The sequence below is a fragment of the Gastrolobium bilobum genome, unplaced genomic scaffold (genome assembly GCF_033153095.1).
Source record: "Gastrolobium bilobum isolate Gb01-03AN ecotype WA unplaced genomic scaffold, APGP_CSIRO_Gbil_v1 utg8437, whole genome shotgun sequence".
Taxonomy (NCBI): domain Eukaryota; kingdom Viridiplantae; phylum Streptophyta; class Magnoliopsida; order Fabales; family Fabaceae; genus Gastrolobium; species Gastrolobium bilobum.
The window spans coordinates 56,772-128,860 of record NW_026895623.1 but is presented as its reverse complement, the minus strand read 5'-3'; the positions used below and the strand labels follow the sequence as shown (position 1 = coordinate 128,860).

The following is a 72,089-nucleotide window of genomic DNA, read 5'->3' as shown; positions in this document are numbered from 1 at the left end:
TTTCTTATAATTTTCGGAGCACATTTCCGCTACGCGCTTTTCATAGCCAGTATCAGTTTCTGGCACCAGTTCTCATTATTTTGACTTGAAACTCGTTTTACAAGTCCTACATATTATTCTAGTAATTATCATGCACTTATTATAATTTTCTGAGATACTTTTTCGGTACGCATTTATATCGACTAGCAGAATCGGTATCTGTACTTTTCTTCCGAAAAGCGACTTTCAGCATTCTTAATCATTTAACATAATTATTAAAGCCTCTTAATAATTATTAGGGTCAATTATGGAATCATTTCCTAATTTAACATAATTAATTACTTAATTTCCTTAATTATCGGTGCGGGTTCTTACACCCGTAGGCTTATATGCCGAGCCATTAGGCAGGACATTGCGTGGTATTGGTATCGACCATTCCAGCTTCTTCGTCTTTTGTATCCTTATGTTCTCCAGTTTCTCTAAATCCCTTGCTATATCCCGTTTTCAAGATGTTATTTTATGTTATTTATATGCATTGAAGTGAGTCATTGGGTGGAGTTTTCTCCGGAACCTCTGGGTTACTGAGATATATTCGTATATCTCACCCCGTCTTGGGGGCTTTATTTCAGGAGGTAGCAGTGGTGCAGGAGAGGCGGGTAAGAAGCCCGTAGGATGACTATATGGAGTATTGTATATTTTGCATTTTGATGGTCATTAGGCCTAAGCTAGACTTAGGGCATGAACATTATATATGTTGTTAAGAGGAGATTTATGTCATATTTGTTCATGTTATTTTTGCCTAAGTCTAGATACATGTGGTTTATGACATTTGGAGGTTTATTATTATGTTGCATTTGGAGACTTATGAATCATGTTGTAATTTGGATAATTGTAAATATTGTATTTGGATCTTGTGTAATGTGAAGCATATGTAATATGATGAAAGGGCAATAGGGCTATTTTAGGATTATGATTATGTGTATGATTAGCAAAAGCATGCAATTGGACTTTGATGATTGAAACGTGTTAAGTATTAATAAAGGAAGAAATGTGATACGTATTGTATAATTAATATAAATTGTGATGGGTTGTAAGTGCCTCAAGACATTGTTGGTCCTTGTGTATGCCACCCAATGATTATTAGGTACATTTGAGGTCTTAGATCACATTGGCAAATTTGGGGATTTTTGTAAAAACAAAGGAAACTCTGGCGAATTTTCTAGAAATTGGCATAATTTAGGCGAACTTTGGGAGAGCGTATCTCCCTCCACAGAGGTTCGATAGGGACGTTACATACGCCAATTTGAAGCTTGAGATGTCCTCTATCTTGTGGTAAGATTTGGTAAAAATATGGGTTGAACGTCGGCCTGGAGAAGGCAGACAGTACAGACTTCCCATTTGCTCACTCCACATGTGGCAGTTCTGGACCGGTTTTGGAAAATTTATTCCCGCTTCGTTTCTTGATCAAATTAGGTGTATGACATATCAAATTGAAGCTTGAGGTGTCTAGTTTGTGGTATAAAAATTTGAGAGAAATTGGTTGAGTGTATTTTCTGCATTAATTCGTAGAGTGAGGGATGTTTGGAGCTGTTTTGGGGTTGGTTGGCAGTTTTGCTTGTCCAACTTCAAACGGCGATATCCGGAGCAAACGAGCTCTAAATAACTCGTGTGATAGCTTCCTAGAAATTTAATTGAGTGTATAACAACATATCAAAAGATGAGAGGCTTGTCGAATGCGGTTTATCCGCAAAAAATTAATGACCAAACCGTGTTCGGATAGGTAGAAAACGTAAAAATGAGAAATAGGCTAAGTGGGTTTATGGGAACCCCGTAGTGACTAGTAGTAAGTAAAATAAGTTATAAAAGTAGTTTAAACAAGTATTCCGCAAATATTTTACAATTACGGTCACAGCTTTTAATTATTACGCTTTTTATTGTTTTAAATGCTCGCGTAATAAACGAAAAAAGTTTACTCGCATTTTTATAAAGGAATTGCTGTGATTGTAACTGAGCTTAATATCATAATTAATGTTAACAATACCGGTGTACAACGGGCTGTTACATGTAGCATTTCCCATTCATTGGCTACCGCTCACTTAGATAATTTTAGAATTAAACAAAGATTACTCGCAATCGACAATTATAAGAAATTGGAAAATAAATAATGTTGAATGGGAGATTTAAATTAAGAAATTAATTTAACCTTCAACGTATTATTAGCTTATTAAAAAAATAATCATGTGATCCCTACCGGATAAGTATAATTGAATTTTATTTGATTGGTCATAAATAATCATGGAAGGGGATTTAAATTAAGAAATTAATTTAACCTACAGGGGCGATGTACGCATATTAATAAATAAGAGTAAATACCCTTTTTGGTCCTCAGCAAATTTCACGATGCTCGTTTTAGTCCCTAGAAAATAAAAAGGCTCATTGTGGTCCCTAAGAAATTGAAAATAGACCTATTTTAGTCCTTTTAGGGACTAATATGGGTCTTTTTTGAATTTGTGAGGGACCTCGATTTCAACTAAATGGGTCCATTTTGAATTTCTTAGGGACCATGATGGGCCTTTTTATTTGCTAGGGACTAAAACGGGCATCGTAAAATTTGCTGAGGACCAAAAAGGGTATTTACTCAATAAATAATCATGTGAAGTCCCACTGGATATGCATGATTGGATTTTAGGGGCCAGAATAATTTCATATTTTAATAAAGTATTATACAACGCATCACTCGACAATGCTAAGTTATTAAGATAATTTTTGAAATTAAACAATAAATTATACATTCAACAAATCTTATGAAAAATCTCATTAAAATAAATATTGAATGTGTGGAGGTTTTAAATTGAGCAATTAATTTTAAACCTAAGGGCTCCAATTGTAGTTTTATTAGTGAAATAGCTATGATTGAAGCCCCAGTGGATAAGCATAATCAGATTTCACTAGATCAAGTCTCAATAATTTCAAAGTTTTAGTAAGTGTTGTACAACCCAACGTCGACAATGCTTGGCTACTAAGGATAATTTTAAAATTAAACAATGATTAAATACATTCAATTTCAGTAAAATTATTAACTCTCTCCCCGAGGCTCTGGTAATTATACTGAAGGCCTATAACAATTTTAATTTCTCACAAATGGCTTGCCCAATAAGCTTTGTGAGGGAAACTAAAAAATATTAACAATAAATAATAATAGTTAAGAGAATCTACTTGCGCTTAGTCTGTTTATTTTATTACTTGTTTGTAATTGTGTGCCTTGTATGAATTTTAGAAAATATCTTCCTTTAATCCTTTAGAAACGATTTTGAGTCAAAAACCTCTGAATGTTACAAACTATGAACAATGGAAACTGAACCTTGATGTTGTTCTAATACATTAAAAGCTAGAATTTATCTTGACAATCCCAAAGCCACAACAACCTATAGAGGATGCGTCTGAGGCAACAAAGATGCAACGTTCAAATTAGGAGAAGGCAAATATTGTAGTTCTCTACTATATTCTTGCCAATTTTCCCAAATAGTAGCAGCAACAAGTAAACATGGTTGAGAGTGGAGCAGAGATGCTTCAAACTCTTAATGACAAGTATGTTGCGTCTAGTAACTCTGCTAGACGGAATGCAGTTAGTGTAGGTCTTGCTAAGAGTTTTGTTAAATCCAAGGGTTATAACAAGAAAGAAATGGTAGGGTTATCGGTTGTCAAGCCAGTTGCTATGAAGAAGCCAAAAGGCAAGTGCTTCAAGTGAGGACTGAAGGGACACTGAAAGAAAAATGTCCTATAGGTGAGAAAAGAACTAGGCATGGGTAAATTAAGGCTTGTTTAGTGGATGAATAAATGATTCAGAACCACTAATTATGTTTATTACTCTATGTAGTAGCTCAAACATAGCGTGTCTGTTAGCGATGGACAGATAAATTTTAAGCTTGAAAATGGGGACTTTGATTTTGGATGACAATTATTGTTTTGGATTTCAAGAGAAATTTAATTATTGTTAGTTGTTTGGTTAAAACATAGTTTAACAGTGCAATTTAATTCCTCAATTTCAATTAAAAGTTCATCTTTATTTTGTTTATTCTTATGCATTATTTAAATGGTCGTTATTACCTATGTCTTATACCCCATCAAATTAATAATGTTAAATTAAAGGATGATGAACAAGTTCCTTCACCAAAGAAATAAAAGTTTCAAATGAAACATATTTTTAGCACTTGCGATTGGGTAAGATTACTTAAAACGAGATATGTGATTTAGTCAAAGGGTTTTATTATTCTCCTTTCACATAAGATAATTATGTTGTAGAGAGAAAATGGGTGGGTCCCACCATTGTATAAAAAAAGAAAAAAAAGATGAGGTTCAAAAATCAAAGTGAGATAACATGAGAGAAATTATCTTATGTAAAAGAAGAGTAATATTTCCCTTAGTCAAAATGACCAAAACCTACATATGAGTCATGTTTGCAAGGTAAAATGATCAAGCAATCTTACAAGGTCCAAATGATTTGCGCAGCTATTCAACTAAAATTGATACATCATACTAATATATGTGGACCAATAGAAGATGTTATGAGCACTTCATTACATTAATGATTAATCTTGATTTGGATATGTGAACCTAGTGCGCCATAAGTCTAAAGCTGTTGGAAAATTCCAAGAGTTTTAAGTCTGAGACAGAAAAGCATCTAGGTGTTCAAATCAAAACACTTCGGTCTAACTGAGGTGGTGAATATAAGTCTAAAAAGTTCATGTCTTACCTGAATCAAGAAGGGATAGTTTCATAACTGTCAATCCTTGGAATGCATTAATTGAATAAAGTTTTGAATGCATAAATCAAACATTTCTAGAAATGATGAAATCCATGATCAATTATTCATCCTTGCTAATATCGTTTTAGGGATATGTCTAGGAGAAGATAATGTACCTTCTTAACTTGGTTCCATCAAAGTATGTTAGAAAGACGCCTATAGAATTATGACAAGTCCAATTTAAATTATATTCGGGTTTAGGGTGTGCTCTGACACACGTCTTACAATAGAGGTCAAACAATATAGAATCTTGTACAGAAGTGTGCATGTTTATTGGCTACCTTAAGAGAACCCAAAGTTGGGTATTTTATAGTTCAAAGGATAAGAATGTCTTAAATAAGCACTCTCGTGAAGTCTTAAAATAGGACTATACGAAAAATTATAAGCCTAAGAGTGTCGTTATTCATAATGAGACCTATCTCAATTCAAAAATTTCCAAAATTTCTTAAAATTCCCTCCTCTATTTCCCTGATTATTCAAAGAGGGGGGAAATTTACCTCAAGTTGACCAAACACGAGATCCATTGGAAGTCCAACATGATAATATATAAGTGGAACTAGTAAAAATATTAATGTCACATATAGAAGAACAATATCAAGGAGTTGTTTATACAAAGTATGTGTATCTTCATGAAATTGATGCATCAAAGAATTTGGATATTTCAAGATTAAGCTCCAAATCAATGAATAACAAAAGAATTTGAGTTTTTAGAATGTACCACAATGAAACCCTAAAATCTAATTTGAATTGCGTAGAAAAGAGACCTCAAAATTTCATAATTCAAACAGAGAAGTGTAGGTTAGATTCTTGAAATTTTGATTCCAAGAAAAATGGTTCCAATATGACTTCCTTATCCCACACAATAACGTTGAGATTGAATGAGAGATTCAACAATAATAGCATAATGGTTGACGAGGGTTTGAGATTTTCTTGGGAGGAAGATGATGAGGAAGTCTGGATCTATAAGGTGAAGCACTCTCGCAAACTCTTGGATCTCGCACACAATGGAATATCAATGATTCAATTTCATAGATGAATTTCGTTCTTGAATGAGGTTTCTATTTTCTGAAAATTGCTAGAGAGAGAAACTTTTTCGAAAAGATAGAGAGTTGTGTGTTGAATGAAGAAAACAGAACAGAGAAATGTGATTTAAGTGATTAACGAACTAGCTCGCTAATATGCTCACTGCATCGAGCATTTCATCGAGCTGAATTATTCATCTCGCTAGTTTGCTCACTTAATTGAGCATTTCATTGAGCATACAAGTTTTTCAACTTATTAAACCAACTTTCATTTTTAATATGAAATGCATGTAACACAATGGAGCTTAGGATGATACTTTGTGATATAAGAATTGTGTGACAAAAATCTACAAAGATCTAACCTATATAATATGCTTCATGAATCTTCGCTTTATCTTCAATTTGAAATATTTTCTTCAATCAATTTGACATCATCAAAACTTTGTCCAGCACTTCTAATATAAGATTTTTTGACTTTAGTGTATATAATAGGAGTATATATAGTTAGGTGAAAGATTACCAGATTGTAACTAAATGATAGTAGCTGATCAATTTGTGCATGAGAGCTAAACAGGTGGGAATGTGAGTATGTATTTGATCATTTCCAGTATTATCTTTGAAAGGAGTTTATTTAGACTTGTACTGAATAAAATTACCTTTCATGACAGATATATGTGGTTTATAAAATAAATAAATAATAATAATCACCGGATTGTGGGCGTTAAATATATGATGTCAAAACTGTTAACACTATCAGCACAACTCGCATGTATGAGATAACATAATTCTCATGATAAGTATATGTCACGCGTGAGAATGAAGGGGAATATACTTTGTGTAAGATACCATTTGTTTCAAGTAATAAAATGATAAGTAAGATATCGTCCCACGAGGATTAATGCACTAATAACTAATTTTAACTATTCCCTTTTTTTTTTGTAAGTAACTATTCCCTTTTTAATTGGAAAAGAAAATTGGTTTGATTGTGAAAGTGATTGGTTGTTGTAATTTAAAAACAGAATTTTAAAAACAATAATATTTAAAAGCATGCAATAGTATCAAGAACGTCAAGAAATTATGAAATTGATTAAAAATTGTAAAAAGACTGTAGCCAGGATGCACTTCACCTCCGATCCTCCCTTATATTCTTAAATTGTATTTTATAATTAACTAATTTATTAGCTCAGACAATTCATTATTTCTCTATTAAATAGTTGAACCCTAATGTCTTAGTGATTTCAACCCTTTAACCCAATTAGAATCCTAGTGTCCTAGTAATTCCTCTTGAATTAAGCATTAAGCAAATGAATCTAAAAGTCTGCAATCTATGTAAGCCTATGTCTAGGTCATGCACGGATTGTTATTCTACCCTTATCCAGATTAAAACCCCAATATGTCTATTGTGAGCCCTAACCCTCAAAACCCTATAATAGAGCGATCAATTCTATCAAGGATATGGAAGAATTAACACAGGCAGAATAAAACTAACTAAACTAATTAATTTATAAAAAATATATAGGACATAAAAAGGATTCACATTGGGTCCGTGATCCCAACTACAAAAAGAAAACTAGCCAGACATATCTGGCTTTAACAAATTAAAATAGTAAAAAGAATTCATAACAAGAAAAGAAAAGAAGAAGATGAAAATAAAGAATCAATGGTGCTCAGTCTCCTTCAAGTTCTCCGGAATCCTGATCTCCAGCGTGAGTCTCTTCCTCTGAATATTGTTGCCTCTGTCGAATTGTGTTTGTGTTTCCAAGAGTTGCCTTTTTATAGGGATGAAAATCATATCTTTTAATTTTCCATACTATCTTTAATGGAATCTTCACTAGAATCTCTAATCATATCTTTGATCCAATCTTTCAAATCTTTCCCTTTTTATTTAATGGAAAGCTTTTCTTAAAAACATTCAAACGAAGATTTGATAAGATCTTGAATGATTCAGAAATCCAAAGCAACTCTACTTGATCTCTCCAATTTATCTCTTTATTGAGCTGAAATTTACTGCAAAATATAAGAAATCTTATGAGAATATTATTGAAAATAAAATAACAATTTAATTATAAATCTCATAACTTTTAATTACTTTTAAATCAATTTCATGCTCATATTAACCCTTAATACATAGTAAATTGGAGAGTTATCACTCATGGTGGGACCAATGTACACTGCATAACACTTGTATTATTTGTGTGCAAATCAGCTGTATAAGTACATTGTCCTAAGGATAGTAGGGTACTTATAAACAACTCATATTGCATGCTTTGGTTCTCAGCAAGGTTTACTGCATCTACTTTAAGACAACGTTAGGTGATGAATACTTACAAAAGCGGTTTTTTATTTATTTATTATTTTGGTGTGGAATCCAAAACATATAATTCATTTAATTTAATATTTTTGACAAATTATTTATTAATTTAATACGAATGAAACACATACGAGAAGTAAATGTGTTTATATCGCGTATTATCCTCATGCGTGACTTGTGCAAAAGTCAAATACACTTGTCACATATCGCACTTTGCAAGACATGTATAGGACACGTGCGCGACTTGGATGCGAACTACCAGAATACATGTCTTTTATTACGTGAATTTTTGCATAAATCACATATAGAGATGATGTGCGACTTAAACGCGCATATTTTCTATATGTATTTCACTTATATTAAATTAGTAAACAATTTATAAAAAAATTGAACGGATAATATGTCTTTTATTCTACATCACACGGGGTCAAGAAGCCAACAAAAGCACATTAAATACAGCAAGGACTCCTCATTCATTTGTCTTTATTTTATTTTTTGGATGATAAAATGGTGACAAAGTGTGCAACTATTTCGAGTAAGGCAGTTATTAAAGCACTTTTTAAATTGGCTACTCCAGGATTCTAACCTTTACCATTTCATTGACAGAGGTTCATTTTGAGATCTATTGACCACTAGAACAACCTACTTTGGGTTTGTCACTCGTTTCTATAAATGAAGTATATGGGAAAAACACCATTTTAATATTTTTGGACAAAAGAATTGCTCGGTTAAAGTTGATTGGATAAATTTTTCCATACTAATGCAATCAAATACATCACTGATATTGATCGGACTAGTCCCGTCAATGATACTGACGGGACTTATTCTATGTCAGCGCTATGTAGGCAGTTCAGCCACCGTAAAACTTTGAAAGGCCATAACTTTTAACTTAGGTATCAAAATCAGATGATTTTTTTTTTGATTTCACATAACTTTTCGAAATTTACGCAATGACACCTCATTTGATATATTTTATCTTCCACAAATATAGTTTGAATTTGTAACAATAGTTTCACAATTACAAGATCATTTAAATCCAGAAGACCCTGAGTTCTTTTCGAACCAATACCATGAGCTGCCGCGTGTGCCATCTTCTTGATTTAAATGCTCTTGTGATTATGGTACCATTGTTACAAATTCGAACTATGTTTGTAGGAGATAAAATATATCATATGAGGTGTCATTGCATAGATCTCAAAAAGTTATATGAAATAAAATAATCATCTGATTTAGATACCTGAGTCAAAAGTTATGACATTCCGAAATTTTACGATAATAAAACTGTCTACGTGGCACTGATATAACATAAGTCTTGTGGTCAGTCCCATCAATATAATGACATATTTGACTATATTAGTTTAAAAAAATTAATCCAACCAACTTTGAGAGACACACACACACAATATTAGAACGATAGTTTTCCCTGAAGTATAGTGTATACCCAAATCACGATCCTTATCCAGCTATGATTCGTGAAATAAAATGCAGGTTATTTTCCTTGTTTGTCTGAGGGTGAAAGTGACTTTTTTTTTTGGTAAAAAGGTGAAAGTGACTTTACCTGGTCTGATACTGATACAGGGTGTTGAGCTGTGTCCTTGGGGTTATCAAATAAGACCATGATCCTGGAATCAGGCTGAATGTCTGTCACCCTCGTGTCACTTATTATTGTTATTAATAAATATTTTGTTATTATTTCATAACACTTATTTTTAATTTGATTAGTATATAATTTATATAATTTATTTATGAATTTTAAATTCTCAAGTTATATGAGAATTGAAATTTTATATTATAGAGACAAAAAGTATATGAGATCCATATATTTGAAAAAATTATGTGTAGAACTACGTCAACACGAAAATCAAAAGATGTGTAGGAAGATTTCAATTCTTATGTTGAATGATAATTATAAAATCCATAATTTATTTAGCTATAAGTATTTTAAATTTGTTTATGCTATATTTGTTATTTTTTTTATTCTATAGATTAGTATAGATTTACTTTAAATTACAAAAGTTATAAAAGAATCATTTTTTTGTTAGAACTAGTTCAAAAAAAAAAAGGAACAAGAGTTTTATTGTGTAATTACAACAAGGATATTATAATAACAAGAAATAAAAAGGACAAAATTTAAAACAAGTTTATAAAGGAAAAACATATTATTTTGTAACAGTTAAAAAATTATATATTTTTAATTTTTTTTTTCTCAATTTGTGACTTTGGTAAATTAGGAAGAGAGGAGAATAGAGGACACGAGTGTCAAGGTTTGAAGTAGTCGCATTCCAATTTTCTAATGGAGTCTCTTGTTTTCGTAAGGGTTCTTCATTGCTCTCGTTATTAGAAACTATAGTTGTTTTGCGCTGAACAACGTCACTCCCAATGTCTGGATAATGGAAAAGCTTTGGTAACGAGAGAGACTGCTATTAATTATGGATAATATGTCCCTCGTTTAATATGAGATACAAAATTTCTCACAGACAAAATTTATGTGGGGCTCATTACTAAAAAAAAAAAAAAAAAAAATTGAATTTTTTATGTTAAATAAAACAATATTATTTTATGGAAAAATTATAATTATACAAATATGATGAATAATGATAAAAGAAGAGAGAAAAAATATTAAAATAGATAATTATAAAATTATTATCATTAATTTATCTTATATAATTGTGAATTCTTCACAAGACTATGTTATGTTTTATTTAATATGAAACGATTCATTTTCAAAAGAAGAAAGTGTCGACACATGCATTTTCGATAATGGTGAAGATTTTTTTTATTTTTTTATTTGGAAACCAAAGTGAAGGAGAAATTTTATCTCTGAGTTACAAGAAAGTCAGTAACCATATTAGCTTAATCGTAACCTTCGATAAAATAATCATTTTAAAACATGTTAAGCAAGTATTTTTTATCGATATTAAAAAAATGAAACAAAATTACAAAATCAACCGTTAACTTTCGAAACAAATCAAATCATTGACTGTTTGACCATTTAGGTATGTCCCTAAAGTTATTTTTCTATGGGAGGGTGTGTACTTCCACAAATTAGCCCTTCAAAATTGTTTTTATATTTTTATAATTTTTTAATAAGTTTCGTGAATCTTCCACAAAAATCAGTTAATATATTTATTTATTTTTAAAATATTCCAATCGGTTCATTACTTCACAACTAATTTGATTCGGGACGGGTTCAGAATTAAGACTTTAAATCCTTCTCAAAAGTGATACTGGAGAGATTCGAAATTAATATTATTTTAAGGATTAAGAATTTTATATCGCTGAGATCACATGACCTAACCTATAAGTTTTCCAAGAAGTTTGCTGAACTTGAAGAAACGAAAAATAAAAAAATTAATGAATTTCGCAAAAGAGGATTCGTGTAACTCATTCAAAAGTCAGTCCGCATAATTAAATATTCCTCACCAAAAAATAATTTTAAGGGCGTAACGAGCATATCAGACTTATAAAATACATATGATAACACCCTAATGATGACGTATGCAGGTATCGAGTTTAGTCTTCAAAGATTTGGTCACATTGATTCAAAACTTTATGGCTGACGACGGAGAAGAGGACACACCGAAAAGTTAAATATCATGATGTTATATGGTTCAAGCCTTCAAGGGAATACATGACCTATTTGTTGTGATATATAAGGTGTGATAGTATAAGTTTATATCACATGTTATGACATTTTTAGCTATTTGGTGTGATCATCGTATAATATAAGTTTATACAGCAGGACCCTTTTATACATCAAAATAATGTATAACTTAATCCGGCCTAGGAGTGGTGGATTAGACCTGATAAGAAGTTGATGTATTAATATTACTTACAAGTACAATTTCCAAGAACTAATATATCATTTTAATATTTATATATTTAAATAAAAAATTTTAATATATTAATTTTTAAAATATTGAAGGATATTATCTTATACAATATCATACCAAACGCTGGATAGTATTAAAATTTAATCAGTCATTTTTGAAATATTGTAGGATATTATCTTATACAATATCATACCAAACCCTGGATAGTATTAAAATTTAATCAGGTCTTATATATACTATTAGGTCTTATACTATCAAATCTTATACTATTAGACTTATCCTATACTATGCACCAAACATGCCCTTAAATTGTAGACACACTAATCACCTATTACACAGATATCAAAATATGTGTTGGTATTTTTTTTTAAAACCCATGGACCCACATTCTTATTTCAACAGGAGAAAAAATTTCTCTACAGAAGTATTTTCCATTGTTGAACAACAAATTTAGACAGAAAATTTGACCCAACTGAATAAAAATGAAATAATTTCAGTATTTTTAATCCATCATGGGTGAGTAAAAGTAAAACTACGTACACAAAATTACTAGGAGTATATTATAATACGGTCATAGTGACGTGAGTACAGAAAGAAAAGTTAAGTCATCAAATGATGGTAACAGTAAGGAAGTTAAATAAATGAAAAGAAAAAAATTTAATTTGATTCTCACATATTATTTTTTGAAAGAATGTAAATATTTTTATTCTTGACCCACTTCACATTTTGAATTAATCTCATAAGAAGTTCAACGAATCAAAATTTGTAAAATTATCAGAGAAGCTAATTCAAAAAAAAAAAAGGAATATCAACGATTAATATTTGTTTGATGCGACACGATTTATGGTGTCCATTCACGAGCATAACAGTGACTGCTTCTCTTGGATGTATCCATGCACATTTCACTGGAATCGGCACACTTTTGAACAAGACGGAATATGGGTGTGAATCTAATGGAAATTGTTTTTTAAGCAACTTTTTATTTATCCTACAGTTAGGAATATTAACACGCAAATTTTATATATATATATATATATATATATATATATATATATATGAAAATTTATCATTTGTAATATATACATATATATTAAAAATATATATCTACTTTAAGAAAAAGTTATATTTTTCTAAATAATACTTAAATAAGAGCTTTACATATCTCTTAATAAAAAATTGATTCAAATCATCATTCATTAAAAAAAAAGTGAGGACCTTATTATAAGTATAATTTTCTAGAAATTATCTATCTATATATGTACGAAAGCAAAAAAAGGCACTACTGTATGCATATGAAAAAATGTGCGCATTCTATATATTTGATAAGGTAAAAAAAATTATCACTGAACATTTACATGAAGAACTATTAAATATTGATAGTTATAATATGATCATCCCATACACATTTTCAAGGAATCCACTTTAGCAAAAAAAAAAAATTAAAAGAAAGATACCTCGTATTATTTTATAAAAATATAAACTAATTAATACAAATATGTAATTTTTATGAATTTGTAAATTTTTTTTAGTTCAAACTGAAACCTTACAATTTTGAAAATTTTATCACTTAATTTATATTTTTATTACTCATTTTGTACTATTTAATATACAAGAATAATTAATTAAAAAATAATGTAATTCTTTTTTTTAGTGTAGTACTCAAATAAACTTATTTTTAAATATATATATATATATATATATATATATATATATAACAGAAAAATATTTCTGCAGTTACAGCAGATAAGTTATTTGCATTTACTCCCAAAATGACGTTGAAAGATTAAAAAATTATAATTATAAAGACTATAATAATTCTGAAATAAATTAAAATTATAAAAACATCATAATTTCCGCCCAAAACGACATCGTATTGGGCTTACTGCAGATAACTTATCTGCAGTTAGGGGTGAAACTGGGCCGGGCCGGCTTACAGGGGCCTACGACTCGACCTACATCAGGCCAGATCTGACCTAGTATATTTTGTATAATAGGGCGGGCTTGGGCCTTAAAAAAGCCTGTTTAATAAAAAGGCCTACCAAAAGGCCGGGCCTATAAGCCCACAGGCCAGCCTATATTGTACTATTTATTTTAAATAAAATAAAATAGAGTAAGTATGTCTTGAAGAAAAAATAAAAGATATAAATTTAATCAATTGCAATTATTTATAACTTAATTATATTCGATTATATTTTAATAGAAATCTTATTTTATTTCTTATATAGGAGGAACCAACATCTCAACATGTTAGATTGTATATATGAATATATTAAAAGATTTTTGGAAGAGTTATACTTACTACAAGCATCATGATTTGTTTGTTGGATTCATGTAGTTATTTTGATTTACATAGTATAGATTTGTTTATTGGATCTGATGAAATATATGTTATTTAGTTTGAGCATTTTGCTTTCGAAAATGACTTAAGTGCACATTGTATGAGTTTTGTTATGATTCATGATTCTGTTTGGACGTTGAAATTATGATTTTTGGTGTAGCGACTGAATTTGAGTACTTTGTAAAGTTGATTCATGGTTCTGCTTGGAAGTTAAAAATTAACAGGCTAACGGGCCAAGCCAGGCCATTTGTTTTTTTATAAACGGGCCAAACCAGGCTAACAGTTAGATTCATACTAGGCTTGGGCCAGGCCAAATTGAAATTTTTTGACGTAAGCTTGGACTTTTCGGGGCAAAGCTTGGCCCAGCCCAGTCCACTTTCACCCCTATCTGCAGTGACTGCAGAAAAAATAAACCCTATATATATATATATATATATATATATATATATATAGGGCTTTATACTTCTCCCGTGACAGTAAAACAAAGTTTTTTCGTGCAAGTGTAATATGAAAAGACGAAGAAAGCCGAAAAGCATATACAAAAAAAGAAAGAGAAAGAATAAAAGGGTTTTAAGGCAAAATGTCATCGTTTCCGATTGCAGGAAAAAAAATTATTTTGCTGCCGCAGGAGAAGTATAAAGCCCATATATATATATATATATATATATATATATATATATATGAAAAAGTATTTGTCATTTTAAATGATACAATTTTATGTCATTTTTAATTAAACTACACTCTTATTTGAAAATGACATAACTTTGTGTCATTTAAAATGACAAAAAAATTTCTCTTATCAAATTACGCGTATTCGGATGTAACTTCTAAAAATAGAAATAGAAAAAAAGAAGATAAAATGATAAATTTTTTATAAGCCAAGATTCATAATTCATGCGCGCGCGCGCTTGGGGGGGGGGGCTATGTTACGGGCTCATCTACTAAAAGGGCTACTAAAAGGATCATAAAGAAGCCAGCTCATTACAATGATTTCATATTGCACCGTGATAGCATTTAGGGCTCTATAGTCAACACAAAACCGCCATGTACCATCCTTTTTCTTCACTAATAAAACTGGGGAACTAAAACACGAATGGCTAGGCTTAATAATGCCTTTAAGTAACATATCAGATACCATCTTCTCAATCTCTGTTTTTTGGTAGTGAGGATAACGGTAGGGTCGGACTTGCACTGGGTCAACATTAGGAATGAGATGGATGTGGTGATTGTAATCTCTATCTGGGGGCAGGGAGGAAGGTTCCACAAACACATCGTGGAATTCATGCAATAATGGGTTTAATCCTGGCACCAAAGATGAGTTGCTCTGTGTGGTTGGGTCTGAATGAGAGGGAGCATTGAAGCACATGAGACATGAAGAAATAGAGTCCTGCAACATCAATTTGTGTAATTGTGAGGACGTGATGTGACCGGGCAGCATGGGTCGCTCTCCTTGTAATAAAACCTGAGAAGAATTGTGGACAAAAGACATTGTTAAGGCAGAATAATCAGTAATAACAGGCCCCAAGGTTGAAAGCCATTGCACTCCTAGAACCATGTCAGCCCCCTTTAATTCGATGACATATAAATCAAGGGCGAATAGATGGGATTGCAAGTCTACTGTGATGGCTTTACAAGCTGCTGAACAAGTGAGTGCATCCCCATTGCCAACTTGAACGTTGAATGGTTTGATGACATGCAAAGTGAGCCGAAGGTGAGTAGCCATACGTAGGGTGATAAAATTATGGGTACTACCCCCATCCACCAAAATTTGCACTTGTTGTCCCCCTATTTTTCCCTGTAAACGAAATGCATTAGCAGAATGGTGTCCAAACAAGGCATTAAAACTAATTTCATGAGGAGTGTCCAGATGGGGAGGATCAGGTATATCCTCCATTGGTTCCAACTGCGGTTCTGTAGTACTGTCAGGTGGATCATCATCTGTTCCTTCCAAGTATAAAAGGGTTGCACGACCCTTACATCGGTGACCCGCGACAAAACGCTCGTCACAATTATAGCACAGATTCTTCGCCCCGCGTGCTGCCATTTCAGCAGGGGAAAGTCTTTTGATAGGGATAGATGGTAGGCTTAATGGTGGTTTAGGGTTACTAGGTGGAAATATTGTGGTGAGAGGCTGGGCTGGAATGGGCTGAGTGGAGTTGGATGTACGTGGAATCCAGGGTTTGGAGGGTCGTGTTTCAGCAAACTGTTCCTCATAGATTTTAGCAAAAGCAAAGGCAGTAGTGATATCAGTTGGTCGGTGAACTAGGACAGCTCTCCTAATGTGTGGTTTCAACCCGGAGATGAAAAGGCTTTTGCGAGTTGATGGTGTTAATTCGGGAATTCTGCGTGCAAGGAGTTCAAAAGCTGATTGAAAATCAACCACTGATCCCGATTGCTGCAATTTGGCTAAGGAGCCCAATAGGTCTTCAAATTCTGATGGTCCAAAACGCTGATGCAGCGCATTGACAAAAGAGTTCCAATCGGGAAAATGGCCATGACCGAAGCAAGCTTCGAACCAGCAGGATGCAGGTAAGTCCAAATTAAAAGAAACTAAATCAAGTCTATCCATATCAGGTACCTGATGATAACGAAAATACCTCTCTACAGCAAATAACCAAGGGCCCGGATCTCCAGAACTGAATCTTGGAAAATCAATTTTCATGGAACTTAAGTGTGAAGTTTGACGCGTGGGGCCAGCGCCTAACACTCCCTGCTGAGGAATGGAACCCATATTGGTGAGTTGAACTTGCATTGTTTGTAAGAGGGCAAACATATCCTGGATCTGATGGTTAATACCATCCATTCGTTGAGTCTGTTCGTTAATTCTGTGAGTCTGTTCGGTGAACTGTTGGTTGTGGGTTAGCTCAAACGTTTCTAGTCGATGGTCTAAGGTCCGTTCCAAGGTGAGGAACTGTTGATCATGAGATTGAACCTGGTGAGTAAGGTCCCTTAATCTAGTATTTTCAGCCATATCTTTCAATGGAGGCACCAATGTAACAGGAAACAGAGATCAGAAAGATAAGAATTAGGGTAAGAGAAGAGACGAAGGAAGAGAGAAGAGAATTATCTGAATATTGCTACTCTTTTACTAAGCCCCAGTAGGCTATATATACGCAAGTCTGTTACATGTATTGTAATTTGAAATGATGCATAATAAAAGAAGACATTATAACTATTGATTTAAGATCCAATACTTATTCAGCCCAATATGAAATCATTGTAATGAGCTGGCTTCTTTATGATCCTTTTAGTAGCCCTTTTAGTAGATGAGCCCGTAACATTATTCTCCTCTTCATTGTAATGGGCTGGCTTCTTTATGATCCTTTTAGTAGCCCTTTTAGTAGATGAGCCCGTAACAGGCTAATTATGAATGTTGCAAGAGAAATAATTTTCCCTTTTTTATATATAAAATATGCTTTTTTTATTTTAACATCAAAATAATTTTTTACTTTTAAATATTATTTTTAATATTTTATATTCCAATGCAACATTACGTATGACTTTCTCTAACTTTCGAAAAAAATACATTATTAAAAAAGGAATGCAGAAAAAATATTTGTTTTTTCAAAAACTCATCCAAATTGAAAATATTTAAATTCAATTACTTATCCAATTTCAATTTCGAAGAAAGTGATTAACTTAACTTAAATTATTATAATTTAACTATGAATTTAGCATAAGGTTAGCATATTAGTATGTATAATAATAAGCAATATCCAAATGCAGTAATGTAGAAGGAATATGATGCACCATAAATTGCTCTGAATTTGATCATTATAAATACCCTAGCCATTGTTTCTGCAATTCGATTTGCTATAAATGCGATTGATTACGCGGTGTACCATTTATTGCTAACTTTATCCTAAAAAATTAACTGGTGTATTGAATGTGTTCAAACAGGTCATGATTTCTTGTACCAAAAGAATAAGTTAAAAAAAAAAGGTTTGTTTTTGTTACTTTAGATAATTTTATCTAATGTTTATCAAAACGACGTCGTTTTGAGACAGAAATCATAGTATTTTTGTAATTTTAATTTATCTCAGGATTATAATAGTCTTTATCACTCTAATTTTTTAATTTTTCAACCCCAAAACGACGTCGTTTCGATGAACATTAGATAAAGTTATCTAAAGTAACATCGGAAACTTTTTTCAAAAAAAAAATAAAAGAAAGAGAAGAAGTCTCATATAGAGCATGAAATTGATAATCACATTAAACTTCTTATTTTTGCTTGAGAAGTATGAATGAGTTAGAAATGAGTTTTTGGCTCAGACATGAAGTATATAAAAACAAATGAAGTATTAATACTAAAAAAAAAAACAAATGAAGTATATATTATTTAAGCTTTATTTTAATATATTTCAACAATAAGTTCTTATTTAAATTTTTATAAGATGTAAATTTATATATAAGGAATAGTTTTTTCCAAAATTAAAAATTAAAAAAAGAAAGATCAAATGAATTATGGAACTGATTAGATTTTCTGAATAAAATTATGTTTAAGCAACTAATTTTATTATTTACTGTATATTCATCATATTTTATATTGAGTTTGATATTTCTCATTTGTAGAAAATAATTTTATCTTCTACACACATAAAAGTGTATGAAACTTATCTGAGGCTATGTGAAAAGATAGAGAGAAAAATAAAATATTGACCCTCACATATTTTTATGTGTGTAAGAGATATTTTATCGTCTATAATATGATAGATATTAAACCCTTTTATATTATATGGTAAATCATACGGATATTAATCTAGTATAATATAAAAGGGTGGGTTAACTGCAAAGTCATTAACTATTTGTTTAACCGAATTAACTAAACCGATACTAAAACTTGTATAAAATTCTTACGGTCCGATTAATTTGCTTAAAAATAAAGTATCGGACAGAATATAATTATTTATTTAACGTTTTATATTACAAAAAATCATGAGACATTATAAAACTAAGGGTGAAGTATTGCACAAAAATGAAAATATTTTTCTCGGGCCAAAACTTGGAATAACTTTCTATTCAACAACACACACCATACAAAACTAAAATTATCCCTGCAACATCACCCTAGCACCTAATCCTCAGGTTTAGAAAGAGAAACCAAAGAGCAGGTTGACAAAAACAAAATAAAATAATTTTAGAGCAAGGTTAATAATATATATATATATATGAGAAAAGTGTTTCTCATTTTAAATGACATAAAGTTGTGTCATTTTAAGAGAGAGATAGACACAGAATTTTTTTTAAATTTTAAATTAAAAAAAATCACCCACTTTCTCTCTTCCATGATTTCTATTTTTCTGTGTCTATCTCTCTCTTAAAATGATATAAGTTATGTCATTTAAAATGACAAACACCAAATCCTATATATATGATTAAATAACTTTGATAAAGCTATTTTTCATGAAAATATTAAATGTAAAATATAAATTTATGTTGTTAGCATAAAAATATTTAATTTAATTATGACTTGTGATATTATTGAAATAATTTACATATGAAAATAGTTGTTTAGAAATTAATCGTGTTAAATAACATAACAAATGATAAATCCTATGTAGAATCTTCATATTTTTTTTAAAAAATTAATAACATATTTTGGGGAAGGTTATATTTACAACCTATTTTCGTTTACAATTTCTTACGATCATATCTTAACCGTTGATTTCCGTCAATTAACGGTTAAGATTTTCGCAAGTCAAATTTATTAATTAATTATTAATTCACAATAAATAATAACCGTTGATTGACGGAAATCAACGGTTATGATATGGTTGTAAGAGTTTGTAAACTATTTGGGTTGTAAATATAACCCCTCCCACTTACTTTTTGACACACTTTTTTAATACATTTTTCATTATTAGATAAATTTTTTATGAATTTATTAAATAATTATATGCACTAGTGTGATCTACCTAAAATTTATCCAATAATAAAAAATATTAAAAAAAATATGTGAAAGAGTGTGTTATTATCCTTAATCTAATTTTTATTCCTAAGAAGGTTTCACAATACTCTTTTTAGTGAAATATTAAAAAAAGTTTAAAGCGTCAGGCGCGGATTTGGCCATTGATTGATTATTATTTTACGAAATTAAATATATAATAACAACAAAAAGTCAAAAACAAGGAAACATTCACATGTGATTCGAGCATGAAGATAAAGAAGAAAGAGCGTTAGGTTCAAGAAAAGAGCACCAATGCAATTTTTCTTTTTTCTGAAAAATAAATTTAATTAACAAAATAAATACATTTATTTATTTGTGGGAAAATATACCTTAATATTATTGGAGAGTATTTTTTCTTTCTTTTATATATATATATATATTTCTGTGCTTTTTTTTTATAAGTAGCTGAATCCTACACATGACTGTATTAATAAAGGCAAAGCTGTATCCAAAAATAAAATAAAATAAAGGCAAAGCCCTTTATTTATTTCCGGTAATCAAAGAAAGAAATAGAGACAAAGACAAATGTTACCGTTTTCGCTCCAAATGAGACTTATCTCTTCAACGTTATTTGCTGTCTTTGTCTTTCCCTTGTCTCTCTCTCAGTACACTCACCCCCGTTCAACCTCGCCGGAGCTTCATTTTCCGGCTAAAACGTCACCGACGGCGAGATCTGAGCGGCACCCAGATTTTGGTACCATGGTTAACCCACAAAGTTTGTGTCTTTGAGAAAACCCAAAGTCATTTTCACACACGCTCTCTCTATACTTTCTCTCTCTGAAACATGGGTCTTGGTCTTCTTCCATTGCTTCTCTTTCACCTTTTGGTGTTTTTCTTCACTACCCATCACGCAAATGCCCTCAATGCTTCGTTTGCAAGCGACGCATTGTCCCTTCTTAGTTTCAAACGCTTAGTCTCTTCGGACCCTTCGAACCTTCTCGCCGGATGGACCAATCGCTCTTCTTCTAGTCTCTGCCGCTGGCACGGCGTCGCTTGCGGCGGCGGAAGCCTCTCCGGCGGAGTAACCGCCCTGAACTTGACCGGTCTTCAAGGCGGTGAATTGGCTCCTTCTGTCGGAGACTTGTCAGAGCTTCGTGTCCTGTCCATTCCCGGCAACATGTTTTCCGGCGAGATTCCGGCGAGCTTAGGGAGGCTCCGGGTTCTCGAGGTTCTTGAGCTACAAGGGAACAACTTTTCTGGGAGAGTCCCTAGTCAGATGAGTTATCTTCAATCTCTTAACCTTGTTAACCTCTCTGGCAATGCTTTATCTGGTTCCATACCCCGTGAGTTTATTGGCTCTGGGAATGTAAAAATCGTTGATTTATCGAATAATCAGTTTTCTGGTAAGATTGTAGTGGATGGTTTGGGTGGTTGTGATTCCTTGAACCATTTGAAGCTGTCCCACAACTTTCTGACTGGTGAGGTTCCACCACAGATTGGGAAATGTAGAAACTTGAGGACCCTTTTGGTTGATGGGAATATCTTGGAAGGTAGAATCCCTCCTGAGATTGGTTATGCTGTTGAACTTAGAGTTCTAGATGTTTCTAGAAATAGCTTGACTGGAAGGATCCCCAAAGAGCTTGCCAATTGTTTGAAATTGTCTGTGCTTGTGCTGACTGATTTGTTTGATGATCGCGGGGTTGATGAGGGAAGCTTGGAGGATAGCTTTAGAGGAGAGTTCAATGCCTTTGTTGGGAATATTCCTCATGAAGTATTGTTGCTTTCGAGCTTGCAGGTTCTGTGGGCACCAAGAGCGAATCTTGGCGGAAGGTTGCCTAGTGGCTGGACAGATTCATGCTCTCTGAGAGTACTAAATTTGGCACAGAATTATGTTACTGGTGTCATGCCTGAAAGTTTGGGGAGGTGTAGAAATTTAACTTTCTTGGATTTGAGTTCTAACAATTTAGTGGGATATTTGCCTTCGCAGCAGCTTCAGGTTCCTTGTATGATGTACTTCAATGTTAGTAGGAATAATATATCGGGCATACTTCCAAGATTTCGGAACGAAAGCTGTCCTGCGAGTAGCATCTCTGCCCCTCCAGACCCTGCATTCCTAGAATTGGAAGGTATTAATGATGCATACTTCAATTTTCCTGTTTGGAGGTTTCAGCAGAATGCACTCGTTGGATCAGGTTTTGAAGAAACTAATGTTGTTAGGCATGATTTCAGTTGGAACAGTTTTGTGGGATCCTTACCTTTGTTCTCTCTTGAAGGTAATCTTTTTACTGCAGACCGCAAAGTCTCCTACATGCTGTTTCTCAATAATAATATGTTCAATGGAACTCTACCATACCAACTGGTTTCAAACTGTAATGACCTCAAAACATTGTCAGTTAACTTGAGTGTGAACCAACTATCCAGTGGGAATTCCCAGGCATTGTTTCTGGACTGTCTGCAGTTGACAGATTTTGAAGCAGCATACAACCAGATTGGAGGGTCAATTGGACCTGGTATAGGTGACTACACGATGCTTCGGCGTCTTGATTTAAGTGGAAACAAACTATCTGGATCCCTGCCTGATCAGTTGGGAAACCTGAAAAACATAAAATGGATGCTTCTAGGTGGGAACAATCTAACTGGGGAAATTCCTTCCCGACTTGGTCAATTGACTTCCCTTGCTGTCTTGAATCTGTCTCACAATACTCTAATTGGAACAATCCCTGCGAGTTTGTCGAATGCCACAAGTCTTGAAATTCTTTTGCTAAATCACAACAACCTTTTTGGGGAAATACCTTTATCTATTTCTGCTCTTTCCAATCTTGTTCAAATAGATGTTTCTTTCAACAATCTTTCTGGTCATATTCCTTATCTTCAACACCCAAGTGATTGTGATTCCTATAAAGGGAATAAACATCTGCACTCTTGCCCTGATCCGTACTCTGACTCACCTGCTTCTCTTCCAGTCCCTCTTGAAGTCCAAAATTTGCGTAGGCACAGAAAATTAAGTACATTAGTCATTGTGGTGGTCACTTCTGCTTCTGTGGCTCTCTGCATACTTTTGGGATTAGTATTGCTGATCTTTTTTGGAAGGAGTAAATTTGGTCGGCTTAGCAGTATTAGAAGGCGACAGGTAGTGACTTTTCAAGATGTTCCAATAGAATTGAGTTATGACAGTGTGGTCACAGCTACCGGAAATTTCAGCATCCGGTATCTAATTGGCAGAGGTGGCTTTGGCTCAACTTACAAGGCAGAACTTTCTTCAGGTTTTCTTGTTGCCATCAAGAGGTTGTCCATAGGTAGATTTCAAGGCATTCAACAATTTGAAACAGAAATAAGGACATTAGGGAGAATTCAACACAAGAATCTTGTGACTCTTATTGGCTATTATGTAGGAAAGGCTGAAATGTTCTTAATTTACAACTACCTTTCTGGTGGGAACCTTGAAGCTTTCATACATGACAGGTCAGGGAAAAATGTTCAGTGGCCAGTCATTTACAAAATTGCAAAAGACATAGCAGAGGCCCTTGCTTTCCTTCATTACTCTTGTGTTCCGCGCATAGTTCACCGGGATATCAAGCCTAGCAACATCTTACTTGATGAAGATCTTAATGCCTACTTGTCAGATTTCGGCTTGGCGCGGCTACTTGAGGTATCTGAGACCCATGCTACTACTGATGTGGCAGGCACATTTGGTTATGTTGCACCTGAATATGCCACAACTTGCAGGGTTTCTGACAAAGCTGATGTTTATAGCTTTGGTGTAGTGTTATTAGAATTGATGTCTGGAAAAAGGTCACTTGATCCATCATTTTCTGAATATGGAAATGGATTCAATATTGTACCATGGGCTGAGCTGCTAATGACTGAAGGTCGTTGTTCTGAGCTATTTTCATCTGCTTTGTGGGAAACAGGCCCTCAGGAAAAGTTGTTGGGGCTTTTAAAGCTTGCATTAACATGCACAGTAGAGACTCTTTCTATTCGACCTTCCATGAAGCAGGTTCTGGAGAAATTGAAACAATTGAAAACTTGAAAACTTTGAGCAGATCATACTGATCAGCAATGGAATGCTGCTTTTGTTTGCTTGAAACTATTGACTCAGGTAAGTGATATCATATATAAACAACTTATGCTAATTTCTCTTATCTTTCTGATGCTAGTGTTTGTGTGCCATACTGCTAAAATAATCATTCTTTATGATCCATATACACATGGAACTTAACCATTCACCTTCTTTAACTGCACTTATGTATTTTGAATTAATAAAAATCTAATGTAATGAACAGTGATATTGAATATCCTTTAAGATAATTGTTCTCATCTTCCGTTTCTCTAATATTAATTACATGCTAATATTTGTGTGTCTTTGTCCTGTTTGATCTAAATCTCTTCTGTGCCCTTTCTCTATTGAATCCAAACTCTGAACATATCTCATCTCAAAGGGGATAAACTGAGAAAGAAGTTTGACATTTTGTCCATAAAGAGTGAGCCTTGAAGCAGTGGTAAGATTACTTCTTGTGACCAGAAGGTTACAGGTTTGAATATGGGAAACAGTTTCTTTGCAAAAATGCAAGGGTAAGGCCGTATAAAAATCGACCTTCACCCCTACCCTAACAAGTTTTGGAGTCTTGTGCACCGGTGTTGTCTTTTGCCCTTATTACATTGCTAAATGCCTAAATCTGATATCAGTATTTGATATGGGCTGGTTACTTTAAAAGTTGTATACAATTTTTGACAACTTATTGCCTTTATGATAGAAGCAACAAATTGTGCCCATACTGTGAATATTTTAATGTGCCTAATCATATTAAACTTCAATTTTTGATACTTAACATTTTTATGTGTTGGACAGATAACTTGCAAGAAAAGGTTACAGGTCCAGCAGCTGCGAAGCTTCTCATGAACAATTGTTTCTTGCCACTAGGAAATAAGGAATCTGATATCATAATGGCAAAACACATGAGCTGTTACTACAAAGCCTGTGTTACCTCCTTTCACATTTGTGCTAACAGTTTTCACACTATCAGAAGATGTGCATTAACCGCTAGATGCATGTTTGTGAATACCATTTCATTTGCATTGAAGGATGGTCATTATGATTTTTTTACATTTTGGAGGGCTTTTTAGGTGACCGCTTGGGAACTCTGAAAAATCCAAAATTCTTTAATGACGTAGTGACGAAGCAACTGTCATCATTCTTTAGAAATGTTGAGTTTTATATCAGTCTCTGAGCAAGAGAAATGCCAAAAGTGCAATATCGCCACTTTGTCAAAATCTTCCCAAAGGTGTAAATAGGATGTTTTTGGATCTAATGTTTTTTTTTTTTTTTTTGGGTTCCAACATGTAAATAGAAAGTAGACAGAAAAACATGGTTTGACAACTCATCCATTGCCCAATTCTATTATTTTGTTAAATCATGATTGAAATGAAAAATTGCTGTTAATGGCTTAGTTGTTATTTTTGTTTGTAACTTTTTCTTAATCTTAAATTGGTTTAAATATCCAACTTATGGGAAAAATGTTTATCTTTTTAAATGACATAACTTATATCTTTTCATTTTCATAAAAAAGATAAAACTCACATTTTTATTTTTTTTGTCAACTCTTTCTCCTCCTTTGTCTATCTCTTTCTCTTTTTCTTGAAATGAGACAACTTTATATCTTTTAAAATGATACATACTTTTTTCCCAACTTATATGCAGAAAAATAATGGTACTAGAATTTAGTTATTTAAGTAGTTGATGACGATCATATTATGGCTTTTTTAACCCATGTAAAGCAAAATTAGAAATTATTTACTGGTTCAAAATTTTTGACAGGCCATTTACCAATCTAACGAGAAAAGATGTATATTCTGACAATATGTGTTCAAGTTGTGCATGTTCTCGTTCTCTATGCGCAACTTGTGCAAAAACTAGTGTGCGTCAGTCATGTGTCGCGATATATTAGTAGTGCGTGTTCAATGTTGCGTTATATTAGTAATACGCGTTCAAGTTGTGCACGTCTCATCATGCGCATCTCACATAGCGCGATATAGGGCATACACAAGTTGGTTTTTACACAAATTGTGCGTAGGAACAATGTGTGACTTAATACATACACTCCCCTTGTGCGATTGACTCACGTTAAATTGATAAATAATTTATCAAAATAATTAAGGGTTTAATATCTCTTATATTGTAAGAGATAAAATTATTTCATATACACATATAAAATTATTTAGGACTTATATTTTCTCTTTTCCTTACATGACCTAACAAGGGTCCCACAAACTTTTATTATTGTATAAAAGATAAAAATTATCTCCTACAACATGATAAACACCAAATCCAATAATTAAAGGTAATACTTTTCTTATGTTACATAAGAAAAGTATTATTTCTTATACTCATATTTTTTAAATGGGTTCAAAAAATTTTTTCTCTCACTTGTAATTTTTTTTTCTTATTTATTGTTTGGATACGAAATAATTTTTTTTTTATCTCATATAACATAAGAAAGTATTATCCATAATTAAATGGGTAAAATGCTTGGAATTCGACATTGGATGGCTCAAAAACCTCTACTAGTGCGTCGCTGGTAACAATTGTTAAATTTTTTGTAAAAGAAAAATCGACATAGTCAAAGACTTGCTGATATTATTATTAGGGTTTTACAAGAGTGATGTTGTAGGAAAAATAATTGTGTAATGTTATAGAGATTCGTTTTGCGTGCCATAATTTTCTTTTTCTTTTTTCTTTAAAAAGTGTGGGTCCCATAGAATGTTGTGTATGTAAATTAGTTTATTGTGTCATGTTAAAATGACAAATATAAATTCCTTATTATTATTATCAAATCAATACACCACAAGCTCCTGAGTGTAGAATGGAATTGGTAAATGGCATCTTTGAATACTAACCATAGGAAATACAAAACATGGTGATATTAGACTACTAATCAGACTATTTAGCCGTAGGTGCAGGAAATTTCTACAATACTACAGATGCACCCAATTTTTTATACATTCCTCCAATCAAAACCAAACAACAAATACCAGACATGTAATAAAAAAAAGTGAGGTCTCAAATACATGTGTTAGATTTTAAACGGAAGTAGTATATACTACTAATGTACCAAAGATGAGCTCGTAGGTGCACTCGTTAAAATCAGATGTGGCGCCACGTGACTTGCATCCCATCCCATCTGATTGTTTTCTTGTTTCCAGATTTGAGGAAAAGGGAAAAGTGTGTATCATTTCAAAGAATGTAAAGTTGTGTCATTTTAGGTGAGAGAAATAAATAGATAAAGGAGGAATGAGTGGACAAAAAAATATAAAGGTGTGAATCCCACCTCTTTGTGAGAGTAAAATGACACAATTTGTGTCATTTAAAAGGACAAATATTTTTCCTTTATGATAATGGAACACTTATTATTATTATTATTATTATTATTATTTTAAACTTTGAAGAAGGTCATCGTTGGGTTTGAATATTAGAATAATTTAATCGTTATTAGACGTGTCAAAATGGATTAAATCCTATAGGTCAATCCATCAACCCGCCAAAACAATACGGGTTGGATTATACATATTAGGGCTTGCAATTTCTCATGTTGCATGAGAAATGCAAGTTTTCCTACAGAGAGAGAAAGGGGTGAGGCCCACCTTAAAGAAAAAAAATAAAAAATAAAAAAGTGATTGGCACGGACATCGAAGTGAGAGTGGTAGGAGAGAAGATTTCTCATGCAACATGAGAAATCTTTTTCCCTACATATTAACCCACTAATCAGTTTCAATCCGCCCCGTTTAAAGTGGGTTAAAATGTGTTACGGGTGGGTTAACCCACGGGTTATTATCAAATCTAAACCGTTGAGTTACGTCAATCTAACGGTTATAATTTATTAGAATTAATAATTAATTAATAAGTGTGACCCAATAAATATAACCGTTAGATGACGAAAATCAACGGTTAAGATTTGGATATTATTTGAAAAAAAATTATACACAATCCCATAAGATTTCCTACCAGGTATGTTTGGTACAAGAAAAGTTTTTTTGTGTCCGAAAATCATGATTTCCAGTAATATACAAAGAAATCCAATTTACCTGGAATGATATAAAAAAGTTGTTTGATAGACATAAATATTATCGGAAATATTTAATAATTTTACTGAGTATATGTTTGGTTGTTAGTAAAATATTACTGCTAATATATGATGTTTTTACAAAACTAACCTTAACTTTTTAAAACATTTAGTACAATGACACCACACCTACCTTTTTATGTGTGTTGGGGTACTTTAGTCTCAAAAATTCTTATTCTGCTTTTCCTTCGGTTGGAATAGTGAATTACCACATTATAAAGAGTAATTTTTCTTTGTATATGGTATTACTGGTAAAAGTAGAATGTCTGGGAATTGTATTTTATTTTCTTCTACCAAATATGGCAATTTACTTTATCAAATAAGGTTTATCAGTAATCTTTCAAATACTCTTGTACCAAACACACCTTAATTTTTTTTTCTCTTATTTATTGTTTGGATACGAAATAATATTTCTTTTTATCTCATATAACATAAGAAAAGTATTATCCATAATTAAATTAAGGGATAAATGTTTTCGCAGTTAATGCAGAGAAGTTATCTGTATTTATTCCCAAAACGACGTCGTTTTGGTATTGAAATCTTAAAAAATTATAAATATAAACGCTATTATAACCCTAAAATAAATTAAAATTATAAAAACACCATAATTTCTGTCCCAAAATAACGTCGTATTGCTTACTGCAGATAACTTATCTGCAATAACGGCAGAAAAAGTGAATCCTTAAATTAAATGGGTAAAATGTTTGGAATTTGACATTGGATGGCTCAAAAACCTCTACTAGTGCGTCGCTGGTAACAATTGTTAATTTTTTTTGTAAAAGTAAAATCGACATAGTCAAAGACTTGCTGATATTATTATTATCAAATCAATACACCACAAGCTCCTGAGTGTAGAATGGAATTGGTAAATGGCATCTTTGAATACTAACCATAGGAAATACAAAACATGGTGATATTAGACTACTAATCAGACTATTTAGCCGTAGGTGCACTCGTTAAAACCAGATGTGACGCCACGTGACTTGCATCCCATCCCATGTGATTGTTTCCTTGTTCCCAGATTTTATGATAACGGAACACTTATTATTATTATTTGTAAACTTTGAAGAAGGTCACCGTTGGGTTTGAATATTAGAATAATTTAAACATTATTATAGATGTCAAAATGGGTTAAATTCTATGGATCAACCGGTCAATCTGTCAAAATGAGTCAAGTTAAATTTTACATATTAACCCACTAATCCATTTCAACATGCCCCGTTTAGAGTGTGTTAAAACATGTTAAGGGCTTGTTATCAAAAAAAAAAAAAAAAACATGTTAAGGGCTGGTCGAGACAAGTTAACTTACAGATTAATCTTTTAAAAAATAAATTAAAAATTTATAAAAATATATATTATATAATTAACTTTTGAAACTTGAAGGATGTTTTTGGTAGATGATAGATTTTTTTTCCCCGAAAATCATGATTTATAATAATATGATAGGAAAGTCCCTTTTACAAGAATATTATAAAAAAATTATTTAATAGACCAAAATATTACTGAAATTTTATCCCTAAAAATAAGTATAATTTTTTTGCAACATCTAAAATTCCAAGAATACCATCCAATCATCCATTCGGTGATATTCTTATCTTAATTGAAAAAAGCGACTAAACCCAAATCCAAATTAATTTTCAAAAACCTTATAGCACAGTGAGTAAATAGCTATCACTTTCCCCAAAATCTCAGAAAATTCCCCTCCCAAACACCCGCTTACTTGTGCTCAACCTCCTTCATTCTTCAGGTTTCTTTCTCACTATCACACTCTCACAGTCTCACTTACTTCATCTGGTATCACATCGATATTTTTTTCTTCTTCTCGCTTCTCTTCTGATTCTGCGTTCTTTACCCTTACTGCGGTGCCATTTCTCTTCTTCTTCCAGTACCCATTATCAGCTCGTGGTCGTGGTGACATTTCCTGCGCCAAAAAGAGGTTTATTTTACTGCCTTATTATTACTAGTATCGTTCTTTTTTTTCTTTTTTTGTAAGTTTGCCCCAGAAGGGGTTTTTGTGTTTGATTTGTTCAAGGTTTAATGGATTTTAAGCTGAATACTCAAATGGGATTACGGGGGAAGCATTTTACGGAGAATTCAGAGGGGGAAAGGGAGTCAATACAGTTAGGGTAGGGTAGTCATTGTCAATAAGGAGCATTCTGTTGTATAAGTGCTGATGTGGAATTGTAGTGATAGTTAGCGGTGAGGTTAGTTAATAAAAGGAACCCATTGTATTCGGTGTGATATTCATTGAAGTAATAACAGAAAAGTCATTGTTTGGTTCTCTTTCTTGTTCTTGTTTCTGTTTCTGTTTCCCTATAAGGGTTCAGCACCCTTAACAAGCATGTTCAACCTCTCCAGCCAACTGAAGGTATGCTTGGAGTTAGAGTAACCATTTAGAAATGCCAATGAACCGCTATACATTTGGACAATAAGAATTGGATCCCCAACAGTGTACTTCTCTCCGCAGTAGTGGACACTAAGAGGACACACAAATAAAAGATAAAAATAACTTTAATTTGAATTCCAAAATAAAATCATCTATATCTAAAAGTTTAAAAAGTGTGGAACCAGTTAATGATACCAAGTGATGGGTGGCAGACGTTCTTTTCAACTTCGCTAGCTGATTGGACAAGTATATCCTTAATCAGAATGGAAATAATGCAGCAATAGGGAACTAGAGGACGATGCTCTTTTTAATCTGCTGGAGTATTTGAATTGGAGAAATAAAATTGCTCATGACTCAGGTAATAGGTCTTCCACAAACTCGATTATTGCTCAAAATATTATCAGGTTGTCAAAGAACATCTGCGAAGCATTCCTGCTTGGAAACCTTGCTTATCTCAATTGCGGTGCTATGATGGCATCCTCTTGACAAATGATGGGTTAAAATAAACACTGATAGGGCAGCCAGAGGCTGTGGCCCTACTTCTTGTGCTAACATTTGTAGAAGCTCTAATAGCAACTAGTTATAAGGAGCTTTGATTATCTCACAGGGATTGTAATGCTTTTATTAAAGAATTATGTGGCACCTATTTATACGTTTAGGTTCTAAACCTATTTATATGGGTGAGTGTGGTGTAGTGAGGAGAAAAATATAGTGACACTGCAATCCTTTTTCTCTACCTATACTCTTTTTAATTTACCATTGTGTGATTTAACCGTTCCTAAGAAAAGCATACTTTCGTGGTTACCTGCGGGTAGTGGTGGAGCCACATTGGTGCCAACTGGTACCTTGGCACCAGTTGACTTTCAATAAATTTTATTTATTATATAATTTTAGATAATTAATTGTAATTTGACCAGGGTTTTAGGTTTAATTTGGCATTGTCTAAAAATTAAAATGTTTAAGCCATTAGGATTAGTCTGGCGTGAGGATTTTGGATAGATTGTATTAGGTTGTGCGTTCGATTCCCACCTATATTTCCAAAAAAAAAATAAAATTAAAACGTTTAATAAAATTAAAAAATCTCCTCTCCACCGACTAGACTTAGGTCTCTCTCTCTTTCTCGATCTAGCTTCCTATGCTCAGATTGTGCTATTTTTATTAGCATTTCGCTTCATCATGTTTTAGATCTGCGATTTCCTTTGAGGTCTAGTTTTTATGCTCTTGGAATCAGAATTATTTACTTGGTTGTTAGTAGGATTACTTGAGTTGATAATCAATTTTAGATTGACCCTGTTAAGTACAAGAGCATCTCGTGTCTGGGTTTGGAGTTTTGCTCAAGGAACAGGGATTCAAGGGCTTTTTCCGCGGCCAGGTGCCTACCTTGCTCGGTTACATTGCACAGGGTGCTTGCAACTTGCAAGTTTGGGTTCTATAAGTTCTTTAAGAAGTATTATTCTGATATTGCTGGTCCAGAGTATGCAAGCAAGTATAAGACCTTGATCTACCTTGCTGGTTCCGCATCTGCGGAGGTTATTACTGATGTTGCACACCTGCACTCTGCCCCTTTGAGGCTATGAAGGTTCCTGTCCAAACTCAGCCCGGTCTTGCGAGATGTATGCTTATAAATGCTGTTAATTCTCCACGGAGTAATTTGTTTATTTTCATCATTTGAAATACTTGTCAGATCGCATACAAGGTGTTTGATCAAAAGTTTGAGCTATTAATTTTAGGCTAAAATACAATTTAATTCCTTAAACATTGGTCATGTTTTAATTGTTTCAATTATAACTATTGTTTGTCATTTGATATGCAAATTTTTTTGGCACTAGCTAAAATTGGAGTCTGGCTCCGCCACTGCCCGCGGGAGATAGTATTGTGAATCTACAAAAGATTACTGTTTCGATTCAGTCACAACTGCTTTTCTTCTCTCTCTTTTTCTCCTTTCTAACGGCGCTAATCTAACTCAGGTTTTTGCCGCTTCTGCGTTTTTAGTCTTCTCATTAGCCCAAGATGACTCGTTCTAAAGCCAACTCGATGAAACAGCGTGGCGTCGACTTCAAGGTTACCTCTGTGTGCCCTAGCATTATTCTGTTGTACACTTGCCTGCATGTGTAACTGTGTTCATGATTTTTTTTAAAGCTTTTCAACGCTTATCGGCGTGTTACTTGCTTAAAATTTTCAGAAAATAAGACGAAAGGTTGGGAGGAAACTGCCACCGCCTAAGAATACAACAAATACCGAAATCAAATCTAAAGGTACTAAGTTTACATGCCTTCTGCTCCAAAATTTACCTAGGTTTTGTTCTTGACATGTTCGTTTACTGCTTTCTGTGTTAGTGAGGCAAAATGCAAGAGATATGGTAAAATTTGTTGTACATACTTAATAACTTGTTTGTTTTTGTTTATGAAACATATTACCTGAACTGATTTCTTTTGTTATATGCCGTAGTTTTTCCTTTTTAAAATGCTAGACAAATCTGTGAAATTGAAAATTTTGTTTACTTGTTTTATTTATGATTGGCTTGACAAGAACTAATGTCACGGAATAAGTTTACTGACACATCTTGACCAGCAATTGTTCTGCCGGAGCAGAGTGTAGCAGCAGAGAAGGGGGGTTTACCTGTAAACAAGAAAGGTTTGACTTTAAAAGAACTTCTTCAGCAAACATCTCATCACAATGCAAAAGTTCGTAGAGGTATATTTATTTTGTTGAATGTGTTGTCATTATATAATTGCCTCTAAATGTGCATGGAAATATCATTAAATCTCAGTGGTACATGTTCTAGTATTTAAACCAATAAAATTTTCAAAATCATTAGCTTTGATAAACTGAGTTGGACAGAAGCTTTCGGCTAAGTAAAGGTTAATTTATTTGGTTATTTGACAACCTTTAAAGTTAGAAGCCAATTTATAGTAATGTACTGGCTACTACCTTGTTTTTTAGGGAATACGAGTAATGTGTGAACTACTTAGATAATTCTATGCATTACAGTTACAATGTGTTTTTTTAATTATAATTAATAGAACATTGTTCTGAATTGAAATAACAATGAACCTTGGTTTGGAACCAAACCACCGAACCAGAACCTTGATTCTTGTTCTGTTTTTAGAATTTAGGGATCAATAGAGGTCAGTTTGGTTCAAGTTTAAGCCTCAAACCAAATAAATATGGACCATGAACCCCCTGTCAATATCAATCATTATTTCAAAATCTTTGATAAGAAAGTTAACATGGTGGTTAATTTTATTGTTTGTATCCTCCAAAAGTTACTTTAATGGGCAATGGCACACCATGATCTCTTCGAAGGTCTTGGTTCCCAATATATTCTTACTCTTTTTGAGCTGTAATAACATGAATTGACGTTATTGCTAATTTGCTATATTTAATCCTGTCAAGCATTCGAGTTTTCATTTAAATTCAGTGGTCTGCATATTAATAGTCTTTCTTCCCCCGTTAAAATATATATGCATTGATCGGTATTAAGGATTTATTCATAAAAAATCCAGCAGAACTGATGTTGCCCAAGTATGCTGCTGTAGAAAAATTTCGTGAGCGCATTATTGATGATGATAAAGTGGTTCGAAAATCATTGTATGATCTTTTGAAATTGGTGATTTTCCCTGGCTGTAAAGAGGTACTTTCTATTTTGTTAATTTAAATTACTTTTCTTACGCATTGAGAAGTTGCTGTTGTCATTTGAAATGGTAAAATATTCTAACTGCTTTTTCTCTCCTCCCTTTTGATAAAAGAATTCATGTAAACAAAATATACATAACATGAGGATAAGTGTGCTCCTAAAGCTGCAAAGGACATTAGAGAGAAGAAAATAATGAAAGAGTGAATAACCTGAAAAGAGCAGTCCAGTACTTCTACTTGTTAGAAGTAGAAGCACCCTTAAAATTATTTTGACCAAAAGCCTACAAGGCCCAGAAAAGGTGGGGATAAAGAAATTTATGGCTAAAAGTTTCTGGAATCATACTGCTGCCATATTAACCACACTTCAGCAGAATGAGCACAATATTAAAGCACCTTATAATCCACCCTACTCGCAAAACTGTTCTTCCGCCCAAAAATAAATGTTTTTGAGCCATTCTGACTTCTTTTTGGATTGGTAACAATATTTGCGGGGAAATTTTCAATCCCCTAGAAAGAAACTCAAATATATAGTATTTGTTTTCAGTCAGGCATAATTTTATTAGTTTCCAATCCTTTTAAAATCAATCTGAGTATTTTTTTTAGTAATACTTTGACATTCTGACTTCAAGGGCAGTTTGGGATAAATTTTAGATTCTTAGGAAACTCACATTGGAAATCCTAGTTACCCACGTTTGGTACAAGGATTCTTAAAATTTTTCTGCGAAAATGAGATTCCTGGGAATCAAAATTGTGAATAAAAATCCCTTGAAATAATAACCCCAGGTGGGCGTTATTCTTGGATTCTCACCTGGTGGGAAACTTTTTCATAAATTATAGGACATAAATAACCCTACTTTAATATCAATTTTTTTGTAAAATCAGATGTTAGTTTTGTAACGTCGCATTTTGACCTTTTTGTGACATTATAAATTCTTTTCAAAAATTCATCAAATGTCAGTTTTGTAAAATCAGCCCACATTCCCAGGAATCATTTACAATCAACAAAACATAGAATGAGGAAACTTGAACCAACATTCTTGGGAATATTTTGGCTTACCAAACAACTTTTGGTAACATTCCTGGGAAATTCACTCTCCTTGTATATTCTCAGGAATCGTGATTCCCAATAACAAAAAAATTTCTCCTTTATCAAACGCCCCCTCAAAATATTCAGCCTCTCAAAAAATAACTTGGTTATTTTTATATGTCACTATCCCTTCAACTTCTTTGGGTTCATAATCTATGACTACCCCAATTAGCTTGGGTTAAAGGTGCTGTTGATGTTGATGTTGTATCCCTTCAACTTCTTTCCTTAATTGTCACGGGGAGGGGGGGTTGTTGTAAAAATAGAAGTTAAAACTTTCCCTTGGGGTGTGGGGTGGTGGGTGGTACATCATTATGTCTTCCCGATTTAGGATGGTTGTATTTTATTATGGGACACTAATACTAATACAGATTACCATGTGTTGTGTATATTACATGGAAAAAGCTCATGTAAAGTGAGTTTGTCTCTAAATTAAGCAATTAAGGGTGTATCCATGCTTGATTTAGTTTAAAGTGCATCTTGATCTTAACCAACTAGAATTTATGGGTGGATACCCTCTTACCTGTCACTTTAAAGAGCCTTGTCCTTATTATATTATTGTAGTGTTACCAAAGAAAGGCATAAGATTGTGTTGAAAGAGTGATGTTTGATCTGTTTTTCTCTTGCGTGAAGGTAAATGATGGTTTTTTTGTTACGATTTCTGTTTTGTTATGTTGCCTTCTGGTTATTAATCTATGATGCTTTAGATGTCTAGTTGTAATACTCTATGCCCTGTGAAGCTGTTTGCTATCCACATTGGTTCCGAATTCTGATTTTGGGTATCTAATTTGTTTTCCCTTTATGCAACCTATGATTATATTATTACAGTGAAGATTACTCTTTTCTATACTTCATCCACCTTATTTTGTTATTTGGTTTTCCCTATATTTTGTAGGGTACTCAGCAGCAGATCATTTCTTTATTGATGGCTTACATTTTTCATGCAACGACACATATTGCGGTTGACGTTCGGATCATGGCATTTAATTTCTTAAGCCTTGTTATCGAGTTTCATCCTCCTTCCTTTTCCTCTTATGCAGAAAAAGTGATATTATGTGTCCATTTTGTAAATTTTCTTTTAACATTATGTTAGAATTGCCCCTTTGGATCCATTGGCAATAGCAGTAGTTGTGGTCTCCTCTCAATTGCTGATCCTTTTTGCAATGAAGCTTTTATTATTAGATAGTTTCATGCAAGGGCTCTTTAAATTTTAAAGTATTTTCTCTAAAATTTTGCTGGAGAGAAACATGCTCATGCTTCAATATATATCTAAAAACCAAATGGATTTTGCATCCTCCTTTCTCTTAATGAAGCTTTTATTTATTTCTTGACATGATGACAAAGCTTTTGTTATTAAATAGTTTCATGCAAGGGCTCTTTAATTTTTAAAGTATTTTCTTTGCTGAAATTTTGCCTAACAATAGGAAGAGAAACATTACCTCATGCTTCAATATATATCTAAGATTTGATTGAACTTTGTGCAGTGTTCCTCATATTTGACAAAAGCTTAAAACTCGAGGGGAATTATTATTTTCAATTTCCTTTTATTATTCTTATTTTGAATTCAAGAGGGCAATCCTGAAGCAGCGGTAAAGCTGCTACTTTGTGACTGATTTGTCATGGGTTCAAATTTGAGAAAGAACTTTTTTGCAAATATATAAGGGTAAACCTACGTTCAAGAATTACCCTCAGCCCTACCATCAGTAGTCAGGGTTTAATGGGGTGTTATTTATTCTTATTTTTAATTCCCACAGATTTGACAGTGCGTTTTAAAGAATATTGCCTCAATTTATTTCATAGTTGTGTTGGCGAAATGAACACTATGATTGTAATTCTTTTTCCCATGGTTTTTCATAATTGATTTCTGTGCCATAATCTTTTTATCTATTTCCTTGTCTGTAATTTTATTCTATTCTTTAAACCTTTCCTGCTTTTGAGTTTGTATCGTTCCTATATTTTTATTTGTCATATTTCTGTATTTGGGGTTTAGAATTCTGTAATGTTGGTTGCATGGTTAACAGATTTTTCAGAATTATGAGGATATTCTAAAGAATAACCAGTACTATTTACAAGACAAAGGAAAACTAAAAGATTTTCTTGATGGGTTGGTTCGCTGCTTGATGCTCCTCCCCTGGAATAAAGGAGAAACTGGTTTGCATAATAAGGTACCTTGTTTTCATATAACTTTGAATGCACTGGTGAGTCTTTTTAAGCTTTGGTAATTCTATGCATGATACAAGCCTCTTTTGGCAATCTCTATCATTTGTCATTTTATTTCCTCTTAGCAACTTTTTGCTTTAACTGGTTGAATTATGTGCATCTGGAAATTTTATCTTTTGCTCAGGAAGCATTTACTACTTTACAAGCTTTTGCTCAAATCATAATAAACATTACTAGCTGGATAACTATATGAACTATAAGTAGCATGGGAGTTATGATTAAATTCATGGCTTTTCAGGCCCTGGTAGTTTTCTGTTGTGTGAAACATCTGAAACTACTTGCTTTGTTTTCCCATTGATTTATGCAGCTTCATTTTTCCTTCTCCAATTTATTTCTAATCCTTTCTCCTATTTTTATAGGATGATAGGGGCCTAAGGGTACCGCATGCTTATGAAGATGATAAGTCTATGAGCTGTAATAATGGTATGTTAACTTCAAAATATATTTTAGATTTTGAATGAAATATCTAATTGACTGGTGTTGTATGAGTATGCATAATTTTCATATATGTAAAAGGTTTGGTTAAAATTTTATGTTGATAATTATTTGACTGACAAGTTATGTGCTTTATCTGTTTGTGTAGATTTTTCTCATATCATACAGAAACTGAAGAATCTAGTGTCATTGTTAATAAATGTTTTTACGGAATTTATTCGATCAGTTAATGCTTTGGCAAGTCCTGAAGGGAAGTCCTTTGGTTGTCTGGCATCCATTCTTCACAGCATAGATCTTATAGTGAGGTCATTTGTGTATTGGACTCGTCGTAAGAAGTCAAAATTCCCCATTTTCCAAGCTGAACCCGATGTGGTTGTATGGGATGATACTATTTCTTTTGTATTCTTGAAGAAATTAAATCCTCTTTTTCCTCTGAATCCAGTGCATCATCTCTCGGAAAAGGTATTTAGATATAAAATCATTCATGCGCTTTTCCTAATAGCTTAACCTTTTGGGATAGTTAGTACAAGACATGGTATTAGAGCTTTTATGACCAAGTGGTCTATGGTTTGATCCTTATCATCCCAATCTTCTACCAAAAAAGATTTTGAATTTTAGCACGTGATAGGTGGATTTATGCATTGTTAATCCTTCAAACCCCGAAGGGTTCTTACACGAGTGGCCATGTCAGAGTTTAAGATGTAATATAAAAACATTTGTAAAATGTAAACAACCTCTCTAGGTAGAGAGTATCACACAACTGCGTAAGTGAAAAGATAAAGACTTCCGAAGATAAAGCGGAAGCATAACTAAATGTTTACATTAAGGATCTGGGCCATGTATCCCAGGGCCTAGTATGTTAAAAGATAAAAAAATTCAGGTTACACCTATAAATTAGTCTGTGGTGGGTTACCCCATTTCTATTGTGTTGTAGAGATCGTCTTCCTTTTGGCACACTAGATGGGGAGCAGCAGGACTATGATATTCTTCTACTTTCAAATAAACTAATCCTTTCTTCCTATGCTTTGCAGGATTGTGATAGGTTGCTTGACTTGAACATGGTCATTGCAAAAATATTTTTTGAATTAAATGAATGGATTTGTCTCCATCCTGATTTGATGAAGAAATTTCTAGAATTTATTGAAAATGCTCTCCTTGGGAAGGTTTGAAATATACACCAATAAAGTCTTTTTAACTTTTTGTACTAAAAAAAAAAGTCTTTTTAACTTTCAAGTTTAACAAAGTTTAAAATAATGGTCATTCTACATTTGTATTTGACTGGAATTGTTTGCATCCAGCTCTGCAGGGCTAAACAATCTGGTACTGCTGTTTGGGAAAAGCATCTAGTTCAGCTCCTTCCTTTTATTCCAAATTTTTTGTTTCTTGGGGCAACCTATTGGACATCTCATCATTCTTCAAAAAAAAATAAAAATTGGCCATCTTGTCTTCTTAAGGTTTGACTGGCTACATGATTTCTGAATATTAATTTTTTTTTATTGAATATTCTGATTCTCTAAACATTAGGTGACATTTGGTTTATTTTTTGTTTACATTTTGAATTGATATGTTTTCATTTATGATTACAAAAATGTCACATGTTTTCGCATTGTTTGCTACTCCCAAGATGTTAAGGAAATGGTGAAAACAACTTGTTTACACCATTTCAAATTCAAATACTTGGGGAAAAACAAAGTGAAAATAAGGTGGCATTTTCATAATTATTGGTGACAACATATCAACTGAAATTGAAAATAGAAAATAAACGAAAAATGACCTTAATCTTTTGGTTTCATATTTTCTAGTACTATGTTTATGTTTTTTTATTTATTTATTTTCTATAGAAGTTCCCAAGTTGCTAATGTAACATGGAATTTGTGGCCCTTGCAGGCATTTACCCACACATTCAGGGAAAGCAAGCCAGATTCCTCATTGAAATTGGCCTGTGTTTCTGCAATTGAAGATATGCTAAATCATTACATCTCTGCATCCCTGAAGGTAAGAAACGCCAATAATGGGGTAAGAGGAAAATGGAAAGGGACAGAAAATGAAAGAAAGGGAATATATTATTGATGAATGTTCAAAGAATAAGTTAAAGGGTAATCCTCTTCACAAGAGATTTTTCCCTTCACATTGAGAATACCTCAATCAACGATCAAATCTCCAAAAAAGCATCCATCAATAGGGACTGTTTCCCTTGTATACACTAACTATACCCTGTGTAGGTTTTACCTCCGTTAGTGGCAATTATGAATAGCTACTAACGACCCTGGGCTCTAATTAATGTACTCAACAAAATTAACTACTGCCTTGGGTATATTATTGTGGGAATATACTTTCCAAGTTGTTGGTTGCTCCCCTCTTCCTAATTGCGGTTGTAGTATAACTCATGTAAGTTTGGTTTTCATCTCTATCCCCAAGACGTCCTTAAAGTTCTTGACTCTTGGATAATCTTATGAAAAACTATTCATACCCCCTCCTTTCTCTTTTTCAAATTTATATGTATTTTTTTTACTTTGGTTCAAATCTAGGTCGCAAACACACATTCCCTTGAGAGTACAGAAAATTCAGAATTCGTTGATGCTTTACTTGCATGGACAAGAGAGCTCCCTCTCTTACTGATCCAGCTCAGAGATAATCACCCAGTCTGCTCCAAGGTAATTGTTATTTTAATTTGAAAAGCAGTTCTTTATGTGAAATTCCTTAGCTTGACAGAATTTGTAGAGATTTTAGTGTGTTTTTGCATTTATTATCTTAAATCTCCAATTTGGTATCTTCTTGTCCATGAAATATTCATTTCTCCATTACAGGCTGTATTGCACCTTCTACTCCACATTGGACAAAATGCTCCAGTGCATCCATCACTTGTTTGCACATATGACAACTTGCAGTCCTCATTGCTAGAATTTTATAGTACTTGCCGAGAAGGAGGTAAACATGAACATGTTGGCATCATTATTAATGGAACACTATTCACATGGTTATTTTTTGGCCCCTTATTGCATTGAGTTTTCATCTTGCAGGACATATATGCTGTGGTCCTTTTCTCAGGCTTCCTAGAGAATCTCAAGAGCTCTCTCTGTGTTGTGTTTCCTATTTCTCTCATTTGGACTGGCCTCTTTTAAAGTCAATGGCTTGTTGTTGCCTAAGTAAGCTTTTGATGCTTGTCTAAAATTTCAACTTGATTTCTTATTATTTTTTGGTTTACCATATCCCTTTACTTAATATTTTGACTGTTATCTTTAGCATAATTGATGTTGAATATTTTTAAATTTTATAATGATACATGGTGGTGAGTTATTAAAAGGCTTGCAATTACCATAGGCACAACCATGGGTGGGACCCACTCACTCATAAAAAAAAAATTACATGGAAATCAATAGGTGTGTAGGAAAGAAAACTTGTCTCCAACAACATGAGAGTAGTTTTTCCCTAAAAGTAAACATACAACTTGAATGAAAAGGCTGTCATTGAATAAATCAAATGTGAGATATAGTTGGTTGAGGACAATAAATTTCCAACTTTATACTTCATTTTCTTCTAGTTATATCTTCTTTTTTATCCGGGAACATGAGATATAGCGTAGAAGTCAAACTACTTTCATGTATTTTTTGAAAAGTACCTTTAGGCTGTGTCCTAAAAAATTACTATTAAAATGTTTCTATTGTCTCATCAAAAAAGAAAGATTAATATTTGTCTGTCTTGATAAACATTATTTTTTTATATATTTTTATGCCTGACGTTAGACAAAAAAGTTGGGACTATTCAAACTAGAAGTTTAAAATGTAGTTTATATTTGATGAAATTTTGTATGTTGATTTGGAAGTTGGCACTTTTTCGCTCAATGTAATCTTGTAGCCATAATTTTCATGCGAAAACATTGGGGGAGAGATCCCTAAAAAGACATTATGATTTATGAGAAATAAATGTTCTGGTAAGCTATAACTATGGATGATACTTTTGTACACTGCTTTTTTTCTCACATCCAGCACCAGTACTTTTAATGCCATTTGAGTAGGATTCAGATACAAATTTCTGGGTTAAAGCTTATGGATATTAATTTTGATTGTACATATTGTAGGTCCTGATCTAGATCCCCATGCGTTATTTTGGACCATTGATGTTCTCGATTCTGCCTATAAAGCTGGACATATAAAAGTTACAGATTTCTTGAATGTCTTCGTCACTCTTGTCTTGCGTTTCGAAGTTTCTCCTGGTAATGTATAAAGATTTTATTCTACCACTTATATCTTGCTTCTCGATAGCTGCTAGATTACATTTTTTTTATATTTATATATATATATATTATTCTATCTACCTTTGCCTACCACTCTCTAATACCATTAGATCAGAATTTCAATAGGAGAGAGAAATGATAAAAGTAATTGAGATTCTAATCTAATTATGTTGGAGTGGTAGATAAAGGTAGGCAGAAAAAGAGGTAGGTAGAATAACCTATCCATATATATGTATATAACATTTCTTAAATGTTGAGGAAAATATCTAGTCACTGATATATATTTGTACTTTACTTAGGTAAGTTGTGTTCGACCTTGACCAAGAAAAAGTTAAATTTATTTATTTAGGATGATTGAATTGGTTATGCTTGTCAATCTTTTTAACCTACCTAGTCTTCTGGCATGAAAAATGTTATTCCCTTTTAATTTTGCAGATGTCAGTTTTGTTGGTTTGAAGAGTGATCCACGCCGCCAAACTTTGAGGTCCATGACAACTAGACTTTGCTCATACATGGTACAGATGGGTAACAATTCTCTTGTTCTACAGATGACAGAGGAAATAATAGTTCAACAAATAGTGAGTTGATTTAATTGTGTGCTATGTTTTGAGATTTCTTCTTTGTTTGAGCATTTGTTTTCCCTTGTTACTTTCCTGCTGCTTCTTATTTGCTGCTTCTTATTGGCTCATCAAGAGACTGAGACTTTCTAGAAGCACGAGTTCTTATACTGGCATATTGTGTCATAGGTGCTAAAGCCTTTTTTGGATAACAATTGTTCTCTCTTAAGAATGATTGTTGCATTGGATTCCGATTCCGATTTCGAGTCAAAGCCCAAGCCCTCAAGACTTTCTGAGCAAAGCATTACCTTTCTAGGCCATCACCTTTTGGAATATCTGATGGATGCTATACAGGTGAGCATACTGTCTAAATTCCTCTCGTAAAACGACAAATATATGCCTGAAGCTAAGTTGAAGCCTCCCTATTTCACATGTATCTTTATTTTTTATCATGTTTTACATTAAAAGTAAAATATCTTGTAGGCAATATTTTTTTTTTTCTGTGTTTGTTTTTGTTTTGGAAGTCAACATGTTTAGAACATCTTTGAAGTATTGATTGACAACTTTTAGAAAGAAATGAGGAATCTTGCAAAATGTCATTGAGACACATTAAAGGAAATTAGGGGAATACTTCCTAAATTCTGCTTGACTTTTCTGATGAGATTGATTTAGGTGATTTTTCATTTGTTGGTCATGGTTTTTCGAGTTAACCAACAACAGATATCAACATTGCGATTTTAGCCAGGTGACAATTCATGAGAATAATGGCAACTTGACCCTTCTACGGGTGCTCTCCCCTTACTATTGGCCTAGGACTTGATTCTTTTTTTATGGCTGAACTTTCCATGTAATAAAACATGGAGGGGTATCTAAAACTTACCTCTGAACTTCAAAGTTATTATTTTTAACAGATAATGAAGAAGCATTTTTTTTATTTTCTCATAGTGACATTTGTAATTCTAAAAGCATTTATCAAATCTTATCCTTAAAAAAAAAAAAAAAACACTTTTTTTAGATTCCTAGTATATTTGCTTTTCTGATACTGGTTAGTGCATTTTGTAAGTTTCTTCTGTTACTTCCCCCCCCCCCCCCCCCAAATCAGTGTATTTTATTTTATTTTTTACATGAGTTAATTATGGTGTTTTTAACTGATATCAGTGTATTTTATTTTATTTTTTACATGAGTTAATTATGGTGTTTTTAACTGATCTATGTGTTTCATCGTTGCACAACAGTGCGTTCCAGAAGATGGTGACAAGGAGCGCACTTCCTCCTCCATACTGCTTTATTATCTTGAACCTTGTTTTCTTTTGTTTGGTCGGTGCCATAAACTGATGAGTCTTGTATTGAAGACAATGAGATCAGCTATAACTGAAACTAGTTTGACACCTATATCTGATAATTGCACTCAACATACAAGCAACTGTTTGATTAAGGTGGATGTTGTAGCTTCTGTACTTATTGCGATGCACAAGGATAAAAAATTGCGAAAGATTATGGTTGAAGTCAAAGAAGACATTGATTACATTATACAGGAAATACATTTGTTACAGGTAGATTAAACTTTGATGAACAGTATTGATTGCAGTTTGTTTTTTTAAATGTTACTTAACTGCAAGAATTCTTATTGATTTGCAACGTATTTAGTTTTTCTTAAATCATAATAACCCTTATATATTGGTTTTCTTTGTTTTTTGCAGTCATCCAGGGATTCCAATATGACCATCGAAGAAAGGCATAAGTTACACTGTACATGTGAGCAACTGAAAATATTGAAATAACAAAGATGTTTTGGAGGAGAAACTGATTCATCTTTAAGTACTTGTTTTATCATTTACTAAAACTTAATGTTGGGTTGGTTGTTATTCTTTATTCTAATATTATATTAATTATAGTATCATATTACCTCTTTTACCTTTTGGTTTCGTGAATTGAAAAAAGAAGTTTTTAAGCCAAAAATATTTTATTTTCTGAAAAAAGTTCTCCCTGCTCGTAAATTACAGTTATTTTGTTTTTCGATGTGAATTTCACAATCGGAGGCTATTATTGAAATTATTTATTTACATTTTTTAAAATGTATATAACTTTTTAGTTTAGATTAGTTTAGAATATAATAGAATATTTATTTGAAATATAAATTATAACATAATTAATTGTATAATACAAGATATAGATAATAAGGATAGGTTATATTTATAAACTCAGTTTATAAACTCTTAAAAGGGACGTTTGGTTGAGAATTTTTTTTTAGAATAGTAGGAAAACGTAATAGATAGAGAAATGATTGGAAAGATAGATAAAGTGAGATATGTAGAAAAATGTAAAAAAAAGTTGTTTGGTGAAGAAAAATTTTACTAGGAAAATTAGGTAACTTTATGAAATTAACAGTGCATTAAAAGTCAGATAATCGGTTTTTCGAAAAATCTCATCTTCAAATTGGGTTTCTAAACAGTGCGGATATTTATGTTTCTCATAATTCTATACAAATTGGATAGATGAGTTTTTGGTGAAAATACGTTGAAACAAACATGATGTTTCTAAAAGCCATATTTTAGAAATATAGATATCCGCTGAAAAGCTCCCAACCAAATACCACCTTACATATCTATTATGGGTAGTATATATTACTACATGCTGAAATAATATGTTGGTGAATGTACTATATTTCGGTGACTAGTTTTATGAGATATTTATTTTCTACAGCATTAATGGAAGGGTCCAAAAATGCCTGATTGATCTTGTTGCCCTTTTTTGTTGTTATAAGATTATCACTTTGTCCCTTTTAACTTGCATTTACTCTAGTAACTAACGTCAGAGAAACTTAAAAACTCAAATTAAATGTCTTGTACGCATATTAATGGATTTGGGATGATTTTTTACGGGTCCAAAATAATTGAGTACAGTCTTCATTCATTTCTTTAAATCCTAAAATGATGAAATCTTTGGAGCATAATTTTTGGCTCAACAGTTTGAATCGGTTTTTTTTTTATTTCATATAATTTTTTGAGAGATTTAGTAGCGGCATAAATCTTTAAAAGCAATGTCACATGGATATAAATATGTACATAAAACTTAGTTTGGTAAATTTTGTTTTGGGTATAAATAACTTGAATGGAGATTATCATCAATTGTTTTGAACCATCGAAATCATGAAATCCAAAGATGTCTGGACTACCCTCAATTGTTTTTTGACACCTTGAATTGAATTGGAGATTTCCTTCAATTGAAAAGAACCTACAAATACTTATTCCAAGTCTATTTATATACGTACAAAACATTAGAGTTTTGTTTGAATTAAAAATATTTGTGAATTTAAATTTGAGTTGCTCACTTGTCTGAATTACTTGATTAAGTCATTTACTCGAGTAACTGGTCCAGTTACTTAAGTAACTCGCTATCAATGTGATCAAACAGGAGTATATTGATATTTAATTTTGATAAAAAGTTAAAATTAATATATAATTTTAAAAAGGGTTAAAGTGGTAAAAAAAATTAAATATAAGAGCACAATCATCAATCACCCGTCCAAAAACAGGAAAAATATGACATCAGTATTAGAAATTTGAAGGTGATTGTTAAAGTTTCATGTTCATTTAAAATGATTTAAATGATACAAATGAAAAGTGATTCACAATTTTTTGTTTTAGTTTGAAATGATTTAAGGTGGTACAAGTGGAAAACGTTTTGACTCAACCCTTTCTAATTTTAAGTGAAGATATAACCTTAAACACATCACTGTACAAGAGGCGCAACTTTGCAACAATTGAACAAGGAGTGAAAACTTAAAAACTCACAAATGATAGATGCACAAATAAAATTTATCTTTGAGTATAGGTTAGTTGGTAACACGGGTAGAGTAATTAAGGAGAGAAAGAATTTGGATTCGATTCTTACCAAATATTTTTTTAGAGAGATGCGAAGAGTTTTAATTATGTCTAAACTCCAACTGAGGATTAGTCTCAAAAATTTGAAATTTGTGAGGAATACCTAAAAGACCAATTTGCCTCAAAAGGTAATTAGCGTCGAAATACCAAAATAAAAATAAAAATTTGATCTTGTTAGAATTTAATTGGTTTTAATTTTAGTAAAATTACTTTTTGAATAATTGGTGTTAAAAAATAAATTTTTATTTTAAAAATAATATTTTAGAAGTTATATTTAGAAAAAAAAAATTATTTAAATAATAAAATAAAATTACTTTGAAGTATAAAAAGCATTTTTTTAATATTATACGGATCTTACGCATAAAATATATTCTTTTAATTAAAAAACTAAATAATTTTATTATATTTTAAAGTAATTCTACAATTTAAAATTAATTTTGCTCCCCATAAAAATTTGTAATCCAACGCATAATTATTGTACAAATCAAATTTAATGATGTTTTAAATCCCTAGATATCTAAAGTGCACATTTCCAAGATTTCCATTTTGATAGCCTATGAACTCAATCAAGCATTATACATTTCGACACAAACAATAAATTGGTCCTTGGCAGTGTTCTTCTTTCCGCAGTATGGGAATGTAGTGGTCCATTGACTCTCAATCAAGTGAAAATTCCCTCATTTGGAGGAATAGAAAGTAGGCACTAACGTGATACCCAAATTCGGAAATGACAATGAACCTAATCAACCGATACACATTTCGATAGCAACAAGGAATGGATCCTCGACAGTGTACTTCTCTTCGCAGTAGGGGACAATAAGAGACATACAAATAAATTATAAAATAAACTATATATGACGTAGCAAAATAAAATAGTCTAATTTGAAAAAAATTTAAACTTATTATGTTGTTTTTTCCTCTTCCTTCACTACTTTCCGTGCAATGCAGATTTTAACTACTCCATAAAATTCTTATCTGGCTGCTATAATCCATCAAATGGAATTTCAACCATTTTTTTTTTCCTCTTTTGCGCAAGAGTAAAAAAAGTTCAGGGAACAATTTCAACAAGTAAAAAAAGGAGAATCGTATGATATCCCATTTTTGGTATGATATTTCCCATTTTTGGTAAAGTGTCTAAATGTGAAGATAATTGAAGAGGCAATCATCATACTAATTTTAGATGAACTGGGAATAAGAGGAGGTGAAAATGGCACAATTATGATGATGAGAAGATGAATTGACAAGGTTTCTGCAAATTAAGAGATGGAGATGAATAGTGTTTATAAAAGGGAGAATAATGTGAAAATTTTGAAGTCAAAACTTTCTAAGAATGATGTGAAGCTACTTGACTCCTAACATGAATAGGTCATGCTAAGTGTTTATAAAAGGTAGATGAATAGTATATATATATATATATATATATATATATATATATATTGAGGATCCAAATGTTCTTATATACTAAGTGTTCTTAGTTTTATTAAACCATTAATAAGTTAACAGTTCAAGGTCATCTGGCCGGTTCAAAATCCTAATTAATAAAAAAAATTGCGTAAATTTACATAGCAAATAGGACTAATACAAAGTAATAAGAGTTGAGATGAAATCAATCTTAAACAGATAAACAGCGAACTAACTCCTGCTTTGGAAACAAGAGAAAAAAGGAATTGACTCAAATTATTTTCTAAAAATCAATTTTCATGTAAAATAATTCTTAATTTCTATATATCATCATAATTTAAAACGCTCAATTTAACACGTATACTACAAATTTCCTTTTCCAGATTCTGTGTGGCTCATGTGGCATTTGGTGTAAATGTAACCGATTTGGTGAGAGCTTTTGATAAGGAGAACGGGACAAGAGAGGGTCTGCTCTGTTTCAACATGAACGAGCAATTTAACATAATCATATTATATTGGGGGAATTTTAACTATATAAAAATAAATTAATAATAATAAGGAAAGAGAGATAGAAAATATTAATATAAAAAATTATAAAATCATCATTATTAATTTATTTTTTAATAAGTAAGATCCCCCACGATATAATCACGTTAAAAAATTTGAAAGATCTATTTCCAAACCTTTTATTTATTTATTCACCTTAAAATATATTTTTGTTACTACTCTTTTTGCGTGGATAAATCAGTGATAATAATTAATAGGCGAAGGGGGGAAATATTAGAATAAAAAATTTATAAAATTATCACTATTAATTTATTTATTAATAATTAAGATTTTCTCAAAAAAATATAATCATCTCAAATAATTTAAGATATTCATTTCCAAATGTTTTATGTTTGTTCTTTTAAAGAACGTATAACTGTATATTTTAAGTGAGAAAAAAAGATAAATAAAAAATGAGAAAAACTATTCTCATGTTGTATGAGATAAATTTTTTCTCCTACACACTCTTCGATACTTTGTCACTTTTTTCTTTTCTTTTTGTTTTATTTTTTCATGTGGTGGAGCCCAGAAATTTGTCTATATGACATGAGATAACTATCTCCTCTAAAATAAAATTAATAAAACCGATAAAAAATATCATGACGAGAGAAAGTAGATAATTTTTTTTACTTTAAATTTTAATATTAATTTCCATTTAATTTATTCACAGAAAAATGATTTAAAGTTACGATTCGTTATGCGTTTAATTCCATCATCACCGCCTACGCCTTTCATAAGTACCAAACTAACCCTAAACTAAAACCCACGTCCACCCACATTATTCTTTTCCTCCATTTATTTTCGTATATATATATATATACACAAAAACCCTTTAATCCCCTCATTGACGCATCAGAACAAAATGGTTGAAGACGGAGACATAGCACGCGACAACGCCAACGCCACCGCTTCTTCCTTCCACTTTCTCAAGCAATCCAGACGTACAAGTAGGAGAAAGTCGCGCAACAAAGTTTCTCCCCACAATATCAACAACACGCCACCCGAGAAAATCGTGCTTTTGCGCCGGAACATAGCCGTGCCCTTCTCCGGGTTCGGGGCGACGGTCCCGGGTTCGGGTCTGGGCAGGGTTGAGAACGAGAAACGGGTGAGGGATTTACAGATGGAAAGGGAGCGGTACCTGATGAGTATGGGAATCGGCGGCTTGTGCTCGGGAAGGGAATCGTCGAATGGCTGTGGCGTGGTCTGCGAGGAGTGTTCGACGGGGAGGGACGGCGGTTTCCACTTGTGCGTTTATGATGCCGTGACGGTGGGTTTCAGGTCGACGGCGGGTCCGATTGCCCGACCCGTCAGGGGTTCTGGGTAATTTTTTTATTTGATTTGGCGGTGTTGTGCATATTAGCGTAAATGGCAGGTTGGTAATTTTTTGGGAAACTGAAAGCGAAAGGTGCTGGAATGTGCTGTGGTGTGGTATAGTGTAAGATACAACAGGATTATCTACGCAGTCTGTACTACTTTTTTTTTTTTTTTACATTAATTAATTATTAGGTGACCAAAGTATACACATGGATAATGGTAGCGAGATGATTTTGCGTTTTAGGGAAATTGTTTTACGCAATGTTTGGTAGTCCGTAGTTATTAGGTTTTTGTGTCCTTGTAAAACGGAAAAGAACTTTTTATTTTTGAGTTGTGGTACAATGGTGGAGGTGGGACAAGCACTTCTACTGTACCACCAGCGTACGTGTACAATGGTGGAATTTTTGGGAAATACATATAAAGGCAAGTATTCAAATGGTATAATTTTTTTCTACTATAGAAAAGAGGAAGTACCAAATTCGGTACTTCCATGGTATTAAAAAAAAAAATTCCGAAGTGGGACAGCAAGGGCAGTTGTCCTGTTTCAAGATTGAGATTACAAACTTAAAATTGAGGGCAACGAATAACGATAAATGATTGGCGTGTATTATGAGTGATATTATGGAACTGTTTCACCATCCAATAATGCTCCTCTATTTTATTTTTTCCTAATTTGCCACTTTTTTTTTTCATTTTTCATTATTATTATTATTATTATTGATATTATTATTTTCATTTTTCTAATAATAATAATAATAATAATTTTCTTTGGATGAACATTGCATAAATACCAATGTTAATAAAATCAGACCAGTTCGGCCGAGTCGACTCTAGAACTGGTAAATCGATCATATAACCAGTCCAGGTGAAGCAATGGACCGGCAATGCATCAGAATCAATGTGATCTGGCCGTGACTCGGTCGGTTAACCGGTGTCCTGACCCGATCATAAAAAGAAAATTTTCAAAAAAAAATTCATAATGGACATATTTAAGTATTTTTTGCTTATTGACTTATATAAGTTATGTATCTATAACACTAATATTATCTCAATTATGCATTATGCTGAAAATTTTAATTTGATTTATAGTTAGAGATGTCGATTACTGAACATGAAGTCCCGTATCAGGATCATTATATTTTTGTTTGATCCTTTATTGGATAATAATGTAATTATTTTTTATATTAAAATATTTAAAGAATTTATCATTTTGTTTAGATATTTGAGTATGTTTATAATTTTTAAATATAAATTATAGAATTGCATATAATTACCGGGTCATGCGGTTGAATAAGTGACCCAATACTCGACCGGGTCAATGACCGGGCCAGTTTTAATAACATTGATAAATACCATTCCTCCATGTAAAACTCTTTGTTCTTCTACTATCCTAAATGCTTTATTATTAATTATTCTCCATTATTTGGATATTATTGTTCGATCCGGATAGACCGTGAATATTCATCACGCAGGTGTGAGGTATATGTGCTCATAGGTGTTTACTGTAGCATCCCTTTTTACTGGCTAATATAGAGGATATCATATAAATTCTTAAATCTTATTTTAAATTAAAGTGTGGAAAATTCTAATGCAGCGGTTATAAAGAAATACTTTTTAAAATTTAATTATACATGAAACAGAAGTCGAGTTCATTATTACATCTGAGAAAGACTAATTTACATCATCATCAAATTGAAAAGAAAATATTTCTTCTTTATCAATCACTCCATAGAAACTTCGAACAGTCTTTAAAGCCTTTATCCATAATGTTTCATCCTACTCCAAAGCTACACATACTGGCATGCTTACTTTATGAAAAGGTTAGCATAAAACAAATAAACACGTGAGAAAAATCTAAGTAATATTGGAATTTTCGAACTATAACCAATCCAGTCGTCTTAGCGAAAAATATCATTCTCTCAAAATATATTTATAATAAGAAATTAATATCATAAATAATAAATATATGTCCAAATCTTTGTGGGTTCTCAATAAACATTTACCAGACCTTTGTGGGTTCTATAAACATACCAAATATTTGTGGGTTTCTACATACAAAAGAACAAATCTAGGAACATGTAATCTTAAACTGAAATGATTAATGCTCAATTTCGTGAGCGCCCAAATTCTGTTGGGTTTTGTATGGCGGAGCTCAAGCCATGATAAGACATCCCTTATCCTATAACTATTTTGACCCCCTTGTAGGCCAGTCACATCAGAATCATTCAGTATTACACATTTTATTAATATCCACTTGGTACCAAAGGAGTTATTTAATTCTATAATCTTGACTCAAAATTATTCTCATAACTCATATGAATAAATTCATCAAATTCATCAAATTTCATAACCTCATTGAACAGGTCCAGTTATCCCTTTAAACAACATTTCAGTCTTGCAAGCCTCTAAGTGAGTCTCAGGATCTTGACTGCCATCATAAGGCGATATCTTGGACTTTTTGAACCTCGGCGGAATTGCCATGTTCATGAGTCTGTCAGTAAATGGGCTATCGTTTACTTCTTTTTCATGTAAAGGGTTGTCATTTGATCTGGGTTCATTGTTGACTTCTCGGCCATTACCCTGACCTCTATCTTGGCCATGTGCTCCGTCCAGCCTATCTTGGTTTTGACCTTCAGGGTTGTTTTGATTGTGGCGTCTTGCCATCTCAGGTTGGCTATGCTGATCGTTTGTTTTTTGGTTAAGTAGCTTGTTTTCCAAGGCTTCCATTCTATGAGCATATTGTCGTTGTTGCGTCACGAATCTATTCTCCATCTCCTGCATCTTTTGAAGGGTTGCATTGAAAGTGGTGTTCGTGATGTGGTTATCGGTTCCGGGTTGTTCATCCCGGTGAGGTTGATGTGCCGAATTTGTTGCAGGGTTGCCTCAGTTTCTGGCTGGCATGAACTCTACCTCGGCTTCGCCTACAAAAACCTCCACCAATATTGGATCTCTGCCATACTGAAGATGATCAATGGCAGCTTGTTGTTGCGGCTGACGTTAATTAGAAAATTGTAAGATAATCTTATAATTATTCTTTTTTATTTTTTATTGAGTATTTAATAATTGTTGGAGTAGACAATAGATTAGAAATTATCAAATGATAATTAAAGACTTGTATTTGGGGCTCAAAGTTAAGTTAGATTAAGTACAACAAATATTGTTAGAGTAGAAAATAAGTAAAAAATTTCTAGTAAAAATTGGGGAATTTTTGTTTTTTGTTTTTGGGTAAAAAACAATTGGGGATTTGAATGTAAGAGGTTAGGTTCAAGTGGATGATATTTGTTCTTTGTTTTAATGGATTGTTCTTCTCAAATTACATAGAGGAATTCAATTTGGGATCATGAGTTTTTATTCTTCTCCTTTTTTGAGTTTTTCACACGTAAATGTAGTATTATCTCTTTGTTATTCTCTTTATTAGTTTAAAATTTATCATTAAACTTATATTAAATTATTTACAAATTTTATAAATTTTAATTCATGTCCTATTTGCTAAAGTGATTGAAGATAGTTTATTTCTTATCTTATTACTTAGGAGAATATTTGTCTATGATATGTAGGAGGACGCGATTAAAATAATTAAGAGAAAGATTTAGATTGATTAACCATTTTACCCCATTTTTAAAATTAATTTATTATGTTGTTCCTTTTCCTAAACTATATAACAATTGCCCCTCTTCTTAAATTATATACCAAATTGTTCATATTTGACCAAACCATGGTCCTTAATTAGTCACCTATTCAAGTAAATGAGTTATTTACTTGAGTAAGCGTGGATCAAACTTTAATTGAATAAGAACATATTAATATATAATTTAAAAAAGAGATAAATAACCCTCAAGGGTAGCTCAGTTGGCAGCTGAGCTCCCAAGGGATCCCTTGGTGCAGGGATCAAACCCTGTCTCAAGCAGTCTCTTGGAAAATCTTAGTGCACCCACTCTTACAATGAGGGGCTAGCCCAAACGGGCAAAATGTGTTATAATTTATTGAGAATTAATATTTAATTAATAAATGCGACCCAATAGTTCCCAATAAAATATAACTAATTAATTTCCAATAAATCGTTAGATTGACGAAAATCAGTGGTGATTAAGTTAGTTGTAAAGATTATAATTTTTTTTGGTGGTAATTTCTAAGGATGAAAGAAAATATTCAAAAGTGGTAATTTTACAATTTATAAAATATTAAATGCGTATTTCTTTTTAGTCTTTTTTCCATTTTTTTCTCATATATTATAATTTATTTATTTTTTTAAAAAAGAAAAGAATAAAAGCCCGGGTTTACGTTTGTCCGTACCATACATGAACAGACTCTGTCCAAACGATGATCATCACTCTGTTCCTTCTTATTCTAATAATAATTATAATAATATGAGAACTCATAACGCTTTATGGGGCCACAAAACCCAACTTTAATGCTCTGAATCTATGTCCGTTCTCCATCTATTTATTTCACTCGTGTGTCACTCTCTTTCGCTGTCTGTGTCGGCAAACACTTCACTCACCCTTCGCAAATAGCCCATGGCGGAGCGTCCTCCGCCACCGCCACCGCCACTGCCGGCGGACAGGGGCAATGGTGCAAAAATATGGATTCCGAAATCGAAACCAAAATCAAACCCAAAGGTTGGTTACTTTCTGTTTACATTACAAGTTACAAACACAACTGGACAGTGAGTACTGAGCTAGCTTAATTATTGCTTATTTTCTGGGTATTTAATTTCTCATTTGAATCGCAGGGTTCCATCCCAATTCCAACTCTTGCAGCAGGAGCAGGGTACGGATGGATGAACCCTCCACCAAAGTCGCCATTTGCAACTGGTTATGGACCTTATGGTGCCGGGGCATGCTTCGCTGGAGTTGGACCTTACGGTTATGGTTACCAGCATGTTGGACCAGCTCTACCTCAATTCCTACCTCAGCCGCCGCAGGTGAATTGTTTTGTTTGTTCTGCTAAATGCCAATCCTGATTTGTCCTATTCAGCTTCAGGGTGACTTTTTGCATGTGTTTCGTTTTTTCCGTTTCAGTTTGTGCTTTATTTAGTTATTAATGAAATGTATGTTTCTATCAGAGATACTTACATTGCTATTGGTTGGGATTTTTGTAGGTTAATGTGAATGGGTTTGTGGAAAACAGAGATATGGAGATGGGTTTGGTGCAGGCCCAGACCATTGTACCTGCCATTGTCAGACGTGGGACTGGCGTGTTTCATCCTCCTCGTCCCTCGGTTTCAATTCCATACAACAACAAAACCAACAAGACCATAGGTCAGTTATGTTAATAAAAATTAAAACTAGTCATGCAAAAACTACACTAGATTTTCAAGAATTTTTAACCAAATCACTAGATTTTAAATCAAGCTTGAATACCAACTCTGTTTCCAAATGAATTAACCAATGATAGAACTCATACCTATCAATTTAAATTAAACGAGAAATAGTTGTAGTTGATAAATAACTTGATTTATCATACTCTGTATTAATTAGTACTGACTTTTAGACAATTATAATGACTTGGTTTGTTGCATCATTTTAGATTACTACATTAATTACGAAAACTTTTGCAACACTTTTCTTATGTTTGACATGATATCGGGTGAAGTTTACCCTACTGAATACTAGGAGTGTATAACTGTACAGAAAAATACTACTTGCAGACCGATATAATGTCCTAGTTTAAATGTCAAATTATACAAAAGTGTTTAAAAAAATTAATAGTTTATCAAAGAAGGTACATTATATTTACAAATTTTTTGCTTGTAAATTCTTACAAACTACACTATGTACTATGAGTGGTATATATCCGTAATACATAATGTAGTTTGTAAACAGAAAATTTGTAAATATAATCTTTCTCTATAAAAAAACATGTGAGAAATACATAAATATAAGTATTTTTTAATTTAACGACAATGACAAACTTTTTTTTTTTTGTTTATCTCAATATATTCCTTTCCGTAGTTGTATTTTTTTTTGGCTGAACTGGGCCAAGGAGTTGGCCAAAATTTTAAGAGAAGGATTTATAATTCTTGTCTGGGTCTAATGACAGGAAGGAGGAATAAACAAGGAGCTGGAGTAATTCATCAGACTAAGAGTAGTAGAAACGCTTCCGAAGGGAATGCTGGCTTAGTGAAGCAGGAGGAATCTCATCAACATGCGCCTTCTTCTGAAATTAGCTTGCCTAAGGAGTGGCCATACTAACCCAAAGTTATCTAAGGAAGCCTTTGGAGAGTAATAAAATAAGCTTGTCAACCTAAAGAATGAAATATTAGAATATAGGTGGATCTATAGGTAAAAAAAATAAAGAAATATGTCCTATTCAAGCCATATGTCCTATCTTATGGCTTGTAATAGCTGATTTTAGAATGCAACATATGCCCTGCTATTCATAAATTTAAGAGTAGAGAGCTCCTTGGTGATCCTTCTATTATATATACTTCATGACGTTGTTGGTTGATAAGTTGATATACCGCAAAAAAACGCTTCCTTGATTTCGTTTTGCTCTACGAATGTGTGCAAAAACTCTACAAATTCGGTCACATATTTACTAGATGCGAGGCCTTATTTCAGAGATAAACCTTTATGCAAAAAAGAAGTACAAAATGGTATAAACTTTAAAAAAAAAAAATCATTTTTTCAATTCGTACTTTAGAGACGCGTCTTGTGTAGACACGTAACCTCCCCATTTTGAAAAAAAGTTCAATAATACCTTCGTAGGTACATCTAATTAATAGAAGTGTACATCAACTTGTGTTGTATTGAAGAAAAAAAAATCACTTTTATATTTTATACTATATCTTATCGATAAGACATAGTAAAAAATACACTCTCCCATCCAATTTTCGTGCGACAATAATACTCATAAAGCGTTCCCCCATTTCGGCTATCCCTTGTGAGTCCCATCTTGTAGAACTATAGGTTGACTGGTATGGTAACTATCAATATCACTTGTGAGCCAATATTATATTATTTTTAAAAATTCAACCAATACTAAGGCTGTATTATATTTTTTGTACAAGATTAAAATTAGCTGGTGCCAAAGCACCAACTGACTACCAAATGGCTCCGCCACTGCTTACAATATAAGAAACACTAATCCCATCATTTATATATAAAAAAATTATTTATGTTCAAAGAAAACACTTTCACCAAGGTACAAGAATATTAAATTCTTCTTAAAAATATTTCATTAGTTTTTTTAAATAAAAAACAATTTTTAAAAAAACTTAAACATCAACATATTCATTTTTGTAAAACATTAAAATGATTATAAATAATAAGAGTTTAATAATTATTTAACATTCTTAAAAGGCTAATTCATCAACGAAAAATATTTAAAGGAATAACACTGTAGCCTAATAATATTTGAAAAAAATAAAATTTAATAATTCGTATTTTATTTGAATGAGACACTTCAAGGGAGGAACATATGTTATAGAGACTACGCTCTAGTGATTGACAATTTCGTACTCGCAATACTGACTAAAATGTGATTCTTCACCAATTTTTTTACTTAAATATCGTGCGAACAGTGTTATTTTTTAATTTGTCACGGGGCAAGTTTGCTACTCAATGTAGCGAACTCAGTTTGCTGACGTGTCACATTTCTAGTGGATAACAAGTACCAAGTTAAAAAAAATAAAGTGTGAAGTTCGCTACATTGCGTAGCAAACTTGGTTAAAATCAAGTTCGCTACCCCGTGTAATAAATTTGGTGTCTACTAAAAACGTGACACGTTAGCAAATCGAGTTCGCTACACCGGGTAACGAACTTGACTCCATGGCAGATTGAAAAATAACACTGTTCACGTGGTATTTAGATAAAAAAGTTGATAAACAGTGATATTTTGGTCACTGTTTCTCATCTACCATCCCATCCCATAAGCTAGCTTTCCCCAGCAAAGAATTCCAAAATAATAATAATAAATTAATTAAAAAAACCTTAAACTTTACAAAACATTATACTTTACAAAGTTAGAGCAGAGGTGAGAGCCTCGGATCCCAAGAATTTAGGTAATCCTTATCAATCACCCCTAATTAAATTTGATCGGTTTACTTAACCCATATATACATCAAATATAAACAAACAACCTACGATCTTCACGCATTTCTGTCAATCTATTTTTGTGTGTTTCTTTCTTTAATTTCATCATAAAAAGAACTAACACATTGCTCCGCTCCTCTCCTTCATATTCTCTCTCTCTCTCTCTCTCAATATATCATTGGGAGAGAGAACCAAGAAATCATAATGGATTCATCCCAAAATGAAAGAGGACCCCAAAAAGAATCATCACCCGACCAGTCTTCATCAAACAGGGATGCAACGCCGCCCCGGCCACAGTCACCGCCAGCGGCGGCTGCGCAGCCCCAGATGATGTATTACCAGCCGGGAATGGCCTATCCAGGTCAATATGGAGGCCAACCCCAACCCCATCATGCTTACCCGCCAGGATATGCCCCATACCCAAATGATCAATACCCTCACGGATATAATTACCCTGCAGCCCCCTACTACGGCGTTCCGGCGACCTATCCTCCCGGTGACGGAGGTAGAAGTTTCATCCGAAGCTTCATATTGTGTTCATGTATAATATTTACGTTCTTCTTCATTGCATCCCTTGCGATGGCGCTAGTGTTTCATCCCCGACTCCCTAATTATAAGGTTATTTCCCTCTCAGTGGCGAATTTCAGCACCAATCCAACCTTAACCGGTGTTTGGAACACCAGCATCATAGTAGAGAATCCCAATGACAAGCTAAAAAGTTATTTTTCCGATTTCAAGGTGGATTTCATCCACAAAGAAAATATAGTAGCGGTGAGTGGTGTACCCGATTTTGTGTTGGATGAGCACGAACAGAAACAAATGGATATAAAGGCCTCCTCAAACGACGTTGCAAATGGAATGTCGTTCCAAAAGTGGGACATGGATGAGATGGCGAAAGAACGAGACACTGGCTCCATCATGGTCGTTTTAAGGTTATCTTCCGTGGCCACGATCAAGTCTAGCACAATGTCCACAACAAGCGCAATGGTACTAGCACTTTGCGACGGCTTGAAGGTTGTGTTTCAAAATAACACCGGCACTGGCACCTTGGACGATGGGGGCAAGCCCATTAGTTGCCAACCTTATATGTAAAAAATGCAATGCCTGCGTGTTGTTTACCTTTTTTTGTTTTTGTTTTTTTTCAGTTTAATTTGGGAAACAAAGGTAAAAGGTTATCTCTCTTTCATTTTTTTTAAGGGTAACTGGAAGAAAGCTTTCCTTCAACCCTATATTTTAACGCTATTTTGCTATAGTGTTTTTTTTGTGTAGCTGGTCTCATAATAAAATTAAATTGAAATTTATGAACTTATATAAATATCAATATTCAATATATGAAAAGTTACTATCATTTACGGCCTAAGTTCTGAGTTTCGAAAACTCAGAAGATACACCTATAAAATTCAAACCCGAACATACAGCAATGCAACACACTAAACCATTGAGAACAGGCACTCTTTTTTAACAGAAAACAAAACAAGGCACGCGTGTTCCTGAATAAAATCTAATTCTAAATCCAGATTAAAGAAGAAGAAGATAAAATCGGTAGAAAGCTTTCCAGACGATCGATAATATGATGTCGCTGTAAAAGATTTCGAGCCACGTCCTTTGTTTCCCAATTTTTTTTCAAGAATTTACTTGTGACAGAGTTTGAACTCCTGATGCGAATTCTTGGAAGCTCAGTTGTCAATTGAGTTACCCTTAAAAAGTTAAGTTTATTTTATATCTTATAGTTTAGGAGAATAAAAATTTACAGATTTAAGTTGTGATAATAATTTTAAATTAATATTTTACAGCACCTAAATAATGTTTAGATTTTATTTTTTTATATAATTATTGAATTAAATTATTTTATAATTAAAGTAGTTATTCGTCAAAATCTTTTTAAGAATTTTTTAAAAAATAAATAAATCCAAACCAAACATTCATTAAAATTCTAATTATAAATGATTTTACATCTAAAATAAATTAATCCAAAAACATCTGAGAAAAAAAATTAAATTTAATAAGAAAAAATGATATATAAAATAAAATATTTTGGAAAACTGAATATTAGAACAAATGTGAGGAAAGTGCCTTTCGTTTTCGGGAGGTTTCTCCCTATTGAAAACACGGATTTTGGATTCCTAATTTAGCTACCGAAAGGTTAAATTTTTTTTCTTTTTCAAAATTGCAGTTTTGTTTTTAAATTAATATCTCGTCACAAATATATATATATATATATATATATATATATATATATATATATATATATATATGAGTTTTATAATTCTCATTTAACATGAGAATTTAAATTTTCCTACACACTTTTCGATTTTCGTGCCAATATGGGTCCTACATATAATTTTTTCTAACATATGGGTCCCACATGCTTTTTGTCTCTATAATATGAGAATTCAATTCTCATGTTGCTTGAGAAATATAAAACCCTATATATATATATATATATATATATATATATATATATATATATGCTTGGCGTGGCGCAACAAACAGGAACCTTGTCAACTAAATTAAGAAAAAGCATTAATCAGTTTCCCACTGTAAGCCCCTAAAAAATAAAGCAATTATGCTATTGAACAATATTTTTATAACATCAGCTACATGTTATTTATTTTTTAAAATATTCATTTTAATAAAAAATGTAAAACATGATAAATTGAAAATATTACCATAATTTGTATCAGTTCAATTTCTAAATCTATTTCTATAAATGAGTAAAATTCTAATTTCATCCTTGATAAATTTGAGAGTGTACACCTTAATTCTTAAGAAAAATTAAAAGAATTGAAACTTGTAGATGTTAATGACTTATATACTACGTAGCACCCATGCCGAAACGAGATGCGTGACTCGATATGATATGACAATTCGATACATTAATTTTAAAAAATATTAAATTTAATATGTTAGGACACGTTTTGATATTAAATAATATTCTTAATTTATGTAGTGTATATTATATTTAATATTCAATAATTTAACAAAAAAATGAAATTAAACTTATAATACTCATTAATTTTGTAAAAAAATATAAAATATCCTAAATATTTATATTAAACTCATAAAATAATAATCGTAATTCAATAAATCCAATAATTAAAACTAAAAATACAACATAATTTTGAAACTAATTTTTGAAAAGAGTGTGACGACACGTTAAAATTTTTGAATTGTACCACCAATATATTTTCTCTTCTTCCACGCGCCAATCAACAAAAGCCACCTTCTTTTCAATTCAACGCGCAAAATACACTATAACTCACTTCAGACTCCACACACACACTCTCTGCAACACTTCATTGTCTTGCTGATGGCGACACCTGGCCACAACAAAACGACCACTGGCTACCCGCCGCCGCATAACTCGGCCACTGGCGATTACTCTGGCGGCGCTGCCTATCCCATTGCAGTTCCTCCGCCGCCCTCCTTTTACCCGAGCATCTATGAAGAACCGAGACCCACCGGATTCTACCAGCCACCGCCTCCACCCCCCGTCATGTACTCTTTCCTCTGCCGCTTCCTGGCGGCTATTGCTGCCACCATGGCCGTCATCGCCTTGATTATCTTCATCACGTCGCTCGTCCTCGAGCCCGAACTCCCGGCGTTCCGAATCGACTCGGCATCCGTCACCTCGCTCAACACTACCGGCCCCGAACTCACGGCCAGCTTCCACATCACCCTCGTCGTTACAAACCCTAACCGCAAGCTCGCTATCTCTTACGACGCCGTTTCTGCCAGTATCTCGTACGGCGAGGATGGCGTTCTCGACTCCACTCGCCTGCCACCTTTCTTGCAAAAAACCCGGAGCGAGACCACCCTTCAAGTTCAATTCGCGGTGGTCAACGATTTTGTTGGTAACAGCGTGGCCAAAGGCATTTCCGCGGACCGGGCTCGTGGATCGGTCCAATTTGGGGTCACATTGTTGTCTTGGATTAGGTTCAAGTCTGGTATATGGCGCTGGAATGATCATCTCTTGAAGGTTGACTGCTACCCTTTGAGCTTTGTGTTTTCGCCCAACAACAGTACAGGTGCTTTAATGTTTGGTTTAATCTGTGAGTAATGTACCTGGAGTGTGCTTGTTCATCTTGTTTATGACAATCTAATAAAAGTTAATTGATATTTTTTGGGAATTAGGGTAGTTGTTATGCAGCATTCGGCTATATCACTATATTAGATCATTGTACACTAAAAGTGTGTGCTTCTCTGCTTTGTGTCTATGTTAATCCTGGGTTCTTAAAGAGCCAATGTGGTTGGTTGCCTTTACAGTATTATTTTAGAAAGCGGACTCCCCTCTTGTTGCCAACATTTTTCATCCCTAAAAGTTCAATATCAAGTGTACGATTATTAATTAAGAATGTAGGTGAAATATGTCATTCTAGCACTATTGCTAAATAGGAGGATACATATTCAACGTTTCTCAGTTAATTTTACAATACAGATGAGAGTCAGGGAAGGGAAGTGAACCGAATGCATATGCATGTCAATTATCAGGACTCAAGAGTCTAGTAAGCAAAATAGGATACAGTCTGATGGATTGGATTCTGATTTATCGTTCACGTTTTCTTCACTTTTTTTTCCTTTGGGTATGCAATAGGTAGTATTTCCTTTGGGTACTCAAGAGTCTAGTAAGCAAAATAGGATACATTCAACGCTGAATGACTTAGAATTGAGCGAACATTCTTGTTTCACTGTTTGATTCGCCTATGAATGAAATCCATTTAATCCCAGCCAATTTGTTTGTATTTTTGCTAAATGTAACCAATATAGAATAAAATCATAATTACATTCACTAATTCCAGCATGCAAGGAATGCCATTCCCACCTCTCTACAATGTACTGGCCTTTCTTGTCTCTGTTAATGTGTCAGGTACGTTGACATTAAATCCAGTCAATTTATATTTGTATTTTGGATCAGATGCGTGACAACAAACTCTCTACACTTTGGAAGTGTAGTCAAAGGTGCAAGCAACAGACTGAGTCAAGGAACCAAAACTAGTTGGACCCTATTGCTAGTTGAGGCGTTAGCTCTTCAGTGATGCACTCACCTCTGCCACCTTACTTAGACGTGCCTTTCTAGTTTAGGTGAGGCACACCTTTAACTCCTTAACTTTCAAAATATTTCAGCCATCTAACTTGCTAATTGCGATGCTAAAGGGGGTAAAATAGTTAGATGCTATAAAAATAAGTACTTGTCATTCTTTGGGACACTGAGCCACAAGCAGCTTAGGGTTTTGTAAATTGAACACTTTAATTTTTTTATTTTTACTCTGAATATTATGCTTCATAGTTAATTTATATGGAAATATAATGCAAATAGCCTAACATTTTACTGTTGTATTCTTTTTGTAATGTGCTGTCTTTTGCTATTTGCCTCAAGGCATTAAATCTCTCTAGCACTTTGGACTGGAACATCAATAAGATGTGTCAATATAAATGAGTATTCATTTAAAACCAATATAGTAAGATCTTTAAGACCTAGCAAATCTTACTGAGTAAAGAATCAAAAGGGGAAATTACTTTTGTGCTTCTCAGGTATTTTCACATAAAAGCACATTAATGGTGAAACTTTTGAATTCTGTGTTCCATTTGTTGAGAATGTATTTTCTGCTAACAACTGCACTGAGCATAGGGGAATTGTGCAATTTTTGCTGATTTTCATAATAGTCACCAGATAATGTGCAAGATTTTTTTTTTTCTTGCTAAAAATCTGGACTATAATTTCTTGACAGAGTACTAATGGACACTGCTTAGGAGTTAGGTCATATTTATCATATGTAAATATAGTCTTGAGTTGAGCTCTGAAGAAAAGTTTGGTATAACTTTCATTTGTACTGATACTGAGAATTGGTTTGACAATAGTACCAAGCCTGCTTCTCGAATTTGTCTACTTTCCTACTTGATATTTTTTTATTTCGAATCCCTGGATAGTAGTTATGCTATTGTTTGTCCAAAGCTAGCTTTTATATGATAAATTTTTAGTCAAAGCTAGTTCAAAAGAAATTCAACATGAAGTGGGATTCAACTAGTCAAATTTTGAAAGTTTCTGATAGGAATGCTGATCCGATTCCTGGAGCATTCAGCAGCAAACCCGCTCCAAAGTCTAGATGGGCCAACCTAGTGCAAGTGTTCCAGCACAAGACCAAATGAAAGCAGGATAGTTGGGCTGAGGGCTGCTGCAGTATGGATTGTGATATTTTGCTGTAGTTGGAGGTGGTTGAGTGAGGGGGGCAGAATTTTCCTTTGGCTACGTGAGTAGTAGACAAGGATACCTCCTTTGCTGGGAGCTTTAGCTCTTACTTTTCTGTAATTTCCATTTTTATCAATACAGTTCTCACAGCATTTCTTCCCGTTTTCCGTCAGTCTTCTCTAGATAGGAAAATATTCCTGTAAGTTTCCTTATTGGTCTCCCCATTTTACTCATTAATTTTTTGAAGATCCACAGAGATTTACCAGACAATATTAGATATTACACTATTTCAATATCTAATTATGACCCCAAAAAACATTAAAACCAATTCAAGTATTCAACTATATAATAATTTGTAGATCCAGGCTTGGAACCAATGTTTTAATTTGCCAATACCCGCTTTAAACAAGCAAGACTTAGGAATGCAGCTATGTCTTGATGCCTTGTTGAAGAGCAGGGTAGATGGGGGGAAAAGCAAGGAAGTTAGGATGCATTGTACTTGAATCATTGAATAGTGAGCAGTGGTAAATGGAAAGTGTAACTTTTGTCTTCTTTATGCTTGGTTGTTTTTATTCTTTCACATAAAAGCCTTGGCATCCACTGGGGAAATCCTTTGTTTCCCCTGCCATTTCAGCTTTTTGAGACTTGAAAATGAAGGAATAATTGGATTGGTGGAAGCGTGTTGGACGATTGTGGTTTAGGATGTTAACGAATCATTATAATTCATCAACACAAAGTGTATACATCTTGTAGCATAATCACGCGATCCTTCTCTTGCGATGAATCTTCTTGCTTTGAATGGCTACAAATGATCTTCTTGTAGGCAGCTGTTACGGGATAGCCAAATAGCCAGATCTTCCAAGCTATGACTCAAGAGGGGAGAGAGAAATGTGTGGGCACTATTCCTTATTTCAAAATGCAATAATGCATGACGTCTTAAGCGACTAATGTGGGTATATATAGGGATCAAACATAACCTTATATATACTTGGACCCTTCTCTTATATTAAACCCCAAAAGATTTTTAAGTAAGAAGAGCATATCTCAACAGAAAACATTTCTAAACTCTCACTTTCTGCTTTTTTTAACTAATTTTCTTAAGAAGGTTTAATGAATACTCTATCTAAGACTTACCTGAAGTTTGATTAAATTTATACAGTTTTCTAAATTCTCTATAACTTGCAGCTCATATGTTAATGCAATTGCAGCTGTAACATTGTTTTCCTCCCTGCATCCCCCTTTTCTCCTTACACACGCACAAAGTTCTTAAAAAATGCACTTATCTCCATGATGTCAGTTTCTCCGTTTTTGTGGCTTACATGATGTGTAGTTTCTGTTTCAGGTGAATAATTTAAACAACCCGCACTAGGGAAGAGCAAAAGTAATATGGTTATTAAATATCAGTAAGCCATTGTTTGATTCAGATCAGCATTGTACCGGGAACCGGTGAATATTATTTGACTCCACTTGATGATCTAATGTTATGTTGCTTGATCTGTTATTTTATTGTGAGAAAAGAAGAGGAATAAGCAGATTACGTGGTCAAGCTGTAAAAAAAGCTGGCTTGAATAAATGGGCTCTTGGCTAAGGTGACAAATTGATGAAAACTACTGTTGTTATGAAAATTCTGATAGCAGATGATATTGATGTAGTAAATTTGTATTGTGATGTAGGTTACTTAGCGTCATAGATCATATAGAATTTCATGACTGATGATTGGCTATTTGTATGAAATGGTAAATTGGAACTTCAAGCACATCTCCGTACAATATATATGAATATTGTGATTCCTGGTTCTTGTTGGTTCTGAATAAAGTGTAGGTAACTTTTAAACCATTACAGTATGAAACGGTGACACATTGTTTTGGGTCTTAATGCCAGATATTTGATGCTGATAAACAAGAAGGATCAGGGATCAGTGTTCAGTGTTCTAATCAGTTTTCATCAGTCAACTTGATTTTTGGATACTGCCAGATACATCTTCTCTCTGATTTTCCTTTAATTTGTTGTTGGCATTAATTATTTCTGGTTAATGAAATTATCATCTGACGATGGTATATATTTAATTCCCTTATGGTTAAGCAATGGAGTGTGTCTTGACAGATGTTACCAGAAGCCAACGGTTTCATTTCTGCTGGAAAATTTTTCAGGTATTTCCATCGACTGATGCATGCATAAACTATCTGTTGATGTTGAGCTGGAAAGCTTTAATGATGAGCTTGCAAAGGTCAGAGATTACTTCCCCCCCCCCCCCCCCCCTTTTATGTAAAAAATCAATTCAACCCAAAAGCTTAAGCTGTTTGTTGAGGTTATATTAATGGTTTTATATCTTTGTAACACGTCCCCTCACACAAGAGCGATGTATCAGGACCAGTCTACCCGTGTTAAGAAAGTCCATAATAATTAATTATTTTTATTAAAAGAATGGGGCGGTAAGGATTGAATTTGTGACCACTTGGTCACGGAGTTTTGATACCATGTAAAAAATAGAGAGACTAAATTAATGACTTTATATTTCTTTAACAAATTGCAGAAATGTGGATCACTTAATTCAACTCTGCCTATTCCTCCAGCATTCACTAGGTTTAATATATATATATATATATATATATATATATATATATATATATATATATATATATGAGTAAGGATATTCTAATTACCAAAAACTCTTACTACTAACTTACTACTCATCACATCATCATTGGAACAAAGAGATAGAATGTTAAAAAGTTTTTGAAGAGAGAGAAAATGTTAATCTAATGGTGATTAGATAGGTAGTAAGTTGGTAGTAGAAAATTTTGGTAGTTAGAATATCCTTCCTCTATATATATATATATATATATATATATATGAGAAAAGATATATTCACAACCAAAAAAGTTTATTACCTTTACAATCAATCTAATCACCGTTAATTTTCGTTAATCTAACAGTTATAATTTATGGAAATTAATAATTAATTAATAAATACGACCTAATAATTTTTAAAAAATTATAACTGTCAAATTGACGGAAATCAACGGTGATTAGATTAGTTGTAAATTTTTTTGATGGTAAATATATCTTTTCCCTATATATATATATATATATATATATATATATATATATATATATATATTCAATGAACTAGCAAGAAGTCCTCCATGTTGTTAATGTTGTCTGTGATCACGAAGATCTTCAAGGGTTCTGGCTACCAGTGTGTGTTTATGTTTTTTTTGGGCTGCAAGTAGCCTGAAGCTCATATGATGTTAATTGATCGCAGGGTAAAGTTTTTATGCCTGCCTAGCCAACTTCGCTTAAGATCTTGAAAATTTGATTATCCGGGCCTCGCAAATTTGGGCTTATCATGTGATAAGGCCCTGTTTGAAAGGGTTGGGTTTGGAAAGAAGCCTGACTCCAATCGTAACGATGGCTCCAGCAAGACACCGCGCTAATGGTACTGTGGTTGCCCCTCATGACGCGATGGTTTCGTATATTGCTTGGAGTGAAATTCAGCACATGGGCGACCTATTGAAAGGATGGTGCCAATGAGTTCTGTTTTCTTTAGATGAGGGTTTGAGTATCTCGAATACTTGATGAGCAAATTCATATCTTAAATTTCGCATCACTTTTTAGGGACTTCATATGAGTTGCTGCCATCAAATGCGGATCACATGCATTGGTTTGCTTATTATTGCATCAGGTAATGAGAAGAAACAAAACATAGTATCGTGGTTATTATACTTGGATCGTCTTGGTTGGGGTGTTGACTCATAAATCATCATTAGTTTTATAAGCGAGTCATTAGTTAAACTCTATATGTTTTGTGATGAATTAATAAAGAAATAAAAAAAGAGATAAATTAATTAATGAAAGCTCACAAAACTTAAAATAATTGTAAAGGACAAAAACTTAGTCCCCTAAATGGTAAAAGAGAGTGATTATATTTATTACTGAAATTTTTTACAACTTTTATTATTAAATTAATCACCGTTGATTTTTGTCAATTTAACGGTTATAATTTATTGGATATGTTTATTAATTAATTATTAATTTTTAATAAATTATAGCTATTAGATTGGAGAAAATCAATGGTAATTAATTTAGTAATAAAAGTTGCAAATTTTTTTCATAATAAGTATAACCTCCTCGTTGATAAAAAATCCAAACACCTATTTACAAAAAAAGAAAAAAGAAAAAAGATCCAAACACCTCCGTGTCTCTTTCCCCAAAAAAAGTAAAAATTAAGTCTTCACATTATAATCTAACAAGAGTAGTAGGTAAAATAAACATAAAGAAAAGATAGGTATAATAGCCTATTCTTATAAACAATCCACCAAAAGGAACTAAACATCAATAGTAAAATATTTTCATAAAATTTACCAACCAGAAAAAGCTTCAAGTTATATATATATATATATATATATATATATATATATATATATATATATATAGGGTTCATCTAATCTCATGTTGTATGAGAGAAGATTTCTTATGTTATAGACACACATGTGATGGGATTTACAAAAAAATAAAAAAAATAAAAAATAGTGTCACACTTTTCAATAGATCTATTGGAGATAAAACTACTTTTATATTACATAAGAGTAGTTTTTCCATATATATATTTTCAGAGGTAATTATGTATAGTTTTTCTTTTAAAACTTGTTTTATTAATAAAATAATTATAAAACTTGATGTCTTTAGTAAGTAATATAATGAGATGGATACCAAAAAACAATATAATGAGATTTTAATCCATTAATTATTTTATTTTGAAAAATTAAGTTGTCAAATAATACTTTACTTAAAAATTAAATTAAGACACAAATTTAAGACTGAAAAAAAAACTAACGGGCAAATAAATGAATACTACATCACTTTAAAATTAATGTCCCAATTCATAAATCTGCTACTAACGTTAATTCGGAGTATTACAAATAGGTGGACGTAGATAATTTATCAAGAGGATAGGATTTGATGTTGATCAACTTCCTTTATGAAATTTATTTATATTATCATCAAATCATGTATTACAAAATAATTAAAACAACCACTACTTAGAAAATTCTAATATTTTAATAACATATCAATACATTAATAGATGATCATATAAAAGATTTATATTGACATTAGATCAAATTTAAATTCTAGAAGACTTATCGTTACTCATAAAATAATGTTTTTATACAAAATAAATCTAATATTTGGGTATACTTTCTTAATAAATATGATTAACAACAACTTGTCTTTTTGATTTAAATTTAGAAAGTTTATATACAAAGTAAAATAAACGTTTTTTTAATTAAATTGAGCCCTGATGTAAAAATATTAATTAATAGTACGTCTATCATTATTGCTTCCTTTTCAATTGCGTTTTATATTAATATTAGTTTTGTTTGAGAGGAGTGAGAATGAGGAAACGAAACAACGTAATTGAATGAAAATCTCTTAAAATAATAGTTCTCTTTATGGTGCATATATTTTTTATTTTATCAAATTTTGGATTGATAATAAAAGTATTTATTTTGTTTCAAGCTGAACTCATCTTTTTTTGTCTGCCTTTAGTATGTCAAGATGCTCTCACGGGATTCCTTACTCAGCAAGATTTGTCTGAATAGAAATTATTGGCCAGTGGACGAATTAAAATGAAAAAAAAAAAAAAATAATAAAGAAAGAAAATGAAAAACACCAGCCACCAGGAGCCCCCCCTCCCTCTTTTTTTTAAGATTCCTTTATTATCCATTACTTGTTTCTTCTCACCTTCTTTAGTTTGGAGTTTTCAGCCTTTCTAGAATTTTCCACATCACCCAAGCTTTCAACGTCAATCCAAGCCCCCAATGATTTTCTCTCCATTTTCATATTTTCTGTGTCTTTCTCATTTGGCATGCACCATGTGCCAAGGAAGCTAACGACAATTTGATTATACAGAAATTAGAAGGAAAACCTTCTCCTGCGTACATGACCCTTGTCGTTTTGCATTTTATCATGCTCTGTGGTTTGGTGAATTTTACAAGCTAATTACACATAGTTAATTAATCTGTTAGGTTAATTTATTAAATAAAAAATACTAATGAGTGCTTCAAAGATAGTAATTAAAGAATATTTAATATTTTTACTAAACATTTTCAGTTACTTAAAAAATAATTAATACTTTTTTTATTATTTAAGTTATGGGTCCTAAAAGTCCTTCTTAGCAAATCTCAAAAGTAAAAAAGAAGGGGAGCTGGTTAAGTTTAGGAATTTTAGAAGTTCCAAGAAGATCTTGTGACGTTTTATAAGTTTAAACTGTCACCAAAAACAGAGTACAAACCTAGGGATCTGAAATCACATCCTGAATGTCAGTGCAAGTGCATGAAGCACACATTTTAAGATCTGTTTACAGTATTAACCCTAGTTAGTCTCTGGCTGGTTCAGTAGTCACCACTTGCCCATTTGGGGGGCATCCTTTGACTTCATTTTTTGTCTCTTTCCTCGTCCTCGTACTCGTACACCTTCTACGCTGAGCTGGACCACACACAAAATAGGATAGTTATTCGGCTTCACAAATGAAGACCGAACTAAAGATAATAATGTCTAATAATATATTCTCATTATAATAACAATTATTTTAAACTCTAAAATTTGTTTTAACTTTTTTATTATTTTAACATTTTTAATTATTTTTTACCTTCTGGTGTTGGCTGTAAATGAAATAAAAAAATTAATTGGGTGAACTAATAATATAGTACACATATTTTTTATATACGAGTGATTTATAAATTATACTATGTACTTCTTGAAGTACATAGTGTAACCTAGTATACTTTCGAAAACACATAATGTAACTTATAAACAAAAAATTTATAAATATAATCTTCATTTTATATATAAAATCAAGGTATTAATAACTTTTTTAATTCTGACACAACTTTTTTAATAATAATTATTTCTAAATTGAGAGAGTAGAAATTAAAGACTAGAAACACACCATAATTGAAAATTTCATAGACATGTATCCCATTTTGTTGAGATATATAAATTTATTAATGTAGCTTTACTTAACAGCTTAAATTTTTGGGTTAAATTGATTCTTTATATGATATCAAAGTCTCGTATCCTGAGTTTGAACCTCCTCACCTAACAGCTTAAACTTTTGGAATAAGACGTGTTGTTAATATTATAAAAGAAAGTTGGTGGTTAATTAATGCTAGAAGGCAAAATAACGTGTTGTTAGTATTGACCAGCTGAGAGAATCATATATACTGGCAACAATAGGATATTGTAATGTGACCAGTGACGCAGCCATTTATTAGTTGGGTGTGTCATTCGTTGGGATTAAATTTTAATAAATTGTATTTATTATATATAATTATATAATTAATTATAATTTAGTCTGAGTTAAAATTATAATTTGATCCGGGCTATAATTTATAATTTGATCTTATCTAAAACTTAAATTAATTTTGGTGAAAGATATGAGTAAGTTGTATTAAGTTATGTGTTCAGTTTTTACTTGTATAAAAAAATAAAATACTTTTTTAATAAAATTAAAAAATATTTAATAAAATTATAACTCTTCTTGGTGCTACCTGCTCAAGTGCTCTATATGTAATATAATTTAAATATATTATGATATGAGCTAACTAAAATTACGAAAAATAAACACATATATAATTTTTTGACCCGGACTCAAATTGAAGCCTAGTTCCGCCACCGAATGTGACGACATGAATGAATGGGTAATTCTTATTCTATGTTTAGGCCAAATAGGATCTAAAATTATGCATTGTGATTATGAAATGCACCAAAAAAAAGTCTGATAACATACTTACTTTCACCCATTTATTTGAGGAATTCAACTAGTGTGCTTTTGGGGTGCTCATATTCAATGTGTCATAGCCATAAGTTTTGCTC

General features: G+C 32.6%; 4 protein-coding genes across 10 annotated transcripts; all 4 read left to right on the top strand.

Moving 5' to 3' along the window:
• The first annotated feature begins 20,799 nt into the window (after positions 1 to 20,799).
• LOC133284913 (LRR receptor-like serine/threonine-protein kinase RPK2) lies at positions 20,800 to 25,455 on the top strand. Its single transcript, XM_061482050.1, has 2 exons — positions 20,800 to 24,273; positions 25,024 to 25,455. Exon 1 carries the CDS (start codon positions 21,019 to 21,021, stop codon positions 24,202 to 24,204), a length of 3,186 nt encoding a protein of 1,061 aa, XP_061338034.1. The 5' UTR covers positions 20,800 to 21,018; the 3' UTR covers positions 24,205 to 24,273; positions 25,024 to 25,455.
• Positions 25,456 to 29,936: 4,481 nt separating this feature from the next.
• Positions 29,937 to 44,744, top strand: LOC133284896 (uncharacterized). The gene is made up of 20 exons (XM_061482031.1): positions 29,937 to 30,227; positions 32,645 to 32,738; positions 32,860 to 32,932; positions 33,249 to 33,371; positions 34,184 to 34,311; positions 36,293 to 36,442; positions 37,419 to 37,562; positions 37,977 to 38,040; positions 38,201 to 38,514; positions 39,084 to 39,215; positions 39,351 to 39,506; positions 39,940 to 40,047; positions 40,581 to 40,706; positions 40,860 to 40,980; positions 41,073 to 41,198; positions 42,131 to 42,265; positions 42,722 to 42,864; positions 43,033 to 43,197; positions 44,079 to 44,396; positions 44,544 to 44,744. Exons 2-20 carry the CDS (start codon positions 32,688 to 32,690, stop codon positions 44,622 to 44,624), a joined length of 2,658 nt encoding a protein of 885 aa, XP_061338015.1. The 5' UTR covers positions 29,937 to 30,227; positions 32,645 to 32,687; the 3' UTR covers positions 44,625 to 44,744.
• A 13,484-nt stretch (positions 44,745 to 58,228) lies between these two features.
• On the top strand, positions 58,229 to 59,116 carry LOC133284874 (uncharacterized). The gene has a single exon (XM_061481998.1). It carries the CDS (start codon positions 58,229 to 58,231, stop codon positions 59,114 to 59,116), a length of 888 nt encoding a protein of 295 aa, XP_061337982.1.
• Positions 59,117 to 61,323: 2,207 nt separating this feature from the next.
• On the top strand, positions 61,324 to 67,911 carry LOC133284919 (NDR1/HIN1-like protein 26). 7 transcript variants are annotated; one of them, XM_061482064.1, is made up of 5 exons: positions 61,324 to 62,052; positions 62,824 to 62,891; positions 62,978 to 63,106; positions 66,093 to 66,361; positions 67,477 to 67,911. In XM_061482064.1, the coding sequence occupies exons 1-3, from the start codon at positions 61,335 to 61,337 to the stop codon at positions 62,999 to 63,001; spliced, it is 810 nt and encodes a 269-aa protein (XP_061338048.1). In that variant the 5' UTR covers positions 61,324 to 61,334; the 3' UTR covers positions 63,002 to 63,106; positions 66,093 to 66,361; positions 67,477 to 67,911. The 7 variants fall into 7 exon arrangements, 6 of the variants coding, with proteins under 6 accessions (XP_061338048.1, XP_061338055.1, XP_061338040.1 ...); XM_061482071.1 differs by lacking the exon at positions 62,824 to 62,891 and having other exon boundaries at positions 61,324 to 62,003; positions 62,940 to 63,106; XM_061482056.1 differs by lacking the exons at positions 66,093 to 66,361; positions 67,477 to 67,911 and adding an exon at positions 65,554 to 65,840.
• The last annotated feature ends 4,178 nt before the right edge of the window (positions 67,912 to 72,089 follow it).

Bases quoted from the DNA above. Each gene is read 5' to 3' on its own strand.
- LOC133284913 (XM_061482050.1), top strand. From the start codon at position 21,019: ATGGGTCTTGGTCTTCTTCCATTGCTTCTCTTTCACCTTTTGGTGTTT.
- LOC133284896 (XM_061482031.1), top strand. From the start codon at position 32,688: ATGACTCGTTCTAAAGCCAACTCGATGAAACAGCGTGGCGTCGACTTC. The intron at 40,707-40,859 runs GTAATTGTTATT...TCTCCATTACAG, and splicing joins ATCACCCAGTCTGCTCCAAG to GCTGTATTGCACCTTCTACT. The intron at 40,981-41,072 runs GTAAACATGAAC...TTCATCTTGCAG, and splicing joins TAGTACTTGCCGAGAAGGAG to GACATATATGCTGTGGTCCT.
- LOC133284874 (XM_061481998.1), top strand. From the start codon at position 58,229: ATGGATTCATCCCAAAATGAAAGAGGACCCCAAAAAGAATCATCACCC.
- LOC133284919 (XM_061482064.1), top strand. From the start codon at position 61,335: ATGGCGACACCTGGCCACAACAAAACGACCACTGGCTACCCGCCGCCG. The intron at 62,053-62,823 runs GTGCTTTAATGT...CACTAATTCCAG, and splicing joins TTCGCCCAACAACAGTACAG to CATGCAAGGAATGCCATTCC. The intron at 62,892-62,977 runs GTACGTTGACAT...TTGGAAGTGTAG, and splicing joins TGTCTCTGTTAATGTGTCAG to TCAAAGGTGCAAGCAACAGA.